Source organism: Cnephaeus nilssonii (genome assembly GCF_951640355.1).
Source record: "Cnephaeus nilssonii genome assembly, chromosome: 3".
Lineage (NCBI taxonomy): Eukaryota > Metazoa > Chordata > Mammalia > Chiroptera > Vespertilionidae > Cnephaeus > Cnephaeus nilssonii.
The window spans coordinates 44085103-44156742 of record NC_137074.1 but is presented as its reverse complement, the minus strand read 5'-3'; the positions used below and the strand labels follow the sequence as shown (position 1 = coordinate 44156742).

The window sequence follows — 71640 nt, the reverse complement described above, 5'->3', positions numbered from 1 at the left end:
GCAGGGAGTCTCACACCAGGGCAGTGGCATGACTGAAAATAAAATATGGGCATCCTATCTGGTCTCTGGCCAAGCCAGCCTCTCTCCACTCAACTGGATCTGCTATAGAAAGGAAAATATTCCCCAGGGTGGAGGATACAGGGGAGAAACTTAAGGAGAGGGAGTTTTGAGTGAAGCCTGCTTACCCTGTCCTTCCTTCTTGTCTCTGGTTTGGTGCAGCTTATCTGGGTCTTTCATTCACCAAGCCTGAGTGACCTTTCAGATAAAGTTAGACTACTCAGGGAGAGGAGGTCTAAAGGTAGGTTAAAGATATGAGCTAGTAGATGTTTGCCCTCAAGTCTTACTCTCTTCCCCCAAAAAAGATGTTTGACTTCTTTGTTGTTGATCGGGTACCTAGCTTGGCAAGCCAATCTCCCTGGGAGCCCCTGGAAAAGAGGGATCCATGGGGGCTGAATGACGGTCTTGTAGCAGAGTGGCAGGAGCATGAGCTTGGCAGTAAGCCCAACCTTGATTCCCATCCAGCTCTGCTACTTAACTGCTTTGTGATCCTGAGCAAATCAGGGTCATATAGCCTTTCTGAGCCTCCATTTCCTCAACTGGAAAAGTGAAATATCATAATATCTTATGAGGTTTTCTGAGGAGTAATGAGATAATACATGTGCAGAGCCTCGTAATTAGTTAATAAAAATTATATCTAATATTAGAGCTGTTTGGTTAAGAATCCCTGACTTACTGAAGCAGTTTCAGGTGTGTGATGATGGCAGAAGGTAGATTCTAGTGTGTGTGTGGCAGGGCCAGGGGGTGGTGGGAGATGTAGGAAATGAAACTAAGGAGGAAAAAGACTCAGGTACGTTCTTATACTTGAAAGAAAGAGAGACCCACAAAGATGGAGAAGCTGAGGGTGGGAGAGGGAGAAGATGACTGATGTGCATGGTCCAGGAGGAGTTGGAAAGGAGCACAGGGCTGATCAGGGTGGGTGTTTCAAGTGAAGATTCAGAAACAGGACTTGCCAGTGTATACAGGTGGCATAATAAACAGGAAAGCATGTGACTTTGGAGGAGGCTGATCTAGGTTCTAATCCCAGGCCCAATTTCCTGACTATAAGAAACACATTTTAGCTACTGTGTAATAAATCTGAAAAAGGAGCAATCAATGGTATCTTGTCGAAATCTCTAGTACAATGTAAGCTCCCTAGAGTAGGGATTGTTTCTTACCCCATTATTCAGCTGCAGCAACTGTGTTTGCACATTATAAATGCATTCAATGGACATGAATTGAGAACATTCAATCCCATGTTTTCCAGGTATTATTTTCAATAACTCAAGCAATATTTGTGAAAGTACTTTATAAATTAGAAAATGCTCCTGTGAGTTATTGAGGTATAAATTTTTTTTTATTTATTTTTATTTTTTTTTGTCTTCTTGGATTTCACCTTTCTTTACTCTCTATTTATGCAGCTATCCCTGTGTTCACACCTCTGGAGGAATGTGATTCTGCAGAACAGACATTTGGTTGGAGCCTCCCTGGTTGTTTACAGCTGGAGACCATTCTGACTGGCTGTTGTACCAGCTCTGTTGGTCAGCACTGGTGTCATTTTGGTTATTAAATATTTTCAATATCATTGTGTTGTTTCAGGAAATGACATCTAGCTGTACTCTAGGTAGAAAACGGAAATGGGCTGCCACCATCACCATTTTTTACAAAAGGAAAATGGACCCAAAGAGGTTTAATGACTTTCTTAGGATCTTATAGTCAATAAATTGTAGGACTGGGATTAGAACCCAGATGGGCCTTCTTCAAAGTCACATGCTTTTCTATTTTCTTATGCTGCCTGAATTCAATGCCATGTTCCAGTTTTATTAAGAAACTAGAAGCCCAGTGCATGAAATTTGTGCTCAGGGGTTGGGGGGGTGTCCCTCAGCCCAGCCTGCACCCTCTGCAATCTAGGACCCCTCGAGGGATGTCTGACTGCCCATTTAAGCCCAATCCTACTGGGCGGTTGGACATCCCTCTCACAATCCAGGACTGCGGGCTCCCAACTGCTTGCCTGCCTGACTTCCTGATTGCCCCTAACCACTTCTGCTTGCCAGTCTGATCACCCCCTAACCACTCCCTGCCAGCCTGATTGATGCCTAACTGATCCCCTGCCAAACTGTTTGCCCCTAACTGTCCTCACCTGCAGGCCTGGTCCCCACCAACTGCACTCCCCTGCAGGCCTGGTCCCCACCAACTGCCCTTTCCTGCAGGCCTGGTCCTCCCAAACTGCCCTCCCTTGCAGGCCTGGTCCCTCCCAACTGCCTTCCCCTGCTGGCCATCTTGTGGCAGCCATCTTATGTCCACATGTAGGAAGCCATCTTTGACCACATGGGGGCAGCCATCTTGTGTGTTGAAGTAATGGTCAAAGCATATTACTCTTTTATTAGATAGGATAATTGACATACATCCTTGTGTAAGTTTAAGGTGTTCTGCATGATGCTTTGATTTATTTCTCTTTTGAAATGATTACAATAGTTTTAGTTAACATTAATCATCTCATGTAGATATAATAAGAAGAAAAGATTTCTTCTTGTGATGAGAACACTTAGGATCTCCTCTATGAACATCTTTCTTATAAATCATGCAGCAGTGTTAACCATAGACATGATTCTGTAATTTCACCTTAGTTCTCACTTCTCTTAAAACTGGAAGTTTGCATCTTTTTTTCTTTGTTTGTTTTCTCTGGAATCTTTTTTTAAATTTCTTTATTGATTAAGGTATCACATATTTGTCCTCATCCCCCCATTCCCATCCCACACCCCTCCCTACGCATGCCCCCACCCCCCTGTTGTCCTTAACCACTGGTTCGGCTCATATGCATGCACACAAGTCCTTTGGTTGATCTCTCCCCTTTATCCCCACCCTCCCCTACCCTCCCTCTGAGGCCCGATAGTCTGATCCATGCCTCCTTGTTTCTGGGTTTGTTATTGTTCATCAGTCTATATTGTTCATCATTTCCCCTAGATGAGTGAGATCATGTGCTATTAGAAATACACTTATAAGAACCGAAAATGAGACAAGCAATAATGGTTATGCTGAAAGGCAAATGAATCAGTATATAGTGAGTTCTTTCTGGGCCAACAGTTCTTTTGAGACCCAATTTTAATGTCAAATAGTTCCTTATGTGTACATGTCAGCAATGACATTTCAATTCTGGATGGTGGAAAAATGGTGGTAATGCAGGTCCGACCCTCTCTGGTTTGGTCCTGGGCAACCTGCAGTGACACACAGCTGCTGACTGCTAGTATGGCAAGGCGATGTCAGCGTCTTCCATCTCTGGACTGCTTCTCTTCTGTCTTCATGGCTGGAGTAGTCTTGTCGATTCCTCTCTATTGCTGGAATCCACATGGTCTCAGAGTTGTTTTCTGAAAATACACAAACATATTCTCGACCAAAAGTTAATAAAGAAATATTTTCAATAAATTTGACTTGGGATCCTTTTTCATTTTTTGCCCAAATGATTTTCCTCTGGCTTGTTTTGACACCATGTGTGTTTTTCCTGGGTGTCTTGCTTTTAGCATTACAATTAATTTTCTAAAGTACAAATTTTCTAGATGTAATTTACTTACAAGATATTTTTCCTTACATGATATTCTTCTACTATCCCCCTTTTTTAATTTAAATATTAGGAGGCTTTTGAAAAATTAATAATGTAGTCTTGATAGCTTTTAAATTTTAAATTTTTGCACTATAATATGACTGCTTTAGGTTCATTACATGTTATGCAATTTTATCATGAGATGAACTATCAATAAAAATTTTAGTTAACACTTTAGGAACTGCTTTTTGTCCAGTACAATTAATTTTTCTAGAATATTCACTTGTTGCAATTAGCCAATTTAAATTAGCCTGAAAACTTGACTACTATTTTACTGTCAAATTTATTACTCTAATAACAATCTTATTTTACCCTGTAAATATTAGTGGAAAGGATTATTTGTCTTCTTGAGTAGGCCCTGAACATTCCTGGTGGTAGGCTGGGTTTAGATATCAAAAACCTGAAGTTTGCATCTTTTGATCACCTTCCTCCAAGTCCTGTTTCTGAGTCTTCACTTGAAGCACCAACTGTGATCAGCTTGGGCTTCTTTCCACTCCTCCTGGACCACACACATCAGTCATCTCCCACCCTCAGCTTCTGCATTTTGTGGATCCCTCTTTCTTCCCAGCCCAATACCTTACCCAAGACTCTTTCACCCTTAGTTTTTTTTTCTTTCTCTCCCTTCCCCCATTATAAACTACCTGCTGCCACCACTACACACCTGAAACTGCTTCAATAAGTCAGATAGAGAGAATCTAAAGTTTTTTTAGCTCAAGTCTAAATGCATGAACCTGGTTTGGGAAGAAGGAAAAAGATAGAAAATTCAAATGTGAAAAAATGTGCCCTGGCATCAAAAATGAATAAAAAAAAAACTTTCTGAAGGGGAAAGTGGATCTTATCAGAAGCTTGAAAAGTTACAACTGTGGCAACCACCGAACAGCTGCAAGCCCCAGAACACAGGTCCCCAATTGGCGCAAACACGCAGTTTCAGAGGAGGTCTACACTCCACCACAGAAAGATTTTGCCTGTGATGAGGATAGAGAGAACTACATAACCAGACATCTGGAGAAGAGAGACCATGGGGAGAAAAAGAAACAGCACACATATGAAAGAAAAGCAGGCATCACCAGAAAAGGAAGTAAACTAAATGGAGGCTAGAAACCTATCAGAGAAAGAATTCAGAGAAATGGTCATAAGGTGGCTGAAAAGAATGGAAGACAAATTCGACAATATGAGTAAGAACCAAGAGGAAATGAAGAAGAACCGATTAGAAATGAAAAATGACATCACTGCTGTAAAGAACTCAATAGAAAACAACAAGAGTAGACTAGAAGAAGCAGAGGACCACATCAGTGAGCTAGAAGAAAAGATGGGAAAAAATACCCAAGTAGAGCAGCTTCTAGAAAAAAAAATTAAAAAGCAGGAGGAGAGCCTAAGGGAACTTTGGGACAACACAAAACAAAACAACATCCGCATAATAGGGGTTACAGAAGGAGAGGAAACTGAGCAAGAAATAGAAAACCTGTTTGAAGAAATAATGACAGAAAACTACCCCAATATAGGAAAGAAAAACCCACACAAATACAAGAAGCTCACAGAGTCCCAAGCAAAATGAAGCCCAAAAGACCGACGCCAAGGCACATTATAATTAAATTGGCAAACAACAACAATGAAGTAAGAATCTTAAAAGCAGCTGGAGAGAGACAGAAAGTTACATACAAAGGAAGCCCCATCAGACTAGCAACTGATTTCTCAACAGAAACTCATCAGGCCAGAAGGGAATGGAATGAAATTTACAAAGTCATACAAAGAAAGGGTCTGAATCCAAGAATATTGTACCCAGCAAGACTATCAAAATTGAGGGTGAAATCAGGAGCTTCACAAACAAAAAAGGACTAAGGGAATTTATCACCACTAAACCAGCAATACAAGAAATGCTAAGGGGTCTGCTGTAAAAAAGAATATAGGAAGCAAAGAAGGAACACAGGGGTAAAGAATAAGAATGGCAACAAGTACCTATCAATAATAACTTTAAATGTAAGTGGGTTAAATGCCCCAATCAAAAGACAAAGGGTAATGGATTGGATAAGAAAACAAGACCCATATACCTGCTGTCTACAGGAAACCCACCTCAGAAAAAAAAAAAAAAAAAACCGCACACAGTCTGAGGGTCAAGGGATGGAAAAAGGCTTTCTAGGCAAATGAAAATGAAAAAAAAGCTGGTGTAGCAATACTTATATCTGACAAATTAGATCTCAAAGTGAAGGACATAACAAGAGAAAAGGAAGGCCACTTCATAACACTAAAGAAAGCAATCCATCAAGAAGAAATATCTCTGGTGAACATATGCACACCCAATATAGGAGCACCCAAATACATAAAAAAAACTCCTGGAGAATATCAAGGGAGATATTGACAGCAATACACTCATATTAGGAGACTTTAATATCCCACTATCACCATTGGACAAATCCCCTAAACAAAAAATCAGCAAAGAAACATCAATCCTAAATGACTCATTAGACCAGATGGAACTAATTGACATCTTCAGAACATTTCACCCCAAAGCCACAGAATATACATTCTTCTCAAGTGCACATGGGTCATTTTCAAAGATAGGCCATATGCTGGGACATAGGCAAAGTCTTTTCAAATTCAAGAAGATAGAAATCATACAGAGTATCTTCTCAGATCACAGTAGCATAAAACTAGAAACCAACTACAATAAAAACAATCCAAAAAAATCTAACACATGGAGACTAAACAGCATGCTATTCAACAATGACTGGGTTACCAGAGAGATCAAGGAAGAAATCAAAAACATCATGGCAACAAATGACAACGAAAACACAACAATCCAAAATCTATGGGACACGGTGAAAGCAGTCTTGAGAGGGAAGTTCATAGCTCTACAAGCCTACTGCAAAAAAAAAAACAAGAAACAACAGTAATAAATTACCTAACCCTACAACACAAAGAGTTAGAAAGAGAGCAACAAGAAAGGCCCAGTGTAAGCAGAAGGAAGAAAATAATAAAGATCAGAGCAGAAATGAATGACATAGAAACCAAAGAAATAATACAAAAGATCAACAATACCAAGAGCTGGTTCTTTGAAAAGACAAACAATATTGATAAACCTCTAGCCTGGCTCACCAAGAAGCAAAGAGAGAGGACCCAAATAAACAAAATCAGAAATGAAAGAGGTGAAATAACAACAGACCCCACAGAAATACAAAGGATTGTTACAAAATACTATGAACAACTTTATTCCAACAAACTGGACAATCTGGAGGAAATGGACATATTCCTAGAAAAATATAGCCTTCCAAAACTCAATCAGGAAGAATCTAAACATCTCAATATGCCAGTAACTATAGAAGAAATTGAAGCAGTCATCAAAAAGCTTCCAGCAAACAAAAGCCCGGGGCCAGACAGCCTCACAGGGGAGTTTTACCAAACATTCAAGGAAGAACTAAAACCTATCATCCTCAGACTATTCAAAAAAATTCAAGAGGAAGGAACACTTCCAAGCTCATTCTATGAAGCCAGCATCACCCTAATACCAAAACCAGATAAAGACAACACAATGAGAGAGAATTAGAGGCCAATATCCCTCATGAACATAGATGCCAAAATCCTCAACAGAATTTTAGCAAACCGGATCCAGCAGTACATCAGAAAGATCATACACCATGATCAAGTAGGATTTATCCTGGGGATGCAAGGATGGTACAATATCTGCAAATCAATAAACGTGATACATCACATAAACAAATTGAGAGATAAAAATCACATAGTCATATCAATTGATGCAGAAAAAGCATTTGACAAAATCCAACACCCTTTCTTGATAAAAATTCTCAGCAAGGTGGGAATAGAAGGATCATACCTCAACATAATAAAAGCCATATATGACAAACCTATAGCCAACATCATACTCAATGTGCAAAAACTAAAACCATTTCCCCTAAGAACATGAACAAGACAGGGATGCTCACTCTCACCACTCCTGTTTGACATAGTACTGGAAGTATTAGACATTGCGATCAGACAAGAAGAAGAAATAAAAGGCATCCAAATTGGAAAAGAAGAAGTAAAGCTCTCCTGATTTTGTCTAAAGACTCCATCAAAAAACTAACAAACTTAATAAATGAATTCAGCAATGTAAAAGGAATCAAAATTAATGCCAAGAAATCTATGGCATTTCTATACACCTATAGTGAACTTACAGAAAGAGTGACTAAAAAAGCAATCTCATTTACCATCGCACCAAAAAAATTAAGATACCTAGGAATAAACTTAACCAAGGAGGTAAAAGATCAATACGTAGAAAACTACAGGACACTGAAAAAAGAGATAAAGGAAGACGTAAACAGATGGAAGAACATACCATGTTCATGGATTGGTAGAATCAACATCTTTAAAATGTCCACACTATCCAAAGCAATCTATAGATTCAATGCACTCCCCATTAAAATACCAATGGCATATTTCACAGACCTAGAAAGAAATCTCCAAAAATTCATCTGGAATAAAAAAAAGACTCCGAATAGCCACAGCAGTCCTGAGAAAGAAGAATAAAGTAGGAGGGATCTCAATACCAGATTTTAAGCTGTATTACAAAGCCACTGTTCTCAAAACAGCATGGTACTGGCACAAGAACAGACATATAGATCAATGGAATAGAATAGAGAATCCAGATATCGACCCAAACCACTATGCCCAATTAATATTTGACAAAGGAGGCATGAACATATAATGGAGTCAAGACAGTCTCTTCAATAAATGGTGTTGGGAAAATTGGACAGATATATGCAAAAAAATGAAACTAAATCACCAACTTACACCATACACAAAAATAAACTCAAAATGGATACAGGACTTAAACATAAGAAGGGAAACCATAAAAATACTAGAGGAATCAACAGGCAGCAAAATCTCAGACATCTGCAGAAAGAACTTCTTCACTGATACTGCTCCTAGGGCAATGGAAGCTAAAGAGAAAATAAACAAATGGGACTACATCAAAATAAAAAGCTTTTTCACAGCAAAAGAAACCATCAACAAAACAACAAGAAACCCCACTGTATGGGAGAACATATTTGCAAATGTTATCACTGATAAAGGTTTAATCACCAACATATACAGGCAACTTATACAACTTAATAAAAGGAAGATAAATGATCCAATAAAAAAATGGGCAACGGACCTAAATAGAGTCTTTTTGAAAGAAGACAGAAGGAAGGCCAAGAGACACATGAAAACATGCTCAACGTCACTAATTATCCGAGAGATGCAAATCAAAACAACAATGTGGTAATGTCTCACACCTGTCAGAATGGCAATCATCAACAAATCAACAAACTATAAGTGCTGGTGAGGATGCGGAGAAAAAGGAACCCTCGTGCACTGCTGGTGGGAATGCAGACTGGTGCAGCCACTGTGGAGAACAGTATGGAGTTTCCTCAAAAAACTGAAAACGGAACTCCCATTTGACCAGTAATCCCACTCCTAGGAATATATCCGAAGAAACTGGAAACACCAATCAGAAAGGATATATGCACCCCTATGTTCATAGCAGCACAATTTACAATAGCTAAGATTTGGAAACAATAGGTGCCCGACAGCAGATGCCCGACAGCAGATGACTGGATCAGAAAACTATGGTACATCTACACAATGGAATACTATGCTGCCATAAAAAAGAAGGAATTCTTACCATTTGCAGCAACCTAGATGGAACTGGAGAACATTGTGCTAAGTGAAATAAGCCAGTCAATGAAAGAAAAATACCACATGATCTCACTCATTTATGGATAATAAAGAACATTATAACCTGATGAACAAAAAGATAGATACAGAGACAGTAAACCATCAAACAGACTGTCAAATTACAGCGGGAAGGTTAGGGAGAGGTGGGGGAGATAGATCAACCGAAGGTCTTGTATGCATGCATATAAGCATAACCAATGGACGCAAAACACTGTGGGGTTGAGGGCATGTATGGGAGTGGGGTGGGGGGGCAATGGTAAGATATGTACACATATAATACCTTAATAAAAAAATGAAGAAGTAAAAAAAAAAGAAAACTTTCTGAGACTAGAAAAGCCCCTAACATGGGAGAAGGTATGAGAAGAACAGAGGAGTTTGGAGGTCTGGAAGCAGAGGACACCTATGCCGTGCTTTCTGGACTTATAGCCTGACAGACATCAAGATCCCAGAGAGAGATGAATATGGTATTCTTGGCCATCATGTTCATCAGTAGTTTTGGAGAGATTCCTGCACCCCCAGTTTGATACAGAAAAAGCAGATACACTATACCCAAAGAGTGATGTGAACAGAGTAGTAAGCATCCCTTAGCAGGAAGACCTGAGGATCCAGTGAGGAAGAATCAGGCCTTATTCTCATGCCCACCATCCAAACACCTGGGACTACGTGAGACTCTTAAACTATGGCATAACTTTGTGTGGGGAGCAGCATGGAGGGTAAACTCTAAGAAGGACCGAGGTTAAGTTTTCTATTAACCCAACAGAATGGAAATTTGAAATATAAATTAACTAGAGGCCTGGTGCACAAAATTCATGCATAGGAATTGGGGGCCCCTCAGCCTGGCCTGCACCCTCTCCAATCCGGGACCCCTTGGGTGATGTCTGACTGCCGGTTTAAGCCCAATCCCTGCCAGGGCTCTGCGATTAATTGAAGAGCAGCGGGAGGCCCTTCCCACCTGGCCTGAGCTCCACCATTGATACCCGCCCACAGGGAGGCCCTGCACACCCTGCCCACCCTGCCAAGGCCCTGTCATCAATACTGCAGAGAGGGAGGCCCTGCCCACCTGGCCGGGGCTCTGCGATGGGCCCTCCCACCCATGACGGCTTGCCTCAGCCCTCGCACCCATGGCTTTGTCTGGAAAGACATCCGGTCTAATTAGCATATTACCCTTTTATTAGTATAGGTGTTTTGAAAATAAAGTGATATTTCTGGTGCACTTGAATTTATGGTCATGATTCATGCCTATGAACTTCTTTGAAAATTATATCCTGAGCCTTTTTTTTATATAATTAAATTTAGAACTTATTTCTCCAAAATAAAGGGGATTTAAAGAACTAGAAATAAGAAGTAGGAGTGAATTTGGATCACTTTTACTAAAAGAACAATCCTTTAAATGAAAATAAATACTTCCTTGGTGTGCCCATCTACAGCATCAGTACTAAAAGAGGAATGATGTTAGAATTAAAGGAGTTGAGCCCAGGAAGTAAAGAAATTCTGAGGATCAGAGATTTGTCTTGAGTGGTATAGTAGCCAGTGAGAGAAATACCTTTGGCTTGGAACACTGAGATTTTTATTTTCTCCTCTCCATTTTTCTTGTTCTTCTCACATCATTTCCTCCCCTACCCACATTTTGTCCTATTCTGAATATGAAAGTTAAGATTACAATAACTTGTAATGTTGCATTTATTATTGGTTACATTTTATTTATGGTTCTAATTCAGAACATTACTCTTTTTTCAAGGAGCTCAGATTTCTTTTTGGCAATGTTCCTTCAAAAAACTTTGAAACTTGTGAAAATTCATTCTTAAACATCCCTGGACATAATTCAGAGGCTGATTGAGGGAAGGGCTGAATTTCTGGCTTTAGATGATGGTTGTGGTTTGGCAATGAGAAGCTGGGAAAATTGGCTTCAGGAAGAGGGAGAACTTCACCTTTCTTTAATGGAGGGAGTCGGTAAACATATCCAATTTGTCTCCATGTTAAGGCAAAGTGTCCTTTCCCTGGACCTTTTTCTTCTGAGTGCCTAGGTGATGGGCCATGGCCCCGGTGATGGTGATCTTGGGGGCCTTGCCTATGGGGTGGTGGGTCACAGGGTCCATGGTCATGTAAACCATGGCCATCAGGATGCTGTCCATGGGGGTGGTGTCCGTGGGGACGATGTCTATGGGGATGGTGTCCATGAGGATGATGCTCATGAGGATGGTGTTCATGGGAATGGTGCTCACTGGAACTATGATTATGAGGGGGTGCATGTGTGCCATTGGTGCCAAAATGGAGGTGATGACATCTTGAAGGGGGCAATCGTGAAGGAGCTCCTGCTTGAAGTGGTGGTCTGTCTGAGTGATTTTTGTCGTCCAGAGGAGGTGGGCATCCAGATTCATGTGACTTGTGGGGATGGAGGTTATCTCTGGATACACTGTGTGTAAATGGAGGCTTGTCAGCAGAGGAATGCCCATGGCCTCCAGAGTGGAGGGGATGGTCCAGATGGGGTTTTACATCACTGATGTTTCTATGTTCCTGTGAAGCACATAGAAAAGTGAATATCATCATGTAAAGAAGAAATCAGATGTTTAACTTGATTTTATTCAACTAAATCCATATTTTTGGATTGCAGGAATAAATCTTAAAAGTAAGTATCAAAAAGGGTTCTCAAATTTTTATCTCGGCAAGTTTGTATTTAAAATACAAACAAAAACCATCACCTACCACCATCATTTCACAATAGCAATAATATTTTATAACAACAGTCAGAAAGGTAATCTCAGAGTAAAGGATGGTTCTTTTATATACACAGTAAGTCCTCAGGTTATGTCGGAGATCCATTCTTAAGGCAATGTAACTTTTCGCCGTAAATTGGAACCCACCTACCTAAGCACCTACATCACTCACATGGAGCACATACACAGCAGTAGTGAAGTGAAACTAAAAAAAAAATTTAAAGAAAGATAACAATTCCTTACCTTTACTTGTGGTAAATATAGTAAATAATAAAAAACATAAAGCACATATGTACAAACATTGAAATGATGGAACTTTTTTTTAAAATAAATAAATGGGAGATGGTGACGCAACCACTACATGACGTATGTCAAGTCGACATAACCAGAGGACTGCCTGTAATATGTTCTACCACACAAAAAAATTTTTCTTATTATTATTATTTTTCTATTTCCATATAAAGTGATAAAATTATATTACAGAATAGTACTCATCTGTAGATCAACATTTGGAAAACTAGTGCCTTATAATTTCGGCTCTCAACAGAGTTCTGAGACTCTATGGTATAAGCATCTCTTACTTCTAAAAGATGAGCACTTCACCTCTTCACTATCCTTATTCAGGTCTTGTTTGTTTATTTGTTTGTTTAAATATATTTTATTGATTTTTTACAGAGAGGAAGAGAGAGGGATAGAGAGTTAGAAACATCGATGAGAGAGAAACATCAATCAGCTGCCTCCTGCACACCTCCTATTGCGGATGTGCCCGCAACCAAGGTACATGCCAGAATCGAACCTGGGACCTTTCAGTCCACATGCCGATGCTCTATCCACTGAGCCAAACTGGTTAGGGCTCCTTATTCAGGTTTTAATATTTAAAAAATATGTGCAGCCATCAGCATGGTGATAAACCTGCCCCCCTTTTTGGTTTGTCACATAGATGTTTGAATTATTTTTTTCTAATATAAAAAATACTGTGAAGAATACTTGTGTGTAGAACAAAAGTTTCTACACACTGATATTCTCATAAAATATTGTTTTGTATTTTATATATATTTATATAATAAACTTGACACTAATTCATTCCCCTTATATTCTGTGCTTAATAATAAAACTAGATTATTAAGTCAGCAATGGAGTCCTAGCTACAAGAACCATTTTCAAATTCATTAAAGGTTGGTTAAATTGGTCATGACTTTAACTTTTATGCCAAATCTTACACTTTCCCAATTCTTGAAAAAAGTATCACACTTTTGGTGTCTTACCAACAATTGTACAACTTCCCCCAGGGACTATTTTCTGTTTTTCTCCCCCCTCCCCAACCCACCCCCACATCTCATCTTCCTCTCTCTCTCTCTCTCTCTCTCTCTCTCTCTCTCTCTCACCCACACACAGCCATAAGAACAACATACACTATGTGTGTGAAAACATTACTTAGTCTGGCACTGCTCATGACAAAGGTTGCTTAGACAACTCACCTTAAGGTTGAAGACTTCACAGTTTATGTCAACCTCTATTGGCATTTCCATGTCAGAGGCTCCTACGTCATAGGACAAAACTGATCTGCAGAATCCAAAGACCTATAAATAAGAGAGAAACCTGTTAGTGTATGTGTATTTGTGTGTATGTGTGCAGGTGGTGTGAAGATGCTCAGCTACAGTTGTGAACTTCCAGACATTCTGGAAAGGAAGGAGAGTTCTAGAAAAATCAAGTTAATATCATTAAATATCTCCACCAGTTATTTAACAATATTTCCTAGTCAACACTTTGGGAAAAGTACAGGTTCCAAAGATTTTCATTACTGCTGTGGTTCTCTTCCATGACTGGTCACTAGCACTGGGCTTTGCCATGGGTGGTAGTTGGGAATATTATGCCACTGATGCCTTGATGCTAGACCAACTCTTCTGCACTGAAGACCTGAGTTGCCTGCATCTAGAGAAAAAGAAGAGTGATGTAGATGAGAGATTTGTACTCTTTAACCAAGATCCTTGGAGATTGGATCTTGGTTAAAGAGTACAAATTTGGAAAGAAGGGAGCCATTATAAAAATGGGTTTGCACAGACCCTCTCAAAGAGACTGTCTTCTGGCCCTACCATAAGTTCAGAGGCTACACCTGGCTGGCACCCCTCTGCCCCAGAGATCCCTAAACCCAGCTGTCAAAGTTACAAGTAGAAAACTCATTTTTTGAGGAGACTGTTAAGCATAAGATTTTGAGTACAGCCCTATCCAGTTTGGTTCAGTGGATAGAGTATCGGCCTGGGGACCAAAGGGTTCCAGGTTCAATTCTGGTCAAGAGTGCTATCTTGGTTACAGACTCCTCCCTGGGCCCGTGCCCTGGTCAGGGCATGTGCAGGAGGCAACCAATTGATGTGTCTCTCTCACATCGATGTCTCTCTCTATCTTTCCCTAAAAATCAAAGGAAAAATATCCTTGGGCAAGGATTAACAAAAAACAACAACAAGAAAAGATTTTGAGTACAGTTTTGGAGTCAGACAGCCCTATGTTAATCCTGGCTTCCTCATGTACTAGTTTTATGAGATTTAGGTAAGTTGCATAAAATTTCTGAAACTCAGTCTTTATTTCTAAAATGAGTACACTACTATCTCCCCACAGGTTGTGAGAGGGCTTAATTAAATGAGATAATGCTATAGAATATTTAGCATTGAGCTCCTCTTCTCCAGCCTCCATGTTTCTGCACTGAGTTTGTATTCCCCACACCAAGATGGTTAAGGGTTCGTTGGGGTCAATGGGATGGTCACAGGGATCCAACAAAGCAATAATATTTGGTAGTGGTTTGTAAACTATAATTTGCTATACAAATGCTGCATATCATTCATAACACTTCCTGCAGGCACATGAGTATCAGTTTATACATGAGTAGGGGAAAAATCCCATTGGACTGAGCATCTTGGTTGTGAAAATTAGGCAAGACCCCTACTTTACTGAGCCCATTACCTTCCCATTTGTCAAATGTGGTCACTGTGAGGAGTGAATGAGATGAAAGCACCCATGAGTATAGGTTCTTAATACATTCTAGTTATTAGTGTTAGCTAAGTCTTTAATCCTAATGAGTTAAAAAAAAAAAAAAACCCTCATTGTTAAGTTTAGGTATATATCATGTATATTTATAAAATAACTAGTGGCCCGGTGCACAAAATTTGTGCACAGTGGGGGGATGGGTTTCTCAGCCCAGCCTGCACCCTCTCCAATCTGGGACCCCTGGGGGATATCTGACTGACGGCCAGTAAGTACAACACAGATGAGTAAGAGCCTATAATCTGATAAATAAAATTATTGGGAGGTACTGTTTTGAGGTATTATTACATATTCCCACACATTCTCCTTTGTTTTCTCTTTTTCCTCTCTCCAAGATAAGTAGCTGGTTCTGCCTTTATTGCTAATGGAGAAAGATTCAACAGAACATTCTGGATAGTGGCTACCTGGGTGTAGACATAGGTAAACATTTATTGAGCTGTACAATTGAGATTTCTGTATTTTACTTGGCATTTGGCTCTTGTGTTTGCATAAACATAAGCAGTGGCTTCTAACCCACAGGTTAGAATCATTCAGGGACACTTAAAATTTACTGTTGGCTGGATACTCTCCAAATCAGCAAAATCAGAATCTATGGAAATTGAACAGAATTGGAACACTAATTTCTGAAGGGGTAGACTTGTTTGGAATATTTTATACACACACACACACACACACACACACACACACACACACACACTCCTCAAGTAATTCCCATGAACAGCTATCATTGAAAATCAACCCCCAAGGGAATTTAGAGTCCTTGTAAGGGGGCAGAAGAATTCAGGCACAATAAATAGACAATTGTGTTGCTAGAGACAGCAGGAAATGTAGGCCTTCCCTCATGCCCTACAGCAGCCTAAAAAGCCTCGCACTGCCCACCTGGACTCCCCCGGCCCCCAACAGAGTGGGACTTTTCCTGCAGGGCCTGGCGCTGCCTGTCCCGCCTCCCAGGTCCCCTATGGACCTGGAACCCTCATTTGGGGCCTGGCGCTGCCTGCCACGCCTCCCGGGCTCCGAAGGACCAGGACCCCACGGTTGGGGTCTGGCGCTGCCCACCCCACCTCCCCCGACCCCCGATGGACCTGGACCCCATGGTTGAGGCCTCAAGCTGCCCGCCCTGCCTCCCTAGGCCCCCTATGAAACAGGACTTTTTGGGCGGGGACTGGCGCTGCTCGCCCCGCCTCCCTCAACCCCTGATGACCCAGGACTTTGCAGGTGGGGACTGGAGCTGCTCACCCCACCTACCCAGGCCTCCGATGGACCTGGACCTTCAGTTGGGGCCTGGCACTGCCCATCCTGACTCCCCGGCCCCCGATGCAACGGGACTTTGTGGGCGGGGCCTGGGGCTGCCCACCCCGCCTCCCAGGGCACCAATGAAACAGGACTTTGCAAGGCAGGCCCTGGCGCTGCTCGCCCCACCTCCCCAGGCCCCCCTATAGAACGGGACTTTGTGGGCAGGGCCTAGGGCTGCCCACCCCGCCTCCCCTGACCCCCAATGGACCGGGACCCTGTGGTTGGGGCCTCACACTGGTTGGGTCTGCGATCGGGGCTTGGGTCCCGCCGGCGGCAGCGGGTGCTGACCCATGCCGCCTGCCCCAGTCCATGATCAGGGCTTGGGTCCCAATGGCTGTGGTGGGTGCTGCCCCCTCCCCCTGCTTTCTTTGCTGGGTTAATTTGCATAGCACCCCTGATTGGCTGAGAGCATAGCGAAGGTAGAGTCAATTAGCATATTACTCTTTTATTAGGTAGGATATTCTCATGAGTTTTGTCACCATGCCTCAGTTTCTCCACAGGTAAATCTGGGAGAAAAATGCTATATAGTTCATAGGGTGGTGGTGGGGGTAATAGGCTAACATATGTATAAAGCCCTTACCAGGGTATCTCTCACATAGTAAGTAGTCTCCAAATGTTACTAGTATTCCACACTCATATTATACTCACATTATAATGCCTGCGAAAATGGTGACTGGAGCAGTTCCTCACAGAGAAGTCAATATAGTAATTGGTTCTTCTCCCTCCTCTCTAGAACAAATAGGATCAAAGCAGTTTCAGGAACATTTTTAAAAAGCCATTAGATACCTACTATCCAATATACTGTAAAGGCACTATCAGGATTCACCAATATGTGTCATTCTTCTTATTTTATGGGTCTTTTTAAAATTTATAAAGTGATAAGATGAATATTATTTTATTGAAAAAGCTCAGATAATACAGACATAATCGAACGTAGTATGAAAAGTCATTTTCCTGTACCCCAGCCTCTTCCTCTCAGAGGTACCACCATCATCTATTTGATGTGTTTTTCCTAAATATGTTGTGTATATACACACATATCTAATTGTTTAATATAGAGGGGGTCATAGTCTAAGTATTGTTCTGTAACCTGCTTTTCTCCCTTGGCAATATATCTTGAAACTCTTTCCAAGGCATATAGGTCCAAAACATTCTTTTTTAGTACATAATTACATTGTACTAATCCCATTGCTTGTATGCAACATTATCTATCTCACTTTGTGTTTTCAAAATACAAGACAACATAAACTAGCTGTTCTATAAGACTGCTATGGGTGGGAGACACTTGAGTCCCTGGATGGGGAAGGACTGCCTGGCTCTAGCCATACCACTGGGTGTGGTGAGGTAGTTGCTCTGAGCCTGTTTTCCATCATAATACAAAGAGTATAGGACTAGATCAGTGATCTTCAAACTCATTAGTCAACAGAGCCAAATATCAACAATACAACAATTGAAATTTCTTTTGAGAGCCAAATTTTAAACTTAAACTATATAGTTAGGTACATTTTTATTAACTTAATTAGGGTACTCCTAAGCTGGCCTTTGCTAAAAACTCCAAAGAGCAGGGATCTCAACTTAAAAAGCAGCTGGTGGCTGGCACCAGCAGCACAGGGGAGGAGGCAAGAGCAGTTGGTCAAGAGGGAAGCATAACAAAGGGGTCCAAGAAATTATTGGGGGTGATGGATATGTTCACTATCTTAAGTGTGGTGTTGTGTTCATTTGTATATACATATGTTAGAATTATCAAATGGTATACTCTAACTAAATATATGCTGTTTATTGAATGTCAATTACACCTCAGTAAAGTTGCTATTATATTAAAACAAACAAACAAAGCAGCTGGTTTTTGTCTTTCTCTGGCTTATTTCACTTAGCATTGTACCCTCTACATTGTCACAAATGGTAAGATTTAATTCCTTTTTATGCTGAGTAATATTTTATAAATATATAATACATATTCTTTATCTAATCACCTATCGATAGGCACTTAGGTTGCTTCCATATCTTATCTGTTGTAAATAATGCTGCAATGAATTTAAAGATGCATGTATCTTTTTGAATTTGTATACACTTGAAACTAATATTATATTGAATGTTACCTATAAGTTAAAAATTATAATAATAAAAATCATCTGCCCCAAGGAGGCCAGTGGGGAGAGGGTCAAATGCAAGTGAATTTGCGCCTGTGAGGTTGGAGCCTGGGCCCTCAGACTCCCGCTGAACATTAGTGGAAACTCACGCCTCTGCCAACTCTCTCCACTTGGTCCACTCTGAAAGAGGCAAAGTCGCCATTCTCCTTTTTGTACATCTCAAGGACTTTCTCTGCTTGTTTTCTGTAGACCTCAGTCTCCTCAAAGAAATCCAAGAGTACAGGGCTGTCTTTGGTATTGGCCAATGCAGAAAAGACTGGAGAAAGAAGATGGTAGTTTTGTGGCTAAACAGCACTGTCAATGCTGTGATTTAATACATATATGCATGGTGGAAACTATAACAATAGCTCCTGTTTTACAGATAGGTGAATTGAGGGTTGGAGAGGCTAAGAAACTTGTTCTAGCAAATCACCTAATCAGCAGCAGAGCTAAACTTAAACCCAGATCCTTCTGATGCTCAAGTCTCAGTCATTACCCAAAACCATCATTCATAATGTGTGTGAATATTTTAATTAACTCTTCCTATCTCTGCCAAGGAGGGAGAGCATCATTAAAGTGAAGTTTTGCCCAGAGAGAGAAGGTACAGCTCAGTCTTCTTTAAGGCAAACTCCTGGAGTTGCTCAGCTGCTGAATTTTTGTATATTGACTTATGCTGAAATTTGCTATTTTTAAAGGAACTCTGTGATAAGTCTCTTGGATAAAGTAAATAAAAAGAACATGGACTATAGAGTCAACACAGGTGGGGTAGGTTAAGATTCACTACATTTTGGCTCTTTTATGAGGCCAAGTAATTTAATCTCTCTGAAACTCTTTTTAACTCTAAAATAAAGTTTCATAGTCTTGTTATGAGATTAAATGAGACTGCTGTATAAACTGTAGTATTAATACATAAATTTTAGATGTTGAAGTCAACATATTGCTAAGTACTTTGGAAGTGTACTACACAGAGCATCTTATTTAATTCTAGCAAAGACCCAAAGATCTAATACTATTATTAGCTGTATTTTACACATGAGGAATCCTTAAAGAGGTTAGGTAACTTTCCCTCAAGACCATGCAACTAATATGTTATGAGACTGGAATTCAAACTTGCAAATCTGACCCCAGACAGAGCCCATGTTCTCTATAATAATGCTCTACTGCCTTTTATATATTTAATTTTTTGAAAAGTGTATCAATAATAGGAGGAAGCCCTCTTGTGACTCTTTTTAGGAGAGTGAGTAATAATCAAGTCCCTGAGCATAGGTAGGGACTATTTTTGATATTATATGTTAAACTAGTGGCCCAGTACAGGAAGATTCGTGCATGGAGGGTGGGTCCCTAAGCCCGACCTGCAACTTCTCCAATCTGGGAGCCCTCAGGGGAGCCCTCTCCAATCCTGAAGTTTCTGTCTGTCTTTGCAATCATATGAGCGAATTGTCTGAGACCCCAATCCAGTTTGGTTTGTTGCTCACAGAATAATAGAGGCTTTTTTTTTCTTTGCTTCATTGGTGGAGATTTCCTGGTAGTTTTAGGACATTTTCCCTTTAATTTTTCCTAGACACTGATTTTACTTAGGTCTCACACCTTTGCTTTCCTTCCATTCCCCACCGCAACAGTAACTTGCTCCAGGCTCACTTTAATCTAGTGTCTAGCATATCCATCTGCCACCAGAACTACGATTTCCAGCATTCCTGGTGCTCCCTCCGCTCTGGGTTTCTGCTTCCAGTCCAGGGGCTGCCACCAGAATTACTATTCCCAGAAGTCCTGGTGCTCCCCTCACTCTTGGTTTTCCCTTCCTGCTCTGTCTCTGTCCCAAGGCTTCCAGCTCTGCCAAGTCCTCCAAGCTGCCAGCTCTCCCTCTCTGCTCTCCTTTTGGTGGCTTGGGGGAGCCAAGTTCCCCAAGCCGCTCCACTCTCCACTGGCTATCCCGCTCCACTCTCCGCCCAGTGCCTTTGTATGCAAATTAACCCTCCATTTTGTCAGGTTAATTTGCGTACTCACTCCTGATTGGCTGGTGAGCATAGCAGAGGTATGGTCAATTTACATGTTTCTCTTTTATTATATAGGATATCACTGTATGATTGAATTATATATCAATCTAGAATTAAGTAGTATTTTAACATATTATCATACCAGAGCTTGTGGTGCAGTTGAAGTCATTCACTCTAAGATCCTGAAATTCATTCAAATGTGTGGTAGCTATTACCTTACACTGTCCAATCACCTGTAAAAAAGAGGAGTTTATCATTGTGTACTGCTTTCTTCAGGTTGAATATGAAAACACAAAAAAGTGATGCAACATACCTTATTATCCTTTAAAATTTATTTGTGGTTTCTCAACAAATCCTCTTTCAAACCTGTATTTTCTTAATCTGTTTCTGTGAGTTAGATGTCAGAGGCACCCAAAACCCTCATGAGAACCACATATAAACTGTTTAAACAGGTCATGGCCATATCTCAAACATTTTCAAGACCAAAAAATGCTATAATTTTTAGGTATGTAAGTGTCTTAGTTTCTGGAACTAAAATCTTAGATCTGTGCTTTTTCATCTTTGTGTTCTTCTCCTATGGCAGACAGCCTGGGATCTGATTACCCATGTGCAAAGCAGCACAGGATCCCATTCCTCATGATAATTGCAATTAATCCCCTTTGGTCACTCCTGCTCTTGGGACCAGTCTTCATGGGACACAATTACAAGTTCATAGGTTCTACACTCAAAGACTGCCAGGGCCAGATAGGATCTTAGAGTTTATCTACTCCAACCTCCTCCTCTTATTTTACAGCCCAGGACATGGACATCTAGCAACATTAGGTGATTTGCACAAGGTTGCTGGTCATGCTAAAACAAGCCCCACTGACATATCTTGAACTGGGTTCCTAGGTATGGCTCTCAAGAGAATATTATTCAAGATCAACATAATCTTCATGAGTCTAAAGACAGAAACTGATCTTCCTCTTTTGCTGTAGCATACAACTACCCTGGGAAAACAGAGTAGACAGAAATCAAGAATAATAAAAAGAGGGAATGGTACCATGTTTACTTACTATATCAAATAGATATCTAGAAATATTTGGCTCACAGTCATCCCAGTGTTTCCTGGATTGGACTGGACAGTCAGATTCTTTCACATCTAAGACTAAATAATAGACATCTGTGGATTCCTGAAAAATTTCAAGAAAACAACAGGTGAGGAGCATGCGGGAGCCCAGTATGTTTTCATTAGAAACAATCTCTTGATTTCTTAAACTTGATTTCTGTTCCTTTCCAAATTATTGCAGATGTCTACTTTTGTGTCATTTTATCTATTTATTTGAATAAATAGCTTGAAAAAGTTACTTCCAAATGTTCTTTTTAACTGGTCATGATGTTGCTTCTGTCTATGAGCTTTAAAAAACAATAACTAAATTGCACCATTTTTGGGGGCGGAGATGTTGAAGATGTAAACCTAGAAATTATAAGTGATGACAGCCACACTATGAGCTCCAATCTGTGTGCACAATTTTGTCCTCTCACCCAACTCTTTCCTGAACTTGGACTTCTTGACTTAATTTCAACTTGCCCAAAATCAGCTCTTCTCTTACAAACTAGCTACCTCTCTCAATTTATCTTGCCTTTTGTCAATGACACTATTAATTATTTCTTGCCTTTGTCTTTGGCTTAAAAAAATGTGACATCAGCTTTGATTTCTTTCTTTGCTTTTGCTATCCAGTCACCAGGCCTTGAATGGTCTTTTTTCAAAATGTCTCATGTCTTTTCTTCATTCTCATTGCCATAAGTCCCACCTTACACTTCCCCAGAGTCACAGATTAGCTTAGGGAGTGCTAAAAGTGGAAGAGACACATTTTGACTTTTGTTTGATATTGAGCTGTTAATATTAAAAATAATATTTTCTAGGTCTGTCTTCATTTCCTCATTCCTGAACACGTAATATAGCTTTCTAGCTCAAGCCCCTGCCATCTGCATCTATCTCCCCAGGTACACTGTGCTCCCTGCCCCCACTCAGAGGTAGCCCTGGGCCAATTCATCTTGTGTCCTATAACGTGGCAGAGATCCTGGACTGGGACTAGAGGTCACTAAGTTGCTGTTTGAATCCTGAATCCCTGCACTCATTCTCTGCAACCTGTAGAGCCTCCACATCTAATACTTTAACAAGCATCAAGTTATCTGCTTGTCCTCTGTGGTGCTCTATTGTCTGACCTCCCTGATTTTAGTGGTTCCTCCAAAGGATATGTTATTTTGGGGAGTGGGGAAGAGAGGCCTCCCTCCTTCATCTCTATCAAGCCCTCAAATCTATTCCAAATAAGTATATAATCTATGTCAGTGATTTTCAGTATTTTCATCTCATGGCACATATAAACTAATTACTAAAATTCTGCGGTGCACACACAAGTTTTTGTTTGTTTGTTTGTTTGTTTGGTGTGTTTGTTTTTTTTTTTGTTTTTTTTTGCTGATCTGACCAAAAAAAAAAAAAAAAAAGGTATAATTTTGATTCATTCGCATTGAACGGCTTTGGTGTGTTGGCTGTTGCCTTTTTCCATTTGACAATCTAAGGGACAATAGTTCAGTACCCCTCACTCAATAGTCAGGTATTTCATGTTTTAAAAATTCCTGTGGCACACCAGTTGAAAATTGCTGATCAAAGTGAAGACAGTAGGCTTGCTTTGCATCAAGATAAGTCTACATTCTTTCTTCCACCCTGCTAGCTGTGCCAAATCTCACATAGAACTTCTGGAATTGTCCTGCTTGTGTCTAATTACTCCCTAATACTCTCCTTCCTGATTTTTTACCCACAGAGAGATGGTATTCCTGGAATTTCCCTGGAATGCCTTTACTCGGTCACTTAAATATATCCTACCTTACACAATGTGTGTGTGTGTGTGTGTGTGTGTGTGTGTGTGTGTGTGTGTGTGAATGTGTGAGCTGATTCTTATTTTCTTAAGGGCAAGGCTTACAGTTCATTCTAATTTTTCTCTTATAGCACTTAGCATTTAATTGGATTCAGCATCAGTGCTTATAAGTATTCATAGATTGATTCATAGTTAAGGACATACTAATAACAGATGTTAGTTTGGAAAAAAAAAAAAAAAGAACATTCTAGAGCAGCAGCAGAAACCAAACAGAAAACCCTGACCAAGGCCATTCCATTGAGCAAAGCAGTAGACTTAGTGGCTAGAGTCACACTTGCCCCTGGTGCATGGTTTCCCAACTTAGCTCTGCCATTGGCAATTCCTTACCGCTTTGTCCAAGTGGGCATCAGCGACCCGCAGCAACTGAAAAAGGTAGCCATTCGAACGTCCTTTATTGATCAGGTCTAGTGCTTTCCCAGCCAGAGGCTCAGTAGCATTGCAGTTTATGGGACTCACAGCGCAGGAATATCTAAGTGTGATCCAAAGGATGGAAAGCAGAGCTGCAGTGAATGTCTTCATTTTGTTAAAATGAGAAAACTATCCCTTGCTATGGTATACCAGAGCAGAGAATTTTATAGAGACTTTTTAAACACACACACATACACACACACTATTGATTAATCAGTCTTTATACATTTTTGTTGTGTAAACTGAATGTTCACCTTGACCCCCTGGTTAAAATCTCTGTCAACATGCTGTAAATGATTAATGGGTCCTGGGGACAGAAAGTTGAGACATGCCTCTGATGAGTGGGTGAGACTGTGACCTGAACAAATCTGGATATTTCTAGTAGGTACAAGGTCCAAAGTGTTTTTGACCATAAGCACTGCCTCATTCATTGGTGTGGGGGGTAAGGTTAGCAGTAAAGTAATTTTCCTCCATCTGCAGGCCTGTCTCAGCCAGAGATTGTCACAATCGGTCTCATTGTTGGATTATAGACATAGAAGTTTTTAGCAGAAAACAGCTATATTATTTAAGGGAGGACCTGAGTTCAGGTAAAATAAAATGATTAAGAGGCTATTGCTTTAGAGTCAGATCTGAATTTCATCTCTGGGTGGTTACCCTCTTCCTGTGTGATGCTGGGTAAGCTATGAAACATCTCTGAGTCTTCGTTTCTTCATGTATAAAATAGGGATTAATACCTCCTAGCAAGATTGTATGATAATTTAATATGAAAACATAAAGTAAATAATACAATTATTGGCACAGATTCAGGTGCTGAATAAATGATGCTATTGATTATTATTTTTGTTGTTGTTGTTGTTATTATTATTATTATTGTTATTATTATTATTACTAGAAGCCCGGTGCACGAAATTCGTGCACGGCGGGGGGTTGTCCCTCAGCCCAGCCTGTACCCTCTCCAATCTGGGACTCCTGGAGGGATGTCCGACTGCCCGTTTAGGCCCGATCCTGGTGGGATCGGGCCTAAACGGGCAGTCGGACATCCCTCTCACAATCCAGGACTGCTGGCTCCCAACTGCTTGCCTGCCTGCCTTCCTGATTGCCCCTAACCGCTTCTGCCTGCCAGCTTGATCACCCCCTAACCACTCCGCTGCCAGCCTGGTTGATGCTTAACTGCTCCCCTGCCAGCCTGTTTGCCCCCAACTTCCCTCCTCTGCCAGCCTGGTCATCCCTAACTGCCCTCTCCTGCAGGGTTGATCACCTCCAACTGCCCTCCCTTGCAGGCCGGGTGCCTCCCAACTGCCCTCCCCTGCTGGCCATCTTGTGGTGGCCATCTTGTGTCCACATGGGGGCAGGATCTTTGACCACATGGGGGCAGCTATATTGAGTGTTGCAGTGATGATCAATCTGTATATTACTCTTTTATTAGATAGGATAGAGGCCTGGTACAGGGGTGGGGGCCAGCTGGTTTGCCCTGAAGGGTGTCCCTGATCAGGGTGGGGTTCCCTTGGGGTGTGGGGTGTCCTGAGCGAGGGGCCTGTGGTGGTTTGCAGGCCGGCCACGCCCCCTGGCAACTCAAGGGGAGGCCCTGGTATCTGGAATTTATTTTCCTTCTACAATTGAAACTTTGTAGCCTGGGGCGGCAGCCATTTCTGTGGCAGTTAATTCACCTTCTACAATTGAAACTTTGTTGCCTTAAGCGGGTGGGCCCGGCCAGGGTGTGCGGAAAGCTTTGCTTCCCCTGTTGCCACCGGCAACCCTGACCTGCTCTCTCAAGCTCCATTCTGCCGCCATTTGTTTGAATTTGTTTACCTTCTATAATTGAAACTTTGTAGCTTGAGTGGAGGCTTAGGCCTGCAACGGCTATGGAAAGCTTGGCTTGCTCTGTTACCTAGGAAACCTTGCTCTCTCTGGCTGTAGCCATCTTGGATTGGGGTTAATTTGCATACTCACCCTGATTGGCTGGTGGGCGTGGCTTGGCTGGTGGGCGTGGCTTATGTAGCAGAGTGATGGTTAATTTGCATATTACCATTTTATTAGAGAGGATTGTACCTGAGAAGAAGTTAAGGACACCAGCTATCATTCCAGTTCTCTAAGGCTCTTGAAACATGTCAAAAATATTGTTTTCTGTGGAAGAGAACCGTGGTGAGGGTAGAAGTCCAGCCCTTTGATGCCCAGCCATCACAGAGAAGGGGTTAGAGGGTATACACAATGGGAAGAGGGGCTCTGCATTGGGGGACAGAGCTGGGATTAAGCTGACCCCTCAGCCCTATTCCTCCAAAGAAACAATATACCTACATGGATCCTTCATACCAGGATAACCCAGTAACATCAGACCAGAGGGAATCAGCCCAGATTCCCTTCCCACTTAGACAGCATCTCCCTCCCTGCTCTCTTCTCTGTAGTAAGTGTCTATAAGTGTCCACAGCATTGGTGCTCAGCCTTAGCTCGAATTGCCTGAGGAGTTTTGAAAAGTCCTTATGTCCAGGCCTCTCCTGAGAGCAATTCAACTTGGATCTCTGGTTATTAAACCCAGGCATTGGTAGTTTTGAAACTCCAAGGTGATTCAAGTGTGCAGTCAAGGTTGAGAATGATGGGGGCACCAGACAGAACTGGAAGGAGTTCGAAGAGAGAGGGAAAGGGCAGGGTATACCATACAAAAAGCAGACCACACTTCCCCAGAGTCACAGATTGGCTTAGGGAGTGCTAAAAGTGGAAGGGACACAGTTTGACTTTTGTTTGATATTGAGCTGTTAATATTAACAACACTAGCTTTTAAATACCCAAACAGTACCACCCCAGTGCAACTTAGAATGACTGGAATAGTATGAAATCTAGCCAACATGTTATTAAGGGGCTCTCACAAAGGTGGGTTGGGGAATGCTATTGTTTAAAACAAAAGCTGTTTTATGCTTCAATGACTTGAGTTCCTTAATTAAGTCTTTCAATTATTGCTATATTAGTCATGTCCAATATGGTGTGGGGAATCTTATGCTGGTGAAGGGAAAGAGATGGGGCAGGGAAAAGTCACCAAGGATGAGAATAAGCTCTTCTTACAGTTCTGTTTTGCCAAGACTTAAGGGTACTCACGAGAGCCATGCCTTCTCTCCCCCTTGCTTTATTGAATCTTAAATACGAACACAATGCTAGTGATGCCATCCAGTTATGGAGCAGCTTCAGATGAGACAGACATCTCAGGGAGCCAGTGAAAGTGCTAGGGTGGCAATGGTCAGGAGGAGAAAGACTGATGGTGAGTAGGAGAGTTGGTCTTTCCTGGGAAACTGTCTGATCTAGTGTTGTGGCAGAATGTATGGGAGAATGATCAGCCAGCACTCTGAGGGAGGAAAGTTTAACCTTTATTTCGCAGAACTGCTAGTTCAAGGGAATTCCAGAGCCAAAGCCTGAACTGAACTTCTGGGGAGGCTCTGGCCTATATATCTCCTCCTGTGGTGGGTCCCTGAGGGTCCCCGCAGCTCCACTCAAGTCACTCAGAGTGGGAAAGAAAGATTACAGTTTTAACCAGATGCTGAACTAGGTTGCAAGTCCCTCCCTCTCCTTCCCCCTACCTCCATATTCCCTTTCACTAGGAAATAACGTTTATGGTTGGTAAAACTTATTACTGGCTTTGGGAAGGCTTCCTGGCAGTCCTGAGCTAGAGAATGGCTAATGATGTGGAATGGAGAGGGGACTAGTGACTTTTCACAAGATGGTTATCAGGGAAGCCAGGGGTAGATAGATCTTCACCTCCATGTGTCCTTTCTAGCATGCAGGTTCTTTCTGGGTGTCCTGGCTATAGGATCAGGAAAGTCAGGAACAGAATTTTTATTCTTTTTGTTGTTGTTAATCCTCATCCAAGGATATTTTTCTATTGATTTTTAGAGAGAGTAGAAGGGAGGGGGAGAGAGAAAAACATCGATGTCAGAAAGACACATAGATTGGTTGCCTCCCACCCTCCCACATGAGCCCCAGATTGAGCCTGCAACCAAGGTATATGCCTTTGACTGGAATCAAAACTGGGACCCTTCAGTCCGTGGGCCAATGCTCTATTCACTGAGGAAAACCAGCCAGGGCCAGAATTTTTATTCTTTAAAGTTTGTTTCCCCACACTATGGTTGAGTGTTTACTTATAACCTCTATTTTTGAAGGATTTTACTAGAAGCTACTTAAGGTTTATAATAGTGGAAAATACAAAAGTATAAAGAAAAACTCACCTCTAATTCTACTAAGATAAGAAAAATTATGAACAATTATATATTTCTTTATAGACTTTTTCTACTTAAATATCTATAATACTAGAGGCCCGGTGCACAAAATCTGTGCACAGGGGGAGGGGTGTCCCTCAGCCCAGCCTGCACCCTCTCCAATCTGGGACCCCTCAGGCAATGTCTGACTGCCGGTTTAAGCCTGATCCCTATGGGCCTAAACCAGCATTCAGACATCCCTCTCACAATCCGGGACTGCTGGCTCCCAACCACTCACCTGCCTGCCTGCCTGATTTCCCCTAACCGCTTCTGCCTTCCAGTCTGATCACCCCCTAACCACTACCCTGCCAGCCCAATTGCCCCCAACTGCCCTCCCCTGCCTACCATCTTGTGGCAGCCATCTTGTGACCATATGGGGGTGGCCATCTTGTGTGAGGGTGTGATGGTCAATTTGCATATTCCCTCTTTATTATATAGGATATGTGCTTTTACATTATTGGGATTATTCTGTACGTACAGGCATTGTTTTCTTCCAGTGGATTGGATGGTTACTTACAACCTCTATTTTTGAGGGGTATTACTAGAAGCCATATAAGCTTTATAGATGTTGGGGTTTATTTTGATTTTTTAATAAAGTTTTATTTTCAAATTTGAGTTATTTTAATTATACAAGTTTTAGTTATAAATATAATCCCTATACCTTAAAAGAACACAGGATATTATTGAATGTGTAAAATAAAAAAATCTTTGTTATCCCTCATTCTTTTTAAATTTTTTTTTACTTATTCATTTGAGAGAGAGAGAGAAACATTGATTTGTTGTTCCATTTAATTATGTATCCATTGGTTGCTTCTTGTGTGTGCCCTGACCTGGGATTGAACCCAAAACCTTGGTGTATTGGGACAATGCTCTAACCAACAGAGCTACCTGGCCATGGCTTCTCCTACCTCTCATTCTTCAAACCATTTCCCAAGGGAAACATTTTTATTTTTTAATTTAAGGAACATTTTTTAAAAGTATGTTTTTATTGATTTTAGAGAGAGAGGAAGCAAGAGGGAGCGAGAGAGATAGAAACATCAACTTTAAACAATAAAGATTTTTTTAAAAAGAAAGAAAAGAAACATCAACATCGATTGACTGCAGAAATAAATCATATAAAGACTAAAAAACAATACAAAAAATCAATGAAACAAAGAGTTGGTTCTTTGAATGGATAAACAAAATTGATGAACCATTAGCTAGACTCATCAAGAAACAAAGAGAGAGGACACATACAAATAAAATCAGAAATGAAAATGGTGAAGTAACTACTGACACCACAGAAATACAAAGGATTGTAAGAAAATACTATGAAAGAAACAAGATGGCAGCATAGTTAAACACCTGAATTTGCTCTCTCACACAACCACATCAAAACTACAATTAAAAGACAAAATGGATACCATCCAGAACCACAGGAAGGCTGGATGAGTGGAAGTTATACAACTAGAAGGAAAGAGAAAAGTGCACTGAGACTGGGAGGAGGTGCAGAAGTGCAGAGATACAAAGGCACGTGCAGAAATGGGCTGGCAACTGGGTACACAGTTGTCTTTTTCCATCAGGAGGGCAATACAAGCTCCTGACTGCTCTGAACTCCAGTTCCAGGCAAGACTCTGGGGACCCAGACTCATATAGGGAGAAACTGGAATGTCTGGCACCAGGCCAGAACATGAGGGTGGCTTTCTCTCAGAGGTGCTTGTTGTGATCCTTGTTCCTCCATGATTCCATGGGACACAGAGACCTGGGTACCTCTTTGGGGCAGGGCTAATTGGCATCCATTGCTGTTTGCTCCACCCTGGTGATTGCCTGAGACCATGCCCCACCCAATTTACAACCCCACCCAAGCTGTGCGCAAGGATTTTGCATATGAATGGCCTGGCCTTTTGCAATCTAAAACCTAACAAATTGCAGCTGGGTAGAGCCCCAGAACTTCCAAAAGAAGCTCCAAGGCTCTACAGCAGCTTCACTGTTTCATAGTTGGGCCTCATCTAGGCACCTCCAAACCCCAAACAAAGAGGAGGAATCTGCAGATCTCTCTGTATATCCTGCTGGGTGGCCTCAGGCAGTGGCTGACTTTGCACCTCCTTGGAGATCCAGTGTACCCAGTGGTCAGAGTGAGACCATCCAGGTAACAACTCTTCACATCCATAAGTGACACACTCAGGGGGCAGATTCAGTAAGCACCAAAGCCCCACTGAAGCAAGTCCTGCCCCATTAGAGTATCTCCAGCACAGAAGTTCTCCCATTGTAGAAACAACTGGTCCTCACAGCCAATTGTCCTGGAGGTCAATTTCTCCCAGTGATACCAACAGCAATCAAGAGTTAATAACAACAAGACTGTGCACATAGCCCACAAAGGGGTGCACCAAGAGGGTCCACCTCAAGTAATTAGGGAGGCTGAGCCACTGGGCCCTACAAGATACCTAGCACACAAAGCCACTCTATCAACACAGGGAAGCAGCCAAAATGTGGAGACAAAGAAACAGGTCACAAATAAAAAAAAATGGAGGAAAGTAAACTACTGGATATAGAGTTCAAACCACGGTTATAAGGTTACTCAAGAATCTTCTAGAAACATCCGAGAAATTTAGTGAATCCCTCAAGGATATGAAAAAGGACCAATTAGATATTAAGCATATACTGACTGAAATAAAGAATAATATACAGAGATCCAACAGCAGACTAGAGGATCCCAAGAATCAAGACAAAGATTTGAAATACAAAAAAGCAAAAACAACTGGAAAAGCAAAACGAAAAAAGAATCCAAAAATATGAAGATAAGTATAAGGAGCCTCTGGGACAACTTCAAGCGTACCACCATCCAAATTATGGGGTTGCCAGAAGAAGAGAGAGGGAAAGATACTGAAAACCTATTTGAAGAAATAATGACTGAAAACTTCCCTTACCTGGTGAAAGAAATAGACTTACAAGTCCAGGAAGCACAGAAAACCCCAAACAAAAGGAATCCAAAGAGGACCACACCAAGACACATCATAATTAAAATGCCAAGGGCAAAAGACAAAGATAGAATATTAAAAGCAGCAAGAGAAAAACAGTTAGTTACCTACAAGTGAGTACCCATATGACTGTCAACTGATTTCTCAACAGAAACTATGCAGGCCAGAAGGGAGTGGCAAGAAATATTCAAAGTGATGAATAGCAAGAACCTACAACCAAAATTACTCTACCCAGCAAAGCTATCATTTAGAATTAAAGGTCAGATAAGGAGCTTCACAGATAAGAAAAAGCTAAAGGAGTTCATCACCACCAAACCAGTATTATATGAAATGCTGAAGGGTATTCTTTAAGAAGAGGAAGAAGAAGAAAAAGGTAAAGATAAAAATTATGGACAACAAAGTGACAACAAATATATATCTATCAATAAGTGAATCTAAAAATCAAGCAAATAAAAAATTGGAAGACCAGGATAAACTGATGAATATAATAGAATCACGGGCATAGAAAGGGAGTGGACTGACAATTCTCGGGGGAAGGGAGTGTGGGGGGGTCCGGGAAGAGACTGGACAAAAATTGTACACCTATAGACGAGGACAGTGGATGGGGTAAGGGCAGGGGGTGGGGTGGGAACCAGGTGGAGGGGAGCTATGGGGGAGAAAAAGAGGAACAGCTGTAATAATCTGAACAATAGAGATTTATTTTTTAAAAAGAAAATACTATGAATAACTATATGCCAATAAGCTGGACATTGGGGACAAAATAGACAAATTCCTAGAAAAATATAATATCCCAAAACTGAATCAGGAGGAATCAGAAAACCTAAATAGGCCAATAATAACTGATGAAATAGAAGCAGTAATAAAAAAAAAACTCCCATCAAAAAAAGCCCAGGTCCAGATGGCTTCACAGGGAAGTTTTACTAAACATTCAAAGAACTAACACCTATACTCCTCAAACTATTTCAGAAAATCCAAGAGGAAGGAACACTTTCAAACTCTTTTTTATGAGGCCAGAATTATCCTAATTCCAAAACCAGATAAAGACACTACAAAGAAAGATAATTACAGGCCAATATCCCTAATGAACATAGATGCTAAAACCCTAAACAAAATATTAGCAAATCTCATCCAGCAATGTATTAAAAAGATCATACACCATGATCAAGTGGGATTTATTCCAGGGATGCAAGGCTGGTACAATATTTGCAAATCAATAAATTGATACATCACATAAATAAATTGAAAGACAAAAATCACATGATCATATCAATACATGCAAAAAAAAAAAACAAAACATTTGACAAAATCCAACACCCTTTATTTATTTATTTTTTTGTGGTTAAATACTGTAGTGTGTTTTTTTTTGGTGTTTTTTTTTAATTACTTTATTGATTACGGTATCACATATTTGTCATCAACCCCCCCATTCCCATCCCAAACCCCCACATAGGCATGCCCCCATCTCCCCCAACATCCTTTATTGATAAAAAAAACTCTCAGCAAAGTGGGAATAGATGGAGCATATCTCAACATGTAAAGGCCATAAATGACAAACCTATAGCCAACATCATACTCAATGGGCAAAAACTAAAATCATTTCCCCTAAGAATAGGAACAAGACAAGGATGCCCACTTTCACCCCTCCTGTTACTGGAAGTGCTAGCCATAGCAATCAGACAAAAAGAAGAAATAAAAGGCATCCAAATTGGAAAAGAAGACGTAAAACTGTCATTATTCGCAGATGACATGATATTGTATGTAGAAAAACCTAAAGACTCCATCAAAACACTACTAGACTTAATAAATGAATTCAGCAATGTAGCAGGACATATAATTAACACCCAGAAATCTATGGCTTTTTTATACACCAATAATGAACTCACAAAAAGAGAAAGGAACAAAACAATCCCATTTAACATTGCAACAAAAAAATAACTAAGATACCTAGGAATAAACTTAACTACGGAGATAAAAGACCTGTACTAGGAAAACTACAGGACATTGAAAAAAGAGATAGAGGAAGACATAAACAAATTGAAGAATATACCGTGTTCTTGGATTGGTAGAATCAACATCATTAAGATGTCCATACTACCCAAAACAATCTACAAATTTAATGCAATCCCCATTATACCAGCGGCATATTTCACAGACCTAGAACAAACTCTCCAAAAATTCATCTGGAATAATAAAAGATTCCGAATAGCCACAGCAATCCTGAAAAAGAAGAACAAAGTTGGAGGGATCACAATGCCAAATATCAAGTTATATTACAAAGCCACTGTTCTCAAAACTGCCCGGTACTGGCTTAAGAACAGACATATAGACAAATGGAACAGAACAGAGAACCCAGAAACTGACCCACGCCATTACCTAGTATGCTCAATTAATATTTGGCAAAGGAGGCAATAGCATAAAATGGAATCAAGACAGTCTCTTCAATAAATGGTGTTGGGAAAATTGGACAGATACATGCAAAAAAAAAAAGTGAAACTAGACCACCAACTTATACCATAAACAAAAATAAACTCAAAATGATAAAGGACTTAAACATAAGATGGGAAGCCATAAAAATCTTAGAAGAATCCATAGGCAGAAAAATAGCAGATATATGTCATAGCAATATCTTTACCGATATAGCTCCTACAATAATGGAAACTAAGGAGAAAATAAGCAAATGGGACTACGTCAAAATAAAAAGCTTCTGCACAGAAAAAAAAGAATCAACAAAACAACAAGAAAGCCCACTGCATGGAAGAACATATTTGCTAATGATGTCTCTGAAAAGGGTTTAATAGCCAAATTTACAGGAAACTCATACAACTTAACAAAAGGAAGATAAACAATCCAATCAAAAAATTGGCAAAGGATCTAAATAGACACTTTTTGAAAGAGGACATACAGAAGGCCAAGAGACATATGAAAACATGCTCAAAGTCACTAATCATTGAGAGATACAAATCAAAACAACAATGAGGTACCATCTCACACCTGTCAGAATGGCTATCATCAACAAATCAACAAATGACAAGTGCTGGAGAGGATGTGGAGAAAAGGAACCCTTGTGCACTGCTGGTGGGAATGCAGACTGGTGCAGCTTCTGTGGAGAACAGTATGGAGTTTCCTCAAAAAATAAACAATGGAACTCCCATTTGACCCAGTGATCCCACTTCTAGGAATATATCCCAAGGAATCAGAAAGGATATATGCACTCGGATGTTCATAGCAGCACAATTTACAATAGCTAAGATTTGGAAACAGCCTAAGTGCCCATGACCAGATGAGTGGATTAAAAATGTGTTACATCTACACAATGGAATACTACGCTGTGGTAAAAAAAAGAAGGGACTCTTACAATATGAAACAGCATGGATGGACCTAGAGAGCATTATGCTGAGCTAAATAAGCCAGTTGGAGATAAATATCACATGATCTCAGTCATTTGTAGAATATAATGAACAACATAAACTAATGAACAAAAATAGAGCCAGAGACATAGATGAATCAAACAGATCGTCCAACCTCAGAGGGAAGGCTGGAGAATGGGAGGAGAGGAAGGGGGTTAGAGATCAACCAAAGGACTTGTATACATGCATATAAGCATAACCAATGGACACAGACAGTAGGGGGATGAGGGCATGTGCTGGGGGTGGGAGTGGCCAGGAAGAGGACAATTAGGTGAAAAGGAGACATATCTAATGTTTTAAACAATAAAGAATTAAAATTAAAAAAGATATGTGTGTGCATATCTGTATGTATTATATATTTTATGTTTACTAGTATGTATATATATATATGTATATATACACATATATATGTATGTATATACACAATATAATATATATACATGTACATAATATTATATGTTGTCTACATCTCCCTATATATTTTTAAGGGGAAAAATTGGGGTTGAATGTTATCTGAGCTCTTAATTTATTCTCTGAGCAAAACTATTAAATAAGCCAGAAAACTCCCAAACTTGGGAACACTCTGATTCTCTCCAGGCTTAACCACAAGCAACTGTCTCTTCCTTCTACCCTCATTGCAGAGTGACTTTATCAAGTTCTGGTCTCAGAGACTATTCAAACAGGTAAGAAAAGGAAATTCCACCTTCAGGTTGAAGGCTGTGCCAACAACATCTGACCAATACTTAGTGTTGAAATAATTATGGAGTAGAAGGAGCATGAAACTCTGTGATGACTCTCAGTCTCATGGTGTCCTTCCATTTTTATCTCACTTTGATCAAAAGAATCACAATATGCTCTTGCTCAGATAGAGGAGGGTATTCCTAAGTATGGCAGGTCCTACATCAGAGACATTTGGCTAAAAGTCAGTAATCGTTACAAAGGGAAAGGTGTAAGACATAAGGCAAGTATTCATGCAATGATATCTTGGATGGTTTAGAAGGTATGCAGCTCAGTGTACAAGTGGAGTCTCATTCCCACTTCCAGCCAAAATGATGAGACCAAGAGGAGTCAAAAGGACACACTTTATTAGCTATTCTCTGTGTTCAAACCCTCTGTCTCTCTGTCTCCCTTCCCCACTACCTCTCATCTCCTGCAGGGCACCACGTCCCCATGGAATCCTCTATGTGGTTCTCATGGTGGGAGGATAATAGGGTTGCTAAAATAGGCTTGTCCAGGACACTCAGCAGAGCGTTGTTCTTCTTTGGGGAAAGGTAGGACCATCAGCTTCTTAATCATCAAAGGTGACCGGAAGAGAAAGTCAACATTGAGGGGTTCTCCCTGGGGATTTGTGGTTAGATCCAAGTGCACAGGGAAGGCCTCCACAGGATCCAGTTCCTGAGATTCTTCATCATCCAGCTCAGGAAGGTACTGGACAGATCCACTTAGCACAGCTTTGGAGGGTGACTGTGCGGGTTTTTTGTTTCTCTGGTAAACAGCAAATTTCCGCTTTCCAGGTGTGAGAGCCTGAAATAAAAATGGTTTCAATAAGGGAATGTTCCCTAGGGAAATCTCTGCTGTGGCTGGTGCCAGGCTAAGCTGTTCTATGCCTTTCTGATGGAATGTTTCAAGGGGAGCCAGCTAGAGGAATGGGCCTCTGGTTAAAGGGTTATAAAGCAAAACAGATAAGGGCCAGGGGGAACAAAGAATGGTAGAAGCTTGATTGCTAGCTTGATCCAGAGAACTTAAATGGCATACTCAAAGTCCCTAGTGAGCTGTCTCCCTGCTCCTAGTGTGACAGCAATAGCACCTTTACTAATTGTTTATTCTCTGCCAGGCCCAATATAGTACCCTTTATCCAAGTCTTCTCACTTATTTCTCACAAGGAACTGAATGAGGTAAGCATTGCAAGCCCATTCACAGATGAAGCAACCATGACTCAGAGAGGTAAGAATTTGCCCATGGTCACACAGCTCATAGGTAGCAGAGCAGGACTGGAACCCAGGTGGCCTCTCTCAACCACGCTTTCAACTACATCAGGCTGTATCATATTAAGTGCTCAATAAATACTTCTGGAAAGGGACCAAATAGTTCCATGGAAACAACTTCTCCTGTCAGTTCAGGGTAAGGGTCTTTGGGATACTGAATTTAATGTCTCAGGGCCTGAGCCATCCCAGCTCAGAGGTCCTTATTTCTGAAAGTTGTAATTATTCTGCAGGAACTCAATGGGACTAAAACAAAGAGTGACAGGTCTTTAACTAGCTATCCTATGGGTGTGACCTCAGGGCAGCCTAAATAAAATAGTGATCATGGATCTTAGGAAAATAAAATGAAAGGATAAGGTAGGGAGAGCTAAAACATAGATATTCTGCTTTTTTTCTTCATAGAAAGACAAACAATTAGAATAAAAACATACCTGTGATTTAAAGAAGTCACAATTCATACCGACAAGCTTTACTTCAAATCTTCGACCCAGAGAACCTCTGCAAATACCAACAGGCTAAAAAGAAGAGAGAGAGAGAAGATTCAAAGTTGTTTGAGTTTTACTATTATCAATGATCATAAACAGAAATCAACTTGCTTTCTGCTTGTGTGGACAAACAGCAAATCAACATTATATGCTACTACCCTGCAAAAGGTAAGCTCTGAGCCAGTTATCTCTAGACTAGTGACCTGGTGCACGGATTCGTGCACATTGAAAGGAAATTAATTAGAAGGTGGCTGACGGGGTGGGACTGGGCAAGATGGGCTGGACATGCCCTAGAGCCAACCTCCCATGGTTCCTCCCTGGCCAGCGGCACCTGGGGTGGCACTGTGGCTTGAAAGTCTGTGGAATGAGCGGTGTCCCTCTGGCAGGTGTGGTTCCTTGGCCTGGCCTGCGGGAATCAGGCCAAAACTGGCTCTCTGACTTCCCCTGAGGGGTTCCAGAGTGCGAGAGGGCACTCTGCAAAGTTGCTGTTGTACAGGATATTGAATGCAAATGCAAGTGTGCAGTAAACCAGATTCGGGCCGACAGTTCCCAAGCAACAACATAACCATGGCCAAAGGTGGAATCATGTGGCCACACTAGGAATCGGGTTCCCTCCTCTCTGGTTTCAGGGTGCATCACCCAAGAACCACTGCTGCCAAGTCACTGCAGCTTGGCAGCTCCTATGTTGAGCATCTGCCCCCTGGTGGTCAGTGCACATCATAATGTCCAGTTGGGTGGAGGGAGGGACACTTAACATATTAGCCTTTTATATATGTGCTAGTAGATTATCCCTCCAGGTAACCACCCAAACAAGTCTAAATTGCCTCCAATGATGGAAAATTTAAAACTTCTTAAGGAACAAACTTTATTAGAAAATTCTTTATATGGAGGGGAAATCTGTGTCTATAGACTGTGTGCCTGTTGGCCCTATTTGTACCCTTGGGTCAATTAAAAAACTTATTCTCAACTCTCATGGAGCAGCCCTTTATGTATGTTCCATCTGAGCTAACTCTTGTGGATGAAAGGGGCCACATGCTAACCTGACAAGCTCAGGGAAGGCCTGCATGGCAGTCTTGCAAACTCAAAGACTTGAAGTAACCACAAAGGATGGTCTGAAATTAAAACTTTAACTAAAGGCAGTTTATAGTGGGTATTCATGTCCTAGGCCCGTGGTCGGCAAACTGTGGCTCGTGAGCCACGTGCAGCTCTTTGGCCCCTTGAGTATGGATCTTCCACAAAATACCACGGCCTGGGAGAGTCTATTTTGAAGAAGTGGCATTAGAAGAAGTTTAAGTTTAAAAAAATTTGGCTCTCAAAAGAAATTTCGATAGTTGTACTGTTGATATTTGGCTCTGTTGACTAATGAGTTTGCCGACCACTGGCCTAGGCCAATATCTTCCCTGACAAAGGTCAATCTTTACCTTAACTGAGCCTATTGTCTTTTTGCATTTCAGATAATATACCTAAAATGTCAGGGTAACTTGTATCTTCCCCTTTTCTGGACCCCTCAGGGCACAACCAAATGTTTACAATTATCAGTGGGATAATTGTAAGGACAGAGACCATAAATGCTTTCATTGTTATTGTTATCATGTTAATTGTTAACTGTTAACTATCCTGTACCCACCTAAGTAAAAAAGGTATAATTGTTGACATTAACTATCCTGTACCCAACTAAGTAAAAGAAGTATGTGTCTATCATTTTACTTTTACTTTTTATTCAATCCCAGAGGTTCCTTCCTCCACAGCTTTGCTTTCTCCCGCCTCCCTAATCTATCACCAATGGATTTTATGTAACCCATTTACATCTCCTCCTTTGATTGTAATGTATAAAACAAAGTGAAAAAAACTGCCATTCTCCTGAGCATTATCCAAATCCGTTGAGACTCTGCTTCTCAGGAATTGTGGACCGTTTGGCTTAAATAAACTCACAAAAATTCTTTACAGGTTTGAATGCTTTCATGTTAACACTCCTCTCAGACAAAACCACTATGGGTTCCTTCAACTTTTCTTTATTTAAAAATAAAATAATTTTGTTTTCTTATTATACATGTAATAGTTATTTAGAATATGAATAAACAGAAAGAAAATAAAAAGACCTATAATTGCATGGAAGGTACCTGTTTCCTACAATGATTTGATTTATTTTCTTCTAATATTTTTTTCCTATGCATATATAGTTTTTCTTCTAAAAAAAATAGGATTATACTATATATATTATTTATAACCCTCTTTTGTCAGTTAATAATATGTTGTGAAAATCCTTTTATGGCATTGAATAGTCTTCTATGATATTTTTTAAAATATGCTTTATTGATTTTAGAGAGAGAGGAAGGGAGAGGAAGAGATAGAAACATCGATGAGAGAGAAACTTCATCATCATTTGGCTGTCTCCTACATGCCCGCTACTGAGGTTTGAGCCTGCAATTGGGCATGTACCCTGATCAGGAATCAAACCCACCATCTTCTGGTTCACAGATTGACGCTCAATCCCTGAGCCACACCAGCCAGGCTTCTATGATCTTTATAATGATTACCTAATATTCCTCTGTGTTATTTAACAAGTTCTCTTTTGTTAGACACTAAATTGTATCTCATTTGTTTTGTTTAAACATTGAAGCTCTATCTTTTCTTATATACCTAGTTAACTTCTTAGGGTAAATTACTGGAAGAGAAATTTTAGAGTCACAGAGGATATATATTTTCAAGTGTAAATAGAATATTATAATAAAACTAGAGGCCCAGTGCATGAAATTCATGCATGGGAAAGAGAGATTTCACAAAATAGGGTGAAGATGTTTTCCCAATTATTCCCGGACAAAATTGAGAATATTCAATTGACTCATTGCAAAAGGCTTTTGAGAAACACACATAAGTTGAAAGTAAAAAGATGGAAAAAAACTTACACTGTAAACAGTAACCAAAAAAGAGCTGGAATGGCTATACAAATATTAGGCAAAATTTACTTTAAGACAAAAATTGTTACTAGAGAGAAGGAAAATATTTTATAATGATAAAAAGTCAATTTATTAGAAAAACACAACAACTGTACATATCTATGACCTGCAACAGAGCCCCAAAGTACATTAGCTAAAACTGACAGAATTCAAGGGAGATGTAGAAAATTCAACAATAACAGTTTAAAACCTCACTTTCAATAATGTATAGAACAACTATGCAAAACATTAACAAGAAACAGAAGTTTTATACCACACTATAAATCAACTAATCCTGACAATTACCAAATGCTTCACCTAACAACAGCAAAATATACATTCTTCTCAAGTGTACATAGAACATTCTCAAGGATATTCCTTATTATAAACCATAAAATAAACTTTAGTAAATTTAAGAATTAAGATCATTCAAAGTACATTCTCCAACCACAATGAAATGATTTTAGAAACAGAATAACAGAAGAAAATTGGGAATTTCATATATGTATATATATATATATATGGAAATTAAGTAGCATACTTCTAAATAATCAATTTGTCAAAGAAGCTATCATAACGAAAATTGGAAAATACTTTGAGATGGATGGAAACAAAAACACAATGTACACAACTTGTTGAGATACAGCTAAAGAATTCCTTCAAAAATAATTGCATGTATCCAAAGGTCGCTGGTTCGATTCCCACTCAGAGAACATACCCAGGTTGTGGTTTTGATCCCCAGTAGGGATGTTTCTCTCTCTTTCTTCTCTCTTTCCCTTCCTCTCAAAAATAAACAAAAATATATACTTTTAAAAAGATTACAAATCAATAACCTAACCTCTACCTTAGAAAACTAGAAAAAGAAGAGTAAAATAAGCCCAATGCAAGCACAAAAAAAGGCAAAAATAAATAATAGAGAGGAAATAAACTAGGTGATAAAAATAACACAAAGAAAATAAACAAAATTGGAAGTTGACTCCTTGAAAAGATCAATAAAATTGACAAAGCTCTAGTTAAACTGATCCCCCAAAAAAGACTCAAAATACTAAAATTAGAATTAAAGAGAGAACATTACTTCTGATCTTTCAAAAATAAAAAGGGAATACTGTAAACAGCTATACTGGCAAATTAGATAACTTAGACAAACTAGACAAATTCTTAGGAAGATACAAGCTACCAAAATCCACTAAAGAAGAAATAAAAAATCTGAAGAGACTTATAACAAGAGATTGAATTATTAGTCAAAAAAATTTCCCACAAAGAATAGCCCAGGCCCAGATGGCTTTTTGGTGAATTCTACCAAACAGTTGAAAAAGAATGAACACCAACAAACTCTTCCAAAATAAAATAGGAGAAAATTTTCAACTCATTCTATGAGGCCAATATTAAACTCATATTAAAATAGGGCAGAGACAACACACAAAAAAAACTATGGATCAATATCTCTTATGAATATAGATAAAAAATCTTTTTAAAAATACTGACAAATAGAATTCAGCAACATGTAAAAAGTATTATACACCATGATCATCTGGGATTCATTCCCAAAGTGCAAGACTGTATTAATATACAAATATCAATCATTGCTATATATAATACTAATAGATTAAAAGAGGGGGGAAATCAAATGATTATCTCATTAACACAGAAAAAGCACTTGACAAACTCTAACACTCTTTCTCGATAAAAACATTCAACAAACTAACAATAGAAGGAAAATTTCTCAACTTAATAAAGGGTATCTATAAAAAACCTACAGTTAACATCACATTAAATGATGAAATACTGAATCCTTCCCTCCCTAAAAACAGGAATAAGATAAGGATATCTGTTCTCCCCACCTCTACTTAACATTGAACTGGAAGTTCTAGCCAGGAATATTAGTCAAATAAATGAATAAAGGCATGCAGATTGGAAAGGAAGAAGTAAACTATCTCTATTTGCAGATTACATGATCTTGTACATATATAGAAAATCTTAAGGAATCTACTGGAAAACTATTAGAATTAATAAATGAGTTTGGCAAGGTTACAAGATACAGATCAATATATAAAAATCAATTGTATTTCTATAAACTTGCTATGAATAATCTAAAAATAAAATTAAGACAAATACATGATGGTGGCATCAAAGAGAATAAAATATTTAGGTATACAAATAAATAAAAGTCTTGTATACTGAAAACTACAAAACATTCTTGAAAGAAATTAAGTTCTGAAAAAATGGAAAGACGTTCCATATTCACGGATTGGAAGACTTAATATTGTTAAGATGACAATACTTCCCACATTGATCTACAGAGTCAATGCAATCAATCCCTCTTAAATAACCAACTGCCTTTTCTTTTAATCCTCACCCAAGGACATATTTTTATTGATTTGAGAGAGAGAGAGAGAGAGAGAGAGAGAAGCATTGACGTGAGAGAGAAACATTGATCAATTGCCTCCTGTACACACTCTAACTGGGGATCAAACTCACAACATACTAGTAGTTATGTGCCCTGACAAGGAATCAAACCTGCAACCTTTTGGTGTATGTGATGATGCTCCAGCCAACTGAGCTACACAGGCCAGGGCTCCAATTGCCTTTTTAAAAATAGGAACTAATAAGCTGATCATAAAATTGTTGTGAAAATTCAAAGAATCTAGAATACCCAAAACAATCTTGAATGAGAGCAGAGAGGACTCACACTTCCCAATTTTAAAATTTACTACAAAGCTATAATATTCAAGAGAGAGTGGTAATGGTGTAAGAATAAATATATAGATCAGTGGAATAAAATTGAGAGTATAGAAATAAACCCTTATACTTATGGTCAATTGATCTTCTTGAAGTATGCAAGACAATTAAATGGGGGAAGAAATAGTCTTTTCAACAAATAGTGCTGGGACACTTGGATATCCACATGCAAAAGAATTAAGTTGAATCTCCTACCTCTCATCATATACAAAAATTAACTCCAAATGGGTCATAGATAGAGCTAAAACTATAAAACTCTTAGCTAAATCCATAGGAGTAAATCTTCCTGATCTTGGATTAGGCAATGGTGTTTTAGGTATGACATCAAAAGCACACTCAACAAAAGAAAAAATATACAACTATGACTTCATCAAAATTAAAGACTTTGTACTTCAAAAAACATCATCAAGGAAATGAAAAGACAATCCAGACAATGGAAAAAATATTTGAGAACCACATATCTGGTGGGGGGATTGTATCCAGAATATGTATAGAACTTTTACAAGTTAACTATAAAAAAATAAATAGGCCAATTTTAAAATGGACAAAGGATTTAAATAGATTTCTCCAAAGAATATATACAATTGTCCAGTAAGCACATTGAAAGATGCTCAACATCATTAGCCACGAGGAAAATGCAAATAACAACCAAAAAGAGATATTACCTCATACCCAGTAAGATGGCTATAATAAAAAAGACAGATAATAATAATAAGTATTGGCATGTGTATAGAGAAATTAAAACCTTCCTATATTGCTGATGGGTTTATAAAACTGATGCAATCACTTTTCACAGTTAGTCAAAAGGTTAAACATAGAGTTCTCATATGACCCAGCAATCCCAGTCCAAGGTATATACCCAAGAGAAATGAAAATATATGTATCCATAAAAACTTGTACACAAATGTTCATAGCAACATTATTCATAATAGCTCAAATGAGAAAACCCAAATATCCATCAACTGATGAATTAATAATATATGGCATATCCATACAACTAAATATTATTTGATAATTAAAAGAAATGAAGCACTGATACATTCAACAAAATGGATACAACTTAAAAACATTATGTTAAGTGAAAGAAGATAGATTCAAAAGGCCATAAAATATGATTCCATTATATAAAATGTTCAGATAAAGGTAAAGTCACAGAGATAGCAAATAGATTAGTGGCTTCCATGGGCTTGGGTAAGGAACCAAAGAGAGTGATTGCTAATGGGTATGGGGTTTCTTTGGAAACTGATGAAAATATTCTAAAATTAGATACAGATGGTGGTAGCACAACTCTGAAAACATACTAAAAAATCACTAAATGTATAGGTTAAAAGGTTGAATTTAATGGTGTGTGAATTATGTCTTAATAAAGCTGATATTAAAAATCTATACTAATATAATAAAAGGGTAATATGCTGATTAGACTGGGAGACCGGGAGACCCAGATGTCCTTCCAGACAAAGCCATGGTGGCAGGGCCAAGGCAGAGGCGGTTAGGGGCGAGCAGGTCAGCAGTGGGGAGCAGTTGGGGTCAGGCAGCGGGGGCAGTTAGGGGGTGACCAGGCTGGCAGGGGGGCCAGACCAGCAGGGGGCAGTTGGAGGGCGACCAGGCCGGCAGGGGGGCGCAGTTAGGGGTAATCAGGCTGGCAGGGGGGAAAGTTAGGGGTGATCAAGCAGGCAGGCAGGTAAGCAGTTAGGAGCCAGCCGTCCCAGATTATGAGAGGATGTCCAACTGCCGGTTTAGACCTGATCCCAGAGATCGGGTCTAAACCAGCAGTCGGATGTCCCCCAAGGGGTCCTGGATTGGAGAGGGTGCAGGCTGGGTTGAGGGAACCCCCCCCCCCCATGCATGAATTTTGTGCACCGGGCCTCTAGTCTATATATATATATATATATATATATATATATATATATATAGAGAGAGAGAGAGAGAGAGAGAGAGAGAGAGAGAGGGAGGTAACATGCCAATTAGGCCAGGATGCCGTAACGGGTCACGACCAGACAGGAGGAGGTTGCGCTCACAGGTGAGTCCCGGAGCGAAGATGGACACAGAGACAAGGGGGCTGGAGCGGACATGGACAGGGATGGGGGGCGGGGCTGGCCTGCAGCCTCCGTGGCCAAGCACAGTCCCAGAGAGGAAAGGGCAGCCTGCCTGCAGCCTCTGAGCTGAGCACAGGCCCGGAGTCCTTTCAGTGTAATTGGGGCATTAGAGGCCCACAGAATGATCATTTCCTTTTCTGTGAAACACATAACTCTGACACACTATTTACAATTAAATAAGTTCCATATACTTTGACATTTTACAGCCCTGGAAAGTTACATATAATGATCAGCAAAGTGAGAAGATGAAAATAATTTTTATGCTTTTAAAGATGTAACTAATTTTTGTCTAGAAGACAAACCAATTCAAAAAGTGATGGTTTTATTGTCCTATAGGACATTAGCCAGATTTTATCTAATTTAGCAGTTTTACTTCAGTCTTTCATCTTTGACAATCTCCTTTGAACAGCATTATCATCCTGCCAGTCCCTTCACTGAGTTAAACAGAACTTTTGCATCTGCTATTATGTATTTGAATAAGAATTATGTACTTAACATGTGCAAAATTTTGTTTTGACACAATAAAACAAAAGATCATTTGATTCTTCCCTGGAACACAGAAAAGCACAAACTTGAATCACTGGTGTGGCTTAGGCTAATTTTCCAAATATTGTTAATAAAATTCATGTAGGGATCTTCACAGAGCCAAGAATTCTCTCTCTCAGGACTACATATTCAGCATCTCCAAGGAGGAGGCCTGTTATTCTGTGTTTAGTTTAGTTTTGTTTTTTAATACTCACCATAGGATATTTTTTCACTGCTTTTTAGAGAGAGTGGACCGGAGGGAGAGGGAGAGGAAGGAGAGGGAGAAGAAAAGAGAGGGAGAGGGAGAGGGCACACTCACGGCTGACGGCAGGCCCTTGCCAGCAGTCCCGTCTCTGCATGTGAGCTGCAGAGGAAACACCTTTTCTGACCGTTCATTGGCTAAGCTCCCTGTACGCCACTAGCAGTGCTCTTGGTAACTTGCTTAATAAGAATCCAAGAAGGTGATCTAAGTTTTTTCCACCTCACTCCTGGAGGAAAAAACAAAGGTCCACTGCTGGAGGGGCTAAGAAATGTCATATCCTGCCCTAGCTGGTTTTGCTCAGTGGATAGAGCCTCAGCCTGCCAACCGCAGGGTCCGGGTTTGATTCTGGTCAAGGGCATGTACCTAGATTGCAGGCTCCTCCCTGGCTGGGGCCCAGGTCAGGGCTCATGCAGGAGGCAACCAACTGAAGTGTCCCTCTCACATTGATGTTTCTCTCTGTCTTTCCCTCTCTCTTCCACACTCTCTAAAAAATCAATGGAAAAATATCCTCAGGTGAAGGATTAAAAAAAAGGAAGAAAGAAAGAAATGTCACATCCTATGAAAGAAACATCTTGAAAATGCCTATAGAAAGTTGTCATTTTTTCATGGTAGAGGGACTGGAGTCTGTGTTGATGAAAACACCTCGGCAGCTGCAGCGGCCAGCAGTGGCAGCAGCAGTGGGATGATGAGGGTGGCATCTTCTCTGATCAGCCAGGTTGCTTCCTGGAGAGGGAGGCCTACTGACAGCTTAGGCCCATGGGGAGCAGGCCTAAGCCATCAGTAGGACATCCCTTGAGGGCTCCCAGACTGTGAGAGGGGGCAGGATGGGCTGAGGGATCCCCCTCCCTGCCCAGTTCATGAATTTCGTGTAAGTAAATAAATGGAGAAAAGACTTTGATGCACTTTGTCCAATTATGTTACAAAACATTGTGCCAACAGACATTCCCACCAGGTATGTCAGATGGCTTCAAGGCACCCTCTCCATCTTAGATGCATTCTTTCAAAGACGTCCTGTTTGACTTTGTCCTTCTTAAAGAGTAGCCCAAGGAATAAAACTGTATTCCAAATGTAACTGTATTTGTTCAGATATAAGTAGGACCACAGTCAACCACTGAGGAAGTTTCTCTATATTTTACAGCCTCTATGACCTTTTTCTGCAAAGGCCTAACATTGTTGATGAAAATTGTATTTACAATAAAATATTATTGCATCTGAGCCACCACAACCTCTAAGTAGTCAGTTACTCCTTGAGGAGAAGAAAAGTGTCTTTGACAGCTCATATATAATTTATGCTCAATACATACTTATAGATGATCTGGGAACACAAATCTTAAATTATGAAGACATTCAGGAATACTCACCCCAGAGTCAGTGGGTTGAAATCCACAACTGCTGGCTTCGGTTTCAATACATGGTGACTCTTTGATTAAATATTCCACAAAGTAGGAGAGGCCAAACATCCACTGATATGAGACAAAAGTTGAGAAATAAAAATCAAACCTCTCTATGTAGAGAAACAACTAAGGTTTGGCAGCATTATATTTACAGAAACCATACATTCCCTGAGTCATTGTCAACACAGGTCTCCTGTTGTCCCTGTAATTCCCAACATGATTAAACCCCATATTATGATTTCGTTATTTAGAAAACATAATCAGCATTCCTTTCTTCCCTTTTAGGGATTTGAATGGGTTCTAAAAACCTTCCCTTGGGTGAGCTTAATTTTCTTCAAGTAGTTTTGTTTTTAGATTAGTTCTTCTTTATATGATAGATATCAACATAATTCAAATACAGATGAGCCTCCATTTCTCCTAATCCACAAAACTCAGCATCCACTCCAGGCCTTAACATGGAGCAGAAGCTGACCTGCTAAATGACATCCATGGTCAATCAGATATGAGAATGTAGCAGTAAATAGTGGACCTAGGTAGAATAAACCAAGGAGACTCTGAGTCCATTTCTATTCATGCCTTAAAGGCAATGAGGTAAAATCAAATCCCACAACTCTTGTGGAAATTTCATGGAATAACTTAGAAACTGAAACATAATTGATTGAATGTGCATCAGGTCTACCAAAGCAGGGAGTAAAGATTGGATTATAACCAAAAGAAGTGCCTTAATATTCTCCTCTCAGTTTAGAAATTGATAGCAACAGTCATGAGACATTGTTAGTGTAACTGGGCATTTCCACCTTACCTGGCTAGAAGCCTGGGTAACTTTGACAAGAGAATACTGCCCCGATTCGCTGTCCCTGTTGTATCTTTCAAGGGTCTCAATGGCAGTTTCCAGAACTTTGGGATCTGACAAGTTAGCGGGGATGGGGCAGTCGGGACACATATTCTGAATCTTTCTTCGAGAAACTGTTGATGCCAAAGAGAGTAGTTTAAAAATAAAGTTCCTTAATATTTTTAATCCTAAAATCATATGACCACAACAGAAGCAGAGATTAAATAAAAAAGATATTCAGTTTTGGCAAGGATGGCGTATAAATGGCATTATCTGGAATGAAACTTAGTTATCATCAGTGAGTTTTCTGCAATGATCATGTATTCCTTCAATCATGTATTAAAGAAATCAAAGCAAGATTTTTTTTACCTTACACAAATGTATTTATGCTAGGATTTTTGTTCAAAAACACATATGTGTTTATATTGATATAAAAAAACTTCCCCCCTATTTGTAGCTCAATACCTTCTATCAGTATTGCCTCTGTAAACCAGCTGAGTATATTAAAATGTTGGGATGTTATTATTAGTATGTCTTATTCATTTCTTAGTCTCCAACACCTAAGATAAGGTAAGTGCTTTGCAAATGCTTGTTGAGTGAATGAATGAGTGACATATGAAAGGTGAAAGCACTCTCTCTCTCTGATTCAAAAATGCAAATCAGCCAGAAATTGGCCAACTCATTGTATGATTGGCTAGAATAATCATTCTAATGGTACAGCCAGAATTTCTGACTGAGAGAAACTGGGGGTTACAAAACTAGAGTGAAAGTCAGGCTAGAAACTTTTCTGCAAGTTGTTTTTACAGAGCAAAACAGTTGATCAATTGTGCATTTATTTGAGTGTATTTGGGTATTCTTTGGGGAAGTTACATCCACAGTTTGTCACTCGTGGCACCATCCCCATGTGTCACTTTCTGACCTCCCATACCTCTGGTACCTGTGACTTTTGAGTCCTGATCTGTTTTATTAGTTGTTGTTCTCTAATTTAAGTAAGTCTCATCTTCTCAACCAGGAAGCTTCAACTGTGGCTAATACAACATTTGTTCTATTGCCTTGTCTCTCAAAAGGAGCTAGCAGCAGTGTTATAACAGGAGCTTGTTAGGAATGTAGACTCTCAGGCCCCACCACAGACCTGTGGAATGAGAGTCTGTACTTGAACAAGATCCACCAGGGGAATCACATGCACATAGTAGTTTGGCAAGTAGCCATATCCAATTTTCCCATGCCTTGGATGCTTGCTTTCCAAAGAAGGATCCAGAATGAATACATGTGCATATTTCATCCTCATTCTTAGTTCATTTGCTCAACAATATTATTGACTCCTTACACTTGCTAGGAACTTGGGGGAGGCTGTAGCAGGAAGAAAGAAGTTATAAAATATTCTGCATGAAATAAGATAGAAGACTTCAAATCAAGGCATTGCATGGTCTGGGCTCCATGAGTGGTTAGGTTAAAGTTTCATAGGAATGAGAACAGGAGAGTTTGTTCCTTTCTTGAATAGAGAACATTATAGAAGAACATTATAGAGAATATTGGCGGTGGTCCTTAAAGAATAAATATGAGTTACAAGGATGAGGGTATCAGGGGAGGGCATCCTCAGCAGAGGGAAAGGTACAATCAAGATGCAGAGATTGGAAAGTGCAATGTATATTCAGAAAAGAGTAGGATTTTCAGTTGAATGAAATACAGAGGTGATGTAGTCAGGGAAGTAATGGCAGAGATAGCTAGAAAGGGAGCCTGTGGACCAGTGTAGAGATGATCCCATTTATGTCAGACTAAAAATTTAGGATTTAATTCAATATTCATGAATAAACTATTGCAGGTAATTTAGGAAGACTAATTATGGGAAGAAGAGCAGTGCAAGTTGAATTTCACAGGCGAGGCAAATATCGGATATATTAAGAACCTGGCCTTGGTATGAATTGGAAATAAGAACAGGGGCATAGCCCTGCTTAATTCACTTTTTCCATCTTTCATTAAAATAAACAAAATCAGAGCGCTCTCTTACCTGGGCGAAGAGTACAGTTATAAGCAGGTAAATAAAGAATTCTTAGTGGCATGTTCACATAATATAATGCTTTGCATTGGCCATAAACCTGAAACCAACAAACATATTTTATGACATCATGGTACAAACTCTGACTTTTTAAAATACTACCCAAAATGAAATTGAATGTTTTATTTTTATTTTAATATATTTTTAGAGAGGAAGGGAAAGGGAGGGAGAGATCGAAACATTGATTGGCTGCCTCCTGCATGCCCCCTACTGGGGATAGAGCCTGCAACCCTTGGCAAGTGCTCTGATCAGGAGTCAAACTATGACCTCCTGGTTCATAAGTTGATGCTCAAGCACTAGCCATACCAGCCAGGCTGGACATTTTATTTATAAATAATGAAAAATTTAAGGTCAATTTTGGTGGCTTTGGGAGTGATCATCAAACAATTTAACCTTCTCCTGGGACACAGCTATACTACATTTCCCAGCTTCCCTCCCAATTAGGTGTGACTGTGTATAACTGAGTTCTAACTACAAAAAGGTGAGCAGAAGTGGCTGTAATCACTTCCAGGTCTGGCTCATGAAGATCCCCCATGTGCCATATGCCCTCCATGCTTTTTCTATTTCTATAGCTTGATGTAGGTGAGCATGGTGACCACAGAAGCCATTAGTTGAAGGTGGCAGAGACTAGAGCCAAACATGGAAGGAACCTGGGTCTCCAAGTCATTCTTGGAGGAAAGCCTTCTCTTGAATAAGAATTTATGTTTTGAATTTATATAAATAAGAAATAAACTTCTATCATGTTGGAATCAGTATATACTTTTTGGGTATGTGTTTTAGCAGCTAGTGTCACCTTAACAAATATAATTTATAACATGGTAAATGGGACTCTCAGAAACACCTCTTTAAAATCAGATAGGTGCAGTTTGACAAATCTGGTCACATGATTAGAAAAGATATATTGATCAAATAGTTTACTTCTAAACATAATCATGCACTCAAAAGTGTCATATCAATTAATGGAAATAACTCAGGATAATTGAGAACAAATAAAAATTATTATTTTCAAGCCTCTTCAATGGTCATCTTTAAAAGGATCAATTCTCAGGCCCTTTAGGTCCTATGATTCCAGAAAATTCTTCCTCAGCACATCTGAGAACTTCATACTGTAAGTCCTTCCATTTTCCAGCCTCAATACTAATACTTCATATTAGTATTCATTAAAAAAAAAATACACAAAAACCCAAACAAATAAAAATCTTTCCCTTTTACTTCACAGTCTTCTTTAAGCATGCATCCGAAGCACTACAGCTCAGATCTTTTTCTCACAATTTAAACACTGGCTTGGAGCCTACAGAAGGGTCTTGGAAGTAGGAAACAATTTGGGGGTCATAACCCCAATGGGACTCTCAGAAATTCCCCAATTAAACTCTGTTTTGTCTAATAGAATTGGAATAACCACAGGGACACCATTGTCAAGAGATTACAAAGAAGGATATTTAAAAGATGGTCAGGGCCTGGCCCACATGGCTCAGTGGTTGAGCGTTGGCTTATGAACCAGGAGGTCCTGGTTCAATTCCCAGACAGGGCATATGCCCAGGTTTTGGACTCTATCCCCAGTGTGGGATATGCAGGAGGAACCCAGTGTCAGATGTGCAGGAGGCAGCCAATCAATGATTCTCTCTAATCACTGATGTCCCTATCTCTCTTTCCCTCTCCTTTCCTTTCTGAAATCAATAAAAATATATTTTAAAAAATAAAAGATGGCCAGAGACATAAAAACATGGAACAGACTGATGAATCTCAGAGGGAAGGCAGGGGTAGGTAGGTAGGTGGTGGGAAGAGATTAACCAAAGAACTTATATGCATATATGCATAACCCATGGACACAGACAATAGTGTGGTAAAGGCCTTGGGTGGGGGGCAGGGACAGACTAGAGGTGGTAAATGAGGGGGAAAACAAGACATCTGTAATACTTTCAACATTGAAGATAAATTTTAAAAATAAAAGATGGCACACAATGAGCAACCTTCACCCTGTAGTCAGAGGATACCCTGTTTCTACCCTAGAGTTCCTGGGACAAAAACACTTACCTGTTCATGCAGGAGCCTCTCCTTACATTCCCTCCACGGCTTCTTGCTGAGCACATGGCAAGTAGTGCTTAGTACATCCAGTGTGAAATAGAACAGAGATCCCAGATTATCCTGTGGGAAGGGGTGAAAAAATGTACCACAGCCCATATGAAGCAGAAACCCCTAAAGGCAGGTAAATGTTTCTGATTTATGGCAGTGGCATTCATGTTTATAATTATGTCTTAGAGATTGTGGGACACTGGACAAGAGTCAGAGTAAGATACTATTAGCACTTGTTTCTGTTAACAGTAAAAGCATGTAGTACAACCCAGCTGAGGGGAGCAGAGATTTCTCAGCAGGTTTCCAATTTGGAAAGCACCTGCCAATGCCGAGAACCAATTCCAGCATGTACTAATTACAAGAGTTTTACCAAATGTTGGTGAAGCTTGGGGAGCTCAACAGGGTTGAGTCACATGTAATTTACCTGTTGGAAACAGCTAAAAGGCACTCCCCCCAAACCTGAATAGGATTGTTAACTGCCAGACAGCTCAAGGCATTTTATTGCCTCCTGTTGGCCAAACACCTGAACAGCTGTAGGCTATTCCCGAAACTGACAATCCCTGTAAACCCTTTGATACCTTACCCTTTGAAGTGTATATTTCCACCTTGCCTTGGGACAAATTGTGCTTAATAAAAGCATGGGTCCTTGGTCAAGGGTAGAGTCTTCTAGCTCCATCAGCTGGAAGCTCCTTTGACCCCCAATGCCTATCAAAAATATCTTTTGTCCATGGACTCTTTAATAATCTACACGCAGCCCTTTCTCCAGAATGCTGAACCCTTTGTAAGGCTGGGGAAAAAGAACCCCGGTAATTGACACCTGAACGAGAGGCTCCAACATGCCAACATATGTCCCTGGATATCTACCCCCTGGCTGGCCTATGCAGCTTGTGCAAACACCTGCCCCAGATAGGGGATTGTCACTTACCTGTCTGTGTTCTTGGATAGCACTCACTCGGTTGAGGCTCAGCACATAGCCTTCCTTTAGGTCGTTATTGATGTCCTGCAGGACAAATGCCGCCATAGCCAGCATATCTGCATCATTGCAGCCACGAAGGAAGAAAGGCGAGTGGCTGGGGACCTTCTGGGGCACAGATGTAGTGGTGCAGCACACGGCCAAGATGCTGAGCACCAAGAGCAGGAGTAGACCCATTCTGTGAGGAACAAGACCCAGGATGGTTCAGTATGTGGAGCTGCAAGGATGGGATACTTATAGGACTCTGTAAGGCCAATTTGAGTAGTTTTATAATCACAATCTGAACCTTGGACCAGAATTTAAAACACAATGTCCCATTTTATCTCCTTGAACTCTAAATGTAGATTTCCATGAGTCAGCACTTTGGATGGGATTTGCCAATGTCTTAGACAGCTGAGCAAACTTATATTCATGTGTACATGCAGGCAAACTTACGTATCCTAACCCTTTCCCTAGAAATCATAATAAACACTCGGGTCAAGGCTCCTAGGAGGTCATGATTGGATTCTGGTTTGCTTCCTTGGCTCCAAATGAATCAGAATATACAAACTGTCCTATTCTCCCATTTCCCCTAGCACCTTCCCTCCAACTGATGTCCTTGGCCACACCAAATTACCCCAGGCTTGGAGCCTGGGGTCACAGTCCATGGTGCCAATTGTATTAGTTGAATTCACACTTCCTGCCTGGCCTTCCAGGTTCACCATTCTTGGTACATCAGGAAAAAAGGTTCTAACACCACATCACCTACATGAAAAACCAGCAAGATTCCTAAAGCCCTTTGGGGATCTGGCTAGGAAGTGGTCTATGTAGGTTTTTTAAAATAAAGACTTCATTTAAGTAAAATAAAAAGGGGGGGGGGAGGTGGTATTTCAATAGTTCGTGCATCATACGCCAATTTTTTTCTTCCTTTTATGGAGCTGTGTGGAAGCAAACTCATAAGGAAACTGAAACCTAGTAGTATTGTTAAGAGATAGACCAGTGATGGTGAACCTATGACACGCGTGTCAGCACTAACAGGCGTAGCCATTTCTGATGACACACGGCCGCATGCCGAGGATGAAACATTTGCTGCTCCTGAGGATGAAACATTTGCGACTAGAGTTTTGGAGTTAGTTTTTTCCTCAAAGTGACACACTACCCGAGTTATGCTCAGTTTTTTGGCGAAGTTTGACACACCAAGCTCAAAAGGTTGCCCATCACTGAGATAGACAATGATTGACAGGTAGACTGGAATGTAAATCCCACAAGGATGGGACTCTTGCTTTTCTCTTTCAGCTTCTGCTTGGGGTTCAGGAAGTTTCTACTGATTGGAACTGTACAAAACACAAATATCTTTTAAAACTCTATTTAAAAAAAAAAATCCACAGGGAGCCACTGAGAACTCTGGGATCTAATCCTGAAGCTGGGCTCCCCAGCAGAGAGCACCAACTGAGGAGGGTACTCACATAACATAGAGCTGTGAAAAGCAATGGGGTGCTGTCTGTCAGGGAGTGGCAGCTGAAAGTTTGGACACCCTCTTAAAGGGCCAATGCACAAAAATTCCCTGTGGAGCCACCCACCTGGTGCTCTGGCAGAGGGAGGGTGAAGCGGACAGGAGCTGTAAGAGCAGAACGCAGGACTTGGGACTCAGGGGATAGAGCTCAGAATGAAGACACCCCAGGTTTCTTGGACTGAGTCATTCCCTCACATAGGGGAGGACATCTTTCCCACATAGACATCTGCCTTGCCTGGGGGGAAGACAGTCAACAGACCCTATTGGAAAACACCTTGTCCTAAGGCCAGTTAAGAGATTAAAAGTAACAATTAGTCTCCAGGCAGAAGCAACTGCCCCACCTTGTTGAAAAAACTCTCACCACACCTGAGGACAATTGTCTGGGGGTAATTCACTTCGGAATCCTATTAGTTTGTAGACTCTGGAGGCTTTGAGTCTTTGCCTGATCCAATTAGTTTGAAACAACCTTTAACACTGTCCTGCACTAGAGATTGAGAGGTGTAGAGGATCTACCTAATACATAGTCACAAACCCAAACAGATAACCAAAATGAGGAAACAAAGAAACAACCCCCCAATGAAAGAACTAGTGAATTCTCCAGAAGAAGAGATAAATGAAGCAGAGATAAGAAATTTATCTGAAACGGAGTTCAGAGTAATGATGTTAAAAATGCTCAACAGTATGAAAAGAAAGGTATAGTAACTATGAAAAAAGAACAGTCTGAGATAAAGAATGACATAACACAAATAAAGAACACATTGGAAGGAATAAACAGCAGATTAGGGGAAGCTGAGGATCGAATCAGTGAATTAGAAGACAGAGTTGGAAATATCACTCAATTAGAAACCAAAAACAAAACAACAACAACAACAAAGAAAAAACAGGAGGAAAGCTTAAGGGAGCTGTGGGATAATGTGAAGCATAACAATCTATCTAATAATAGAGTAGTATGCAAATCATCACTCTGCTACACTCACAAGCCACGCCCACCAGCCACGCCCAAGCCACGCCCACCATTCAATCTGAGTGAGTATGCAATTAAACTGAAAACATGGCGGCAGCCCCGCCCCCAGCCTCTCCAGGTCTCTGGGAGTTGGAGAAGTCAGGCGCCAGCGCCTGAGGCTGGCTGCAGCCACAGAGACCAAGAAGCCGCCTGCCCCATGATCCCAAGCTGCAGCCAGCCTCAGAAGCCTCAGGTCCGCCTGCCCAACGTCCTGGGGAGACGAGAAACTGGGCTCCAGCGCTTGAGGCTGGCGGCAGCCACAGAGACCAAGAAGCTGCCCGTCCCATGATCCCAGGCTGCAGCCAGCCTCAGAAGCCTCAGGTCCGCCCGCCCCATGTCCTGGGGAGATGGAGAAACCGGGCCCCAGCACCTGAGGCTGGCTGCAGCCACGGAGACCAAGAAGCTGCCTGCCCCGTGATCTCAGGCCTCAGCCAGCTGGAGAAGCGGTTCACCCCACGTCCTGGGGGAGACAAGAAACCAGGTGCCAGTGCCTGAGGCTGGCTGCAGCCCGGGAGATGAAGAAGCCGCCTGCCCTGTGATCCCAGGCTGCAGCCAGCAGCAGAAACCTCAGGTCCGCCTGCCCCACCTCCTGGGGGAGACTGAGAAACCCGGCCTCAGCGCCTGAGGCTGGCTGCGACCTGGGAGATGAAGAAGCCGCCTACCCCGTGATCCCAAGCCGCAGCCAGCTGGAGAAGCCGCCCTCCCCACGTCCTGGGGGAGACAAGAAACCGGGTGCCAGTACCTGAGGGTGGATGCGATCTGGGAGATGAAGAAGGCACTTGCCGATCCCAGGCTACAGCCAGCTGGAGAAGCTGCCTACCCCATGTCCACCTGCCCCACGTCCTGGGAGAGATGGAGAAACCGGGCACCAGTACCTGAGGCTGGCTGCAGCCCGGGAGATGGAGAAGCCGCCCACCCTGCGGTCCTGGGCACCAGTACCTGTGGCTGGCTGCGGCCCGGGAGACGGAGAAGCCGCCCACCCTGCGGTCCTGGGCACCAGTACCTGTGGCTGGCTGTGGCCTGGGAGACAGAGAAGCCACCCACCCTGCGGTCCTGGGCCCCAGTACCTGTGGCTGGCTGTGGCCTGGGAGACAGAGAAGCCGCCCACCCTGCGGTCCTGGGCCCCAGTACCTGTGGCTGGCTGTGGCCTGGGAGACAGAGAAGCCGCCCACCCTGCGGTCCTGGGCATCAGTAACTGCGGCTGGCTGTGGCCTGGGAGACAGAGAAGCCGCCCACCCTGCAGTCCCGGGCACCAGCACCTGCGGCTGGCTGTGGCCTGGGAGACAGAGAAGCCACCCACCCTGCGGACCTGGGCACCAGTAACTGTGGCTGGCTGTGGCCTGGGAGACAGAGAAGCCGCTCACCCTGTGGTCCAGGTGCCAGCACCTGCAGCTGGCTACAGCATGGTAGATGGAGAATCCGCCCACCCTGCAGTCCCGGGCACCAGCACCTGTGGCTGGCTGTGGCCTGGAAGACAAAGAAGCTGCCCACCCTGCAGTCCTGGGCGCTAGCACTTGCAGATGCAGCACAGGCGAAGCCCCCTGTCCACCATCCCCTAAGGCTGCAGCCAGCCTGGGCGCCTATGGCTGACCAGAGGGAGAGAAGCCCGGATCCTGGGTGCCTGTGGTCAGCTGGAGGAGGGAATCCTGGGTACCAGGTGTGGGCCGAGGCAGAGGTAGTTAGGGGCAATCAAGCCAGCAGGGGAGCAGTTAGGGGCAATCAGGCTGGTAGGCAGAAGCAGTTAGGGGCAATCAGGCAGGCAGGTGAGCGGTTAGGAGCCAGCAGTTCTGAATTGTGAGAGGGATGTCCAACTGCTGGTTATCCCATGAGGGGTCCCAGATTGGAGAGGGTGCAGGCCAGGCTGAGGGACACACTCCCTGCTGCCCCCCCGTGCACGAATTTCATGCACTGGGCCTCTAGTATTAATATAGTAGGTATGCCAGAAGAGGCAGAAAGGGAGAAAGGAATAGAGAAGGTGTTTGAATAAATAATGGTAGAAAACTTCCCTAACCTGGTAAAGGAAAAGTCACACAAGTTCAGGAGGCACAGAGAATCCCAAACAAGAAGAACCCAAACAGACCCATGCCTAGACACATCATAATTAAAATGCCAAAAATTAAAGACAAAGAGAGAATCTTAAAGGCAGCAAGAAAAAAGAAAACTGTTACCTACAAAGGAGTTCCATAAGGCTAACACCTGATTTCTCATCAGAAACTCTACAGGCCAGAGGGAATGGCATAAAGTAATAGAAAGCAAAGATCTGAGACCAAGATTACTATATCCAGCAAGTCTGTCATTCAAAATAGACGGTCAAATAAAGACCTTCCCAGACCAAAAAAAAAAAAAAAAAAAAAAAGGCTAAAGGAGTTCATCACCACCAAGCCAGCATTGCAAGATACGCTAAAGGGATTGCTGTAAGGGATTGCTGAGAAGAAATGAAGAGAGAAACCTAGCCATATAGAATTTAAATGGCTATACTGGTAAACAAGTACCTCTCAATAATAAGCCTAAGTGTAAGTGGATTAAATGCTCCAATCAAAAGGTGTAGGGTAGCTGAATGGATACAAAAACATGAAACAACTATTTGCTGTCTATAAGAGACCCACCTCAAAACAAAAGACACACACAGGATGAAAGTTAAGGGATGGAAAAAGATTTCCATGCAAATGGAAAAGAAAAAAAAAACTGGAGTAGCAATACTCATATCCAACAAAATAGGCTTTAAAAGCATCATGCTAAGCGAAATAAGCCAGTCGGAAAAAGATAAATATCATATGATCTCTCTCATTTGTGGAATATAATGAACAACATAAACTGATGAACAAAAATAGACCCAGAGGGGGGAAAATATTCTAGAATACAATAGAAGTAATCTTGTTATTTGCAGATTTTTAATATTTTCTACAATTTTTGTGATATCATACTATGTTAGTACAGTTTGGGTAATATTATACTTAAAATCCTTTTATTCTTGAAATATAAAGTTTATTGTAGATAATATTATATTTAAGATCATTTTTCTTGAATAATTGCTATTTATTGCATGTAACATTATCATATTTAAAATCACTTTTCTTGAGATATTGTTTATTGCATGTAACATTATTATATTTAAGATCATTTTTCTTGAAATATTAAGGTTTATTGCATGTAAAAAAAACACACACATCAGAGATATTTTGTCATAAGAGAAAGCCAAAACTGGATGAAGCTTCTAGATTAAAATATCACAGAAGTTATTCCATAAAACCCTAGTCTTTGAGATGTGGTCCCCACTCCACTCTCGCCCCAGCCTCACCCCCACTTCCCACCCTATCCTCAGGTTCTGTGCTTAAATAAGTTTGGGACTGGTGCATTCACAGGTGTACAGTCTTACAAGCATCTCAACACGTATTATATGTTAACAGCTCTCCAAAGCTTTGAGGTGAAGAAATCTATTTATACCTCAATGTCCTACATTATCCTACCTAATAAAAGAGTAATATGCAAATTAACCATCACTCCGCTACATTCACCAGCCACGCCCACCAGCCACGCCCACTAGCTAATCAGAGTGAGTGTGCAAATAAACCCAACCAAGATGGCTACAGCCACAGAGAGCAGGAGGGAGGCTTGGGTTTCCCCGGTAACAAAGGAAGCCAAGCTTTCCACCTGACCTTGCAGGCCTAAGCCTCCACTCAAGGCTACAAAGTTTCAATTATAGAAGGTAAACAAATCCAAACAGAAATGGCGGCAGCCACGGAGCTGCAAAGAGCAGGAGGCTAGGGTTTCCCCCTGCTTTCTGCACACCCTGGCCGGCCCAGGCATCCGCATAAGGCTACAAAGTTTCAATTATAGAAGATATACACAAACCCCAAAAGAAACGGCTGCCTGCCACGTAGCGAGCAGGAGGCTTGGCTCCACTCCAGGCTACAAAGTTTCAATTGTAGAAGGTAAATAAATTCCAGATACCAGGGCCTCCGCTTGGGTTGCCAGGGGGTGTGGCTGGCCTGCAAACCACCACAGGCCCCTCGCTCAGGCTGCCCCACACCCCAAGGGAACCCCCATCCTGATCCAGGACACCCTTCAGGGCAAACCAGCTGGCCCCCACCCATGCACCAGGCCTCTATCCTATCTAATAAAAGAGTAATATGCAGATTGACCATCACTCCAACACACAATATGGATGCCCCCATGTGGACACAAGATGGCCACCACAAGGTGGCCAGTAGGGGAGGGCAGTTGGGAGGCACCAGGCCTGCAAGGGAGGGCAGTTGGAGGCGATCAAGCCTGCAGGGGAGGGCAGTTAGGGGGGACCAGGCCGGCAGAGGAGGGAAGTTGGGGGCAAACAGGCTTGCAGGGGAGCAGTTAGACATCAATCAGGCTGGCATTGGAGTGGTTAGGGGGTGATCAGGCTGTCAGGCAGAAGCAGTTAGGGGAAATCAGGAAGGAAGGCAGGCGAGCAGTTGGGAGCCAGCAGTCCTGGATTGTGAGAGGGATGTCCCACTGGGATCGGGCCTAAATAGGCAGTCGGACATCCCTCGAGGGGTTCCAGATTGAAGAGGGTGTAGGCTGGGCTGAGGGACACACTCCCCCGCCCCTGTGCATGAATTTCATGCACCGGGCCTCTAGTTTGACTATAAGAGATGTCTTTGCAATACTTATTACTAACCCATAGTATACAATTTGGGAATTATTGCACTAGTTGATAAGGATTGCTATCTATGAGGTGTTTTGTTTGTTGTTTTCTTATAAGAAACTATCCAATGGTATGAAGATTTTAACGGAAGTGAAGATATTTCAAATGGATTGAGGAAAAAAAAGTGACTGGCCTAAACCAAAATTCAGGGTATGGTAAGCCATGGCTGATAACAATGAACTAAACATAAGCAAGGCACTTAATGTTATCCATGTTTATTTAAAACTTTAATTTCACACTAAACTTAAATGTTATGATTTGTGTCACTAGTTAGGATTACTGTACTGTAATCAGCTACTATGATACAATTTAAATTTTTATTAAAAAGTTGAGTGGAAAATAGTTTTTTCTTATTTGATAACCAAGTCATGGTATTGTAGGTCATTTGGTGGCAGTATATAAATAGACTCACTGAAAGTACCCTTAGTGGGAATTTAGTGAATCTAACTAGCACATATGTCTTCCAAGAAAGCTGAAGTGTAGGAAGGTGGAGTGCATAAACAAAAATTATAATTGAATTAGTGGCAGAACCAGTTAGAAACCTTCTAGTTTAGATTCTTTTTATCAAACCAAGCATTATAGCAGTAGCCTAATTGTAACTCTTTTAATTACCAACTGAATAAACTTGGAAAGTCACTTAAACACTATAAGCCTCAGTAGCCAGATCTGTAAAATGGGCTTATCATAGAACCCACCTCAAAGGATATTATGTACATGGAGGACTAGACACACACTTGGCACACTTTGTTATAAGTATAGTTATGGTAGTTACTTAAAATTCCACAGGCACTTATTGAACACCTCCACAATGCCAGGAACTGTGTCAGGCCTCTGTAATCAAGGGTTAATAAGACTAATTAGATTAATAAGATAAAGTCCCTAACTAATTTCTGCAAGCCAATAAACAGTTTTAGAGTCTTGATTTAAAAACCCAAATCTGATGAGCACAGGTCCTTAGAGATGGGCATTAGGCAGTGTTTTCAAATAGGAGCAACACTACGAAAATGGGCGTGAAAACCAGAAATGGGCATGGAAACTAGATGTTAAAATTCTGGAGTATACAGGGGGTAGGGAAGGCCGGGGGAAGGTCAATGGGGTGGGGGGGGGGGGGGAAAGGAGACATATTTACTACTATTTGTAATACTTTAAACAATAAAAAAAATCTGGAGTACAACAAAGATTTGCAGTCAGTGAGTGAACAAACATTCACAGGGCTGAAGCGATGTGTGAATAAAGGTTGGGAAGCACTGGATACAAGATTGGAGAGGGGCCCAAATGGGAGGAGACAGTTTGAAGCCTGAGGAAATGCATAAAATGTGCATTGTGCATCAGTGAAGACCATTACTGCGACTAAAATGAAAAGCAGGACTGAGGGGAGGCAGGTGGAGGGAGGTGGAAGAGGATAAAGGGGGGATAAATGAGGATGGAAGGAGAGCTGACTTAGGGTCATGAACACACAATGCAATATACAGATGATGTTTTATAGAATGGTACACCTGAAACCTGTATAATTTTATTAACCAACTAGAGGCCCAGTGCATGAATTCATGCACCAGTGGGGTCCCTTGGCCTGGCCTGTGGGATCGGGCTGAAACTGGCTCTCTGACATCCCCCAAGGGGTTCTGGATAGCCAGAGGGCACAGGCCAGGCCGAGGAACCCCCACCAGTGCACGATCAGGGCTGGGGAGGGATGCAGGAAGGCTCCAGAGCATGTCTGGCCCATCTCCCTCAGTCCTGACCGGCAGCAAGCTAACCTACCGGTCGGAGCATCTGCTCCCTGGTGGTCAGTGCACGTCATAGTGACTGGTCAGTCAACTGTCTGCACGCCCCCCCCCCCCCCACAACCCGTGGTCAGTGCACATCATAGCGAGTGGTTGAGAGACCTTAGCATATCCTTAGCATATTACACTTTGATTGGTTGAACAGCCAATGGGTTGACTGGACACTTAGCATATTAGGCTTTTACTATATAGGACGTCACCCCAATAAATTATATTTAAAATTTTTAAAAATTTTAAAGGGGGATTAAACACTTATAGGAGAATAAAACAGACTTTAACTCAATATCCTGATTCGACCCTTAACTCTGACCAAGGGCAAGTGGTGTAAGCTTTTTGAAACCCAGTTTCCTCACCTGTGAAGTCAGGTGTAGAACCACACAACTGCTGATAGCCCTTTCAATTCTGACAGGAGGGCATTCTTGCCTTTCTCTTTACCTGTCCATTTCTAGGAGATATCACTCCTCAAATCCAATACAATGGAATTTGTTCAACACTGCCCAGGGATCAGGATTTCAGCCCAGTCTCAAACAACCTGACCCCAGCCTCCCTCTAGGTTATGAAGCATGGGAGCCTTGGGTGCAGTGGCAGGGGGAACAGGCCAGCTTTGGAGTCAGACAGACTTGGTTTAAATTTCATCTCTGCCATTAGCTTAGTAGGGGGCCTGAGACACTGGGTATGCCATAACATTTAGCTTCCTATCCATAAAACAGCAGTCCTCACAGTACACACACACACACACACACACACACACACACACACACACAGAGTTGCACTCAGTTGTATAAAGGGGACATATTTCCTCTTTCCCTGTGGTTTCCAGCCACATTAAAAAAGTGAAAAGCAACAGATGAAATTACTTGTAATATTTTGCTTAACCTGATGTATTGAAAACATTATCATTTCAATCTGTAAATTAATATAAAAATATGAATGAGCCTTAGCTGGTTTGACACAGTGGATAGAGCATCGGCCTGCAGACTGAAGGGTCCCAGGTTTGATTCCAGTCAAGGGCACGTACCTCATTTGCAGACTCAATTCCCAGCCCCCGTTGGGGCACCTAGGGGAGGCAACCAATCAATGTGTCTCTCTCACATTGATGTTTCTCTTTCTCTGTCTCTCCCCCTTCCTTCCACTGTCTCCAAACATTAATGAGAAAATATCCTCAGGTGAGAATTAACAAAGAAAAAATAATAAAATAAATAAATAAAAATATGAATGAGAGAGTTCACATACTTTGTTTCACACTACCACATACCTCAATTTGTTCTAGTCTCGTTTATGGTGGTCCATAGTCACAGGTGGCCACCCGATGAGACTGCACAGGCTCCTCCCTGTCAAAGGAGGTATACCATTCTATAAGCCTTCTCCTGAGGCTGCTATAAGGACTGGCCACGGAAAAAAACAATGTCAGGTGCTTGGCACAGCCCTGGCACACAGGACACCTGGGAACGACGTCTGCCGTCAGTGCTATGACTGCTCCTGTGGTCCTTACCTTGTCTCCCACAGTGCAGACCCCAAGTGACTCTGCTGGCTGCCTTTCCCCAGTCTGCCTGAATGGAGCCTCCACCAGGTGAGCCAGGTTAGGAGAAACAGGGATTTGATTTTTCCTCCTGGCAGGTGTGATCCAGGGCAGCAATCTAGGATTGGTTTCAGAACAGCATAGGTCAGCCAGGTGAGGCATTGTTTGCTGCAGAGCTGGGTGAGGTGTGGTGCTTGGGATTAGGTCTCTGGGCAGTTAGAAATACAGGTACGAAGTCTTGACCTGAGACAGTGAGGTGTATACTTAGAAAAGTTGTGCAGCAGCCACAGCTCCAAAATATCAGGCTGGCTCTGACCTGGTTAGAAATGATCTCTGCAGCTAGTTGGTTGGTTTTTCTTTTTCCTTTCTCTTTTATCTTTTCTTCCTGCCACATCCCGAATGAACATCTATCGCTATGCTGCCAAGGCCCAGTGTTACAAATATAATAAATAACACTGATGAATTCTCAGTATGTGCCCAGCCTTGTGTTAAACCCTGTCTTCCTTCTCTCATTTAAGGTCCACAACCAACCCAGGGCTGTAGGTACCACTGTTATTCCCATTATATAGATGAGGAAAACTGAGGAACAGTGAGGTTAAGTAGCTTGCCCAAGGTCTTATAGCCAGGGTTTGTGTCTAGCCTATATGGCTTCTGAGAGGAAGGCATAGTTCTTGCCTTCAATGAGTGAGTACCAAGAGAGCAACAGGGGTGACCGACAGAGACTTGGCCGACAGCAGCTGCCCTCTCACTCCAACAAGAATTGTTTGAGTTGCCTTGTACCCATGGTGTGGGGAAGGGGGTTTATGATATCTAAATCCAGCCTACCACCAGGAATGCTCAGGACCTACTCAAGAAGGCAAATAATCCCTTCCACCAATATTTACAGGGTAAAACAAGATTATTGTTAGAGTAATAAATTTGACAGTAAAATAGTAGTCAAGTTTTCAGACAAATTTAAATTGGCTAGTTGAAACAAGTGAATATTCTAGAAAAATTAATTGTACCAGACAAAAAGGTGTTCCTAAAGAGTCAACTAAAATTTTTATTGGTACTTCATCTCATGATAAAAGTGTGCACCATATAATGAACCTAAAACAGTAATATTATAGTGCAAAAAATTAAAATTTAAAACCCATCAAGAATACATTATAAAATTTTCAAAAGCCTCCTAAAATTTAAATCAAAAAAGGAGGGGATAGTAGAGGAATATCATGTAAGGAAAAATATCCTGTAAGTAAATTACATCTAGAAAATTAATACTTTAGAAAATTAATTGTAAGGCTAAAAGCAAGACACCCATGAAAAACACACAAGGTGACAAAACAAGCCAGAGGAAAATCATTTGGGCAAAAATTGAAAAAGGATCCCCAGTCAAATTTATAGAAAATATTCCTTTATTAACCTTTGGTCGAGAATATGTTTGTATATTTTCAGAAAACAACTCCGAGACCATGGGGATTCCAGCAAGAGAGGAATCGACAGGACTACTCCAGCCATGAAGACAGAAGAGAAGCAGTCCAGAGACAGAAGACGCTGATGTGGCCTTCCCATACTAGCAGTTAGCAGCTGTGCATCACTGCAGATTGCCCAGGACCAAACCGGACAGAGTCAGACTTGCATTACCACCATTTGTCCACCATCCAGAACTGAAATGTCAGTGCTGACATGTACACACAAGGAACTGTTGGACATTGAAATTGGGTCTCAAAAGAACTGTTGGCCCAGAAAGAAACTCACTACACAGTGATTCATTTGCCTGTCACCATAACCATTATTGCTTGTCTCATTTTCGGTTCTTATAAGTGTATTTCTAATAGCACATGATCTCACTCATCTAGGGGAAATAATGAACAACATAGACTGATGAACAAGAACAGACCCAGAAACAAGGAGGCATGGATCAGACTGTCGGGCCTCAGGGGGAGGGTAGGGAAGGGTGGGGGTAAAGGGGGAGATCAACCAAAGGACTTGCGTGCAGGCATATGAGCCTAACCAGCGGTTAAGGACAACAGGGGGGTGGGGGCATGTGTGGGGAGGGGTGTGGGATGGGAATGGGGGGACGAGGACAAATATGTGATACCTTCATCAATAAAGAAATTTAAAAAAATAAAAAATAAAATAAAATAAAATTTTCCAAAAAAAAAAAAAAGAGAGAGAGCAACAGGGGGAGAAACTAGCTCCACTGGGGAAGTCACTTCTCAGGAGAGGTTACATTCTGTCTGGGGCTTGAAGGATGAATAGGAGTATGCCTGATGGGCAAGGCAGGGAGGGTGACCAGGGAAGTGGAGCAGGAGAAATAAAAGCAATAAATGTGAATTACATAGTTTACCTTCCGTCCTGCCAACCCTTTTCACTGTCTCCTATATAAACTGGATGGTATTTGTCACTGCCAATCCACCCAGTAGCCTCAGGCCTCTTTTGGCAGTCTGTCTCCTAAAGTATCCTACATCTGGACACTCTTACTTTCATCAATTATATTTAGGTAATGTATGAAAAAAACTCAGAATGTTTAGAGCAAATGTTTTAGTATCAAAAATATTCTTGGGATGCCATGGATGCATGGCTCAGTTGGTTGGAGCTTTGTCCTGTAGATCAAAGGGTTGCAGCTTCGATTCCCAGTCAGGGCACGTGCAATAGGCAACCCATGGATGTTGTTTCTTTCTCTCTCTTTCTCTCTCTCTCTCTCTCAAAATCAATAAAAACATATTCTTTTTCGTTGGGGAAAATATGCCTTATAACATAAAAAGTGGGATTTCCTCCAAGAATCCCTGTGGTGTTGTGGTCTAAAGCACAGACTATGGGCTCAAACAAACCTGGGTTAGAATCCCAGCTCTACCACTCATCAGCAGTGTGACAAAAAGGCTTCTCACTCTCTCTGAATCTCAGCTTCCTCATTGATAAATTGAGGCCACAGTGAATCCATAGGATGGATGTGAGGGTAAGATGGGATCCCACATAAAAGTACCTGAGACACGGTTCGCCTTCAGCATCTCACCAAAGAGAATCTATAAGATAAGAGGGGATGGGAAGGCAGGTAGGATCTCCACACGTACGTCTCATACTCACAGTCGTGAAGGAGGGTGGAGGCAGCAGTGCCGGTTTATGAAGAGATGTCAAGGATGTCAGGCTTTCCTGAGAACGCAGGGTCACTCGGGCCTGGGGGCTGACTCAGACCAACCCTATGCACAAGCAACTTATGTATAAACCAGAAGCCTGGTGGCTAATTTATACTAGGGAGGGAATGCCTCTCCAGCGTCTCCAGAGCCAGGCTGGACAAGTTCTTCCTCTCAGATCACCCTTTTATATCCGGCAATCAGGCTTCATGGTCACTTCAGAACACCAGGCAACAATGCACTTGGCTGAGCCACAGCCTTCATTAGTGGCTTCCACTGCCAGGCATACACCCTAGTTCCTGCATGACTCTACTGCGTGCCAGCACTGCTGGGTCCAGGTACTTACATTTAATCCTCATGACGTCTTGTTGGGAGGTATCTTCATTCCCATTTGATGACTTGGTCACACAAAGCATGTGTGCTTTCTAATACCCCCAGTGTGGCAACATCTTCTAAACTGACAACCAGAACTTGATGGCATGACCTGTTCTCATGGAGGGCTGCAGCCCTGGCACATTATCTTTCAGGGGAATCTCAGCTAAGAGCACAGAGAGACAATTATCCATTAAGCCTGTCTGCAGTGCATTAGAGGCAGGAATGAGGGTTCTGTCCTCGAAGATGTAACACCTCAATTATGCCCGTTGCTGGTAATTACCACTTATCAGCTGAACTGAGCAATTCCTGTTGGTACTATTAGAGTAAGGATGAATGGGCAGAAAAGAGGGGGGGCTGGGGATAAGAATAGAAGGATGGGTTAGCAGAGAAAGAGTGAGTGGAATTTAACATTTTCTGCCCCTTCCACACTACACTAGTATCTTCTGGTTAGTAGGAAATGAACAGAGAACAACATGTCTGAAGTTATTTTCTTTGTTTATGATCATGACCTTGCACTTTTCAATGTTCACAAAGTTTGATAATTTTTTTTTTTTTTACTTTCAAAACACAGTTGAGAAGTTCTGGGTGACTCTAAGCAGTACCTTGGCAGTACTGGGTGTAAGTTTCATACAGGAAGCTGCTCAAAAGCTTGAGAAATTGTCCCTGTAACTTTTCTAAGAACCAGTTTCCTCATCTTGAAAATAAGAATAAGAAAATATCTCTCTCTTAAAAAAAACACCTCTTTATTGTTGAAAATATTACATATGTCCCCTTTTTACCTACCATTGACCCCTTTTTGCCTGCCCCCCTCAGGCCTGTATCACCTCTGTGTCCATGGGTTATGCATATATGCATGCAAGTTCTTTGGTTGCAAAAAAAGCTCTCTCTGAGGGTTAGGGAAACTGAAGTCTTTGTGGCACTGGAAACGTGTTTCTCTCCCATTCTTGTAAGAAGATGCCCTTTCTGCATGCTGTGAGATGTATATCTTATCACAGATATAAAGAGCATTGTAGATTGAAGTGTCCTGAGAGATGGGCAGGCCAATATCCGCTGTCTTTAAGTGAAATAACCACAGTTTTGAGAAATTAGATGGCCTGCCCAAGACAATACATCCAACTAAGGGTTGACCCAGCACTGGGTTACAGTGCTCTTCTCAGTGAGTATGTGGTATTTTTTGTCCTTTTTCATTGTGGATCTTGAGTCAATATTTAAATAGACTACTATTCATTAACCACAGTGCAAAACCAATATACACCCCCAAAACTTTGACCCAGTTTCTGCTAATACCAGAGTTCTTGGCCTCTGGTGGGCTTTCATCAGAGGGCGATAACATCAGAGATTAATTTCTTTTTATCCTTCTCAGTGTAGGCACTGGCCTTAGAGGTAGGCACTCCAAAGAGGACCTCTGCTATGTGGTGTAGTGGAAAGTTTGGTAGACCTGTTGGATGGGTTCTGTTAGAGCTGTGTGACATCAATCACAGGTGCAATTTATTTTTTTCTGACAGTTTTTTCATCAATAAAAAATGGAGACAACATGCATATTTCACAGGACTAACTGCAACTCTGCATGTGATACATGCCCACCCAATCATAAGTCGTAATACTTGGGTATTTTTTTCTACTTCCTTTTGATACAAAAGCATTTATGCCTATTATTGAGCTGAGTGGAGAGCTTAGAGAACTAAATATAAGTTGCTTAAACATTTTTCTCATTAAAACAACATTATCAAAGCAATTTATGTATATTTAGAATAATTTAAAAAAAACAGAAGGAAAATGGTAATATTCTATTACACTGTTAATAGTTGATGGATATCCTTCTAGATTTTCTTCTATGAATATATCATGCATGCTTTTATATAAAACTAGTAGCCCTGCACATGAGTCTGTGCACCAGTAGCTCTCTGCGGGGCCTGGCCACTCCACACCCGCTGCCCAGAGGCTCTCTGCGACCGAGAGGCCCATCCGCGGCTGGGCGGGGAACACTTGCCTCAATGCCACAGTGATGAAGCCAGCATTCTGTCAGGCTGCTCATGCTGCCAGCTCTCAGTAGCTTCCCACCGGGACTGGGGGACTCTGGCGGGGCTGAGAGGACTGGGTGCCGCCATCTTATGGCTATGGGCTCCACCATCTTTGTGATGGAGTGGGTTAATTTGCATATTACCCTTTTATTAGATAGGATAATATAGTACTGCTATACCTACTATATTGTAACTTGCTTTTTAAAAAATATATTTTTATTTCAGCGAGGAAAGGAGAGGAAGAGAGAGAAACATCAATAATGAGAATCATTGATTAGGTGCCTCCTGCACACCCCCACTGGGGATCAAGCCCGCAACCCAGGCATGTCCCCTTGACCGGAATCAAACTTGGGACCCTACAGCCCACAGGCTGAACTCTGTCCACTGAGACAAACCAGCTAGGGCTAACTTGTTTTTTAAAATCCCACAACAGATCATGAACATCTTAACATATAAATCCACTTGTACAAATTAATTTTTAATTACTACATAATTGTCCATTGATGGTTCAATTATTCAAAGCAATTCTCTTTGAGAGATGTATAGATTATTTCCAAATATATGCTGTTATAAATAATGCTACCATTAACATTCTTAGGAGTAAATCTTTGTTCACACCCTTAATTACTTCCTTAGTACAAATGCCTGAAAATGGGATTCCTGGGTTAAAGACAATTCCTAATGTTCAGGTTTTTAAATATTTTGCCACATTTCCCTCCAAAAAAATTATAACAAATAGTGTTCACAACAGTGTATAAAACACTAGCAAATGATCTTCATTTGAATGTCCCAAGCTTGGTTTCTCAGCTCTTCAGTGGACAGATAGATCAGGACTTTGGAGGGTGAGAAGGAGGTTCCTCCATTCAACTAATATGGTAACTTTTTTATCCAGTGAGTAAAGTCATTATTCTGTGACTGGCACAATGCTAGACTCTGGAAATACTGAATTAAGAAAACATATTCCTTACTCTGAGGAGCAGGTTACAATACAGTGTGATAAGCTTAACCACAAGAAAGTCTAGGGGTTAACACTTACTCTAGGCCCGGGCAGACAGAGGGGGCAATAGGAAGTAGTAAAGATTTCCTGGAGCAGGTAACATCTTAGATAAGCTTTAAAGAGTGAATAAGAGTTAGTTCCAAGAAGTGTGGAAGGTTAGAGGGATCACAGTTTAAGACCTGGAAGTAGGAGCAGGCAGATTCAGGGGAATTATACCAGGAATCTAAGCACCAATGAATCCAAACCCAGAAATGTTCTAAAAAAGGCTTGCGGACTGAAGGGTCCCAGGTTCGATTCCGGTCAAGGGCATGTACCTTGGTTGCGGGCATATCCCCAGTAGGGGGTGTGCAAGAGGCAGCTGATCAATATTTCTCTCTCATCGATGTTTCTAACTCTCTATCCCTCTCCCTTCCTCTCTGTAAAAAATCAATAAAACATATTTTAAAAAATAAAAAAGACTTTTTAAGTGAGTGCCTATTTTCCAATCCTTTTTATTGTACCAACTGGATAATCATTTGCTTCAGTGTCATGTGGCAGTTAACAGACACCATATGGTTGCAAATGACCAATGACAACAGGGAGAGCCCTGTATAGGAGCACAGGGCCATGTTCCTTATATTGAAATCTCCCTGTGATATGGGGGATATTTGGCTTGTGACTCATAATTTGTGACAATACTCAGCCTTTTCTATAGTTTAGCAGGTAGTGATATAATTTTTCAACTGTTTTCTCTTTGGAAACTAACTATCTAAACTTTAGAAATACTGTTAATTTTAAATAAACCAGGTCCCAAATAGTATGGTTAATTTTTTTCTAGTGTAGTTTTATGCAACTTGAGTGTGTGTGTGTGTGTGTGTGTGTGTGTGTGTGTGTGTGTGAGTGTGTGTGTGTGGATTAGAAGACAGAAAGGGAAGGAAGAGGTAATGACAAGATACCAAGCCCTCCCTGCTATAAGGATTTGCATAGCATTCTTAAAGCACTGGGGAATCACAGAAGGGTTTTAAAGACTTGGTTCTCAGAAAGATCTCTCCAAGTAGCAGTGATGAATGATGCCAACTTCTGCAGGACACCCTCATCACCAGGGTCAGAGGCAAAAGAACAAACATAGTGTCGGTCTGTCCTCGTGGAGTTCTAGTTTATACTTGTGGGGTCAGCCTGCTCTCGATCCCCCCACTTCACATTGATCTTCTCTTCCTGAGCACCTGCCCTTTGGACTTCAGGCTACAGGATCAGATAGAGACAGCCTTACAGAATCCTGTTTATCCAGCTGCCACAATAAGGGGTGTATCATTGCTTAAGCCAATCCCATGTAATACCTCCTCTGGTTGACTCCTGATACAGTCCTGAGGGAGGGAAACCTGTTGGAGGTGGTTCAGCTGCAGAGATAGAAGTGACAGAGAGGAAGGGGTGGATCTGAGATGTAGAAAAGAAAGACCTGATGACCCATCAGGAACGCAGTGAGGAGGAGGGCCAGATCCAGAAGTTTTAGGCTCTATGACTGGGCTGCAGAGTTGTGCTGCTATCAAAGGAATAGAGCCAATTTGGGAAGGGAGGAGATGGAGAACCGAGTTTGGGACTGTTAAATTTGAAAGGTTGATGAATCTCTAAGTGGAGATTTATAATAGGTGCTGGAATTATTGACCTGAAGCTTAAAGGGGATGAGTAGATCATCATCAATACCACATGGAGGCTAAGACCACGATAGTGATGAGCTCACTCTGGGAGGCAGGTAAGGTAATAAGATAACTATCAAGGTGAGACTCTGAAAAAATTAATATTTAAGGGACAAGCAGAGGAAAAATGAGCTAAAAAAAAATAACAGAAAAAGTCAGAGATTGAAAGGCTACACAGGAGAAAGCCAGGCTTCA

At 41.3% G+C, this 71640-nt stretch overlaps 2 protein-coding genes across 2 annotated transcripts; both read right to left on the bottom strand.

Annotated features, from left to right (window-relative positions):
* Positions 1–11068: 11068 nt before the first annotated feature.
* Positions 11069–23970, bottom strand: HRG (histidine rich glycoprotein; the record flags this gene model as incomplete). Its single annotated transcript, XM_079767410.1, has 7 exons — positions 23758–23970; positions 21568–21684; positions 20655–20745; positions 18629–18795; positions 17038–17118; positions 13539–13640; positions 11069–11860 (listed from the first exon to the last, which is right to left on the bottom strand). Exons 1-7 carry the CDS (start codon positions 23947–23949, stop codon positions 11069–11071), a joined length of 1542 nt encoding a protein of 513 aa, XP_079623536.1. The 5' UTR covers positions 23950–23970.
* An 11651-nt stretch (positions 23971–35621) lies between these two features.
* FETUB (fetuin B) lies at positions 35622–52970 on the bottom strand (the record flags this gene model as incomplete). The annotated part of the gene is made up of 7 exons (XM_079763472.1): positions 35622–35964; positions 36854–36937; positions 46827–46928; positions 47662–47825; positions 49700–49787; positions 51782–51892; positions 52746–52970. 7 exons carry the CDS (start codon positions 52968–52970, stop codon positions 35632–35634), a joined length of 1107 nt encoding a protein of 368 aa, XP_079619598.1. The 3' UTR covers positions 35622–35631.
* Positions 52971–71640: the final 18670 nt, after the last annotated feature.